General features: G+C 49.3%; 6 protein-coding genes across 13 annotated transcripts in view; 1 reads left to right on the top strand and 5 right to left on the bottom strand.

Moving 5' to 3' along the window:
• The window catches only part of Slc27a5 (solute carrier family 27 member 5), an 11,044-nt gene extending 9,640 nt beyond the window's left edge, over window positions 1-1,404 (bottom strand). The window contains exon 1 of one of the 2 annotated variants that reach the window (XM_075991760.1): window positions 570-1,404. In XM_075991760.1, coding sequence (XP_075847875.1) covers window positions 570-1,257 — 688 coding nt within the window. In that variant the 5' untranslated portion in view covers window positions 1,258-1,404. The remainder of the gene's footprint in view (window positions 1-569) is intronic. The other variant, XM_075991769.1, reaches the window with a different exon arrangement.
• A 1,479-nt stretch (window positions 1,405-2,883) lies between these two features.
• On the bottom strand, window positions 2,884-8,426 carry Zbtb45 (zinc finger and BTB domain containing 45). 3 transcript variants are annotated; one of them, XM_075991850.1, is made up of 3 exons: window positions 8,012-8,426; window positions 4,834-6,145; window positions 2,884-3,914 (listed from the first exon to the last, which is right to left on the bottom strand). In XM_075991850.1, the coding sequence occupies exons 2-3, from the start codon at window positions 6,143-6,145 to the stop codon at window positions 3,658-3,660; spliced, it is 1,569 nt and encodes a 522-aa protein (XP_075847965.1). In that variant the 5' UTR covers window positions 8,012-8,426; the 3' UTR covers window positions 2,884-3,657. The 3 variants fall into 3 exon arrangements, with proteins under 3 accessions (XP_075847965.1, XP_075847974.1, XP_075847980.1); XM_075991859.1 differs by lacking the exon at window positions 8,012-8,426 and adding an exon at window positions 7,514-7,950; XM_075991865.1 differs by lacking the exon at window positions 8,012-8,426 and adding an exon at window positions 7,775-7,950.
• A 19,695-nt stretch (window positions 8,427-28,121) lies between these two features.
• Trim28 (tripartite motif containing 28) lies at window positions 28,122-35,019 on the top strand. Its single transcript, XM_075991679.1, has 17 exons — window positions 28,122-28,608; window positions 28,901-29,013; window positions 29,204-29,336; window positions 31,813-31,948; window positions 32,029-32,145; window positions 32,217-32,331; window positions 32,434-32,580; window positions 32,673-32,787; window positions 32,863-32,969; window positions 33,068-33,104; window positions 33,192-33,237; window positions 33,324-33,579; window positions 33,670-33,989; window positions 34,072-34,195; window positions 34,280-34,366; window positions 34,446-34,583; window positions 34,675-35,019. Exons 1-17 carry the CDS (start codon window positions 28,263-28,265, stop codon window positions 34,849-34,851), a joined length of 2,514 nt encoding a protein of 837 aa, XP_075847794.1. The 5' UTR covers window positions 28,122-28,262; the 3' UTR covers window positions 34,852-35,019.
• Window positions 35,020-35,720: 701 nt separating this feature from the next.
• Window positions 35,721-38,607, bottom strand: Chmp2a (charged multivesicular body protein 2A). Of its 2 annotated transcripts, none has more exons than XM_075992062.1 (6): window positions 38,449-38,607; window positions 37,630-37,843; window positions 36,339-36,518; window positions 36,138-36,268; window positions 35,994-36,055; window positions 35,721-35,923 (listed from the first exon to the last, which is right to left on the bottom strand). In XM_075992062.1, exons 2-6 carry the CDS (start codon window positions 37,795-37,797, stop codon window positions 35,796-35,798), a joined length of 669 nt encoding a protein of 222 aa, XP_075848177.1. In that variant the 5' UTR covers window positions 37,798-37,843; window positions 38,449-38,607; the 3' UTR covers window positions 35,721-35,795. The 2 variants fall into 2 exon arrangements, with proteins under 2 accessions (XP_075848177.1, XP_075848185.1); XM_075992070.1 differs by having other exon boundaries at window positions 38,315-38,461.
• A 465-nt stretch (window positions 38,608-39,072) lies between these two features.
• Window positions 39,073-46,355, bottom strand: Ube2m (ubiquitin conjugating enzyme E2 M). The gene is made up of 6 exons (XM_075992095.1): window positions 41,382-46,355; window positions 40,382-40,476; window positions 40,230-40,268; window positions 40,026-40,129; window positions 39,674-39,737; window positions 39,073-39,585 (listed from the first exon to the last, which is right to left on the bottom strand). The coding sequence occupies exons 1-6, from the start codon at window positions 41,488-41,490 to the stop codon at window positions 39,445-39,447; spliced, it is 552 nt and encodes a 183-aa protein (XP_075848210.1). The 5' UTR covers window positions 41,491-46,355; the 3' UTR covers window positions 39,073-39,444.
• Window positions 46,356-46,413: 58 nt separating this feature from the next.
• On the bottom strand, window positions 46,414-59,279 carry LOC142860448 (myeloid zinc finger 1-like). 4 transcript variants are annotated; one of them, XM_075991742.1, is made up of 6 exons: window positions 59,051-59,279; window positions 57,147-57,567; window positions 56,660-56,846; window positions 56,178-56,248; window positions 55,956-56,076; window positions 46,414-49,000 (listed from the first exon to the last, which is right to left on the bottom strand). In XM_075991742.1, exons 2-6 carry the CDS (start codon window positions 57,537-57,539, stop codon window positions 47,574-47,576), a joined length of 2,199 nt encoding a protein of 732 aa, XP_075847857.1. In that variant the 5' UTR covers window positions 57,540-57,567; window positions 59,051-59,279; the 3' UTR covers window positions 46,414-47,573. The 4 variants fall into 4 exon arrangements, with proteins under 4 accessions (XP_075847857.1, XP_075847840.1, XP_075847848.1 ...); XM_075991725.1 differs by having other exon boundaries at window positions 59,063-59,279; XM_075991733.1 differs by lacking the exon at window positions 59,051-59,279 and adding an exon at window positions 58,039-58,691.
• Between the last annotated feature and the right edge of the window lie 7,754 nt (window positions 59,280-67,033).

Below are 67,033 nucleotides of genomic sequence, written 5' to 3'. Positions count from 1 at the left end.
GAACTTTATAATGCCAGGCGGTGGTGGCACATGCCTTTAATCCCAGGACTCAGAAGACAGAGGCATGTGGATATCTTGAGTTTGAGGCCAGCCTGGTCTACGGATCGAGTTCCAGTGCAGCCAAGGCTACACAGAGAAACCCTGTCTGTCTCGAAAAACAAACGAACAAAAGAACCTCATAATTCATAGAATATAAATTTAGTCAAATAAATCTGGGCATCATGGCGCATGCCTTCAATCCCAGCACTCAGGAGGGAGAGGCAGGTGGAACTCTGTGAGTTCGAGGCCAGCCTGATATACATATGGAGTTCCAGACAGCTGGTGCTTCATATGATATCCTGTCTTAAAACAAAACAGCAGCAACAACAACAAAAAACTTCAATTAAAAAAATTAATCAAATGGACCTGAAAGATTTAGGGGAAAATATTTAAAGCGGCAACCCTAGAATTACTTCCCAGGTAAACCAACATTTTGACCCTTACGGCATGGGGCAGATACAGATACAACACAGGCTTCCTGCCCAGCTCCCAGAAACTTGTCCCCTTTTCACTGGCCCTAGGGCACTCACCTGGGTCCACAATGAGCACACTGGCCCCAGAGCTCAGCACAGAGTGCAGCAGGGGCTTCCCTCGGCCATGTGGGTTGATCCAGGCCACAGGGCAGCCCAGCTTGGCCAACCCCAGAAACACACTCAAAGCAGAAATGTTCTTGGAGGGGAGCACTAAGAGGGCCACAATCTCTCTGGCCTGCTGGCTGCTGTCTTCCTTCAGCTTTGCTTTTAGTGCCCACGCTGCCTGACAGGCCCTGGCATCCAGCTGGCTATTGGTGATTGAGTGGGCCCCAGACCCTGTACACACCAAGGCCGCCTTGTCAGGCCGTGCCTGTGCTTGCCGCTCCAAAGCATCCACAAAGGTCTCTGGAGGCTGCTTGTTAAGGAGTCGCCTAGTTTTCAGGGCATAGGTGAGGATCTTGAACATGTAGGCTACATCTTTGTGTAGCCAGCGTAGTCCCAGGGGTGGCTGTGGAGGCAACAGAGTTAATGTAACACCTGCAGCTACCAGACTCAGCCAGTGGGGCATCCAGGAGCTGATCCAGGGTTTGGCCAGCAATGCTAAGCCAAGGAGTACAAAGCATGTGGGGTCCCCCAGGAACCAGCGCAGGGCCAAGGCCACAGCTGCTGGCCATGGGGGCTGCCTCAGGCCAACCAGCAGAAGCAGCAACAGTAGCAGGAAGGTCAGTTTCTGCCAAACGCCCATGGCACTGGCTCGTTCTGAAGTCGCTGAGTGCGGTGGTAGTCTCGATTCTGTCCAGAGCTCTGAAGCCCTACCTTCCTGCCTTTAAGGGAATCTGCCTACCCCAATCTCCAGTTATGATCAGTACTATCAGCAACTGCTCTTGTCCCTTGAACTCTGTCCTTTTGCCACACAGTTCTTACTGGCTGGGAGTCCTCCTACAGTTCCAGCCCTCTGCCTGATCGCCAGGCCTGCTCCACCTCCTTTGGACACCACCAACCAGCCTCCTCTTGAAGGCTAGCATTTGTCTCCATCTCATGTCTGTTAAGGATGGGAAACTAGGGGGCTGGAGAGTTGGCTCAGCAGTTAAGAGCACTGATGGCTCTTCCAAAGGACCCAGATTCAATTCTCAGCACCCACAGGGAGGCTCACAACTGTCTGTATCACCACTTCTTGGGGATGTGACACCCTCACACAGATATACATGCAGGCAAAACACCAATGCACATTAAATAAAAATAAATAAATAAAAAGTAGGCATATGCCTTTCATCCCAGCACTCAGTAGGCAGAGGCAGGAGGATCTCTCAGTTCAAGGCCAGCCTGGTCTACAGAGTGAGTTCCATGATGGGCTCCATAGCTACTGGGAAACCCTGTCTCAGGAAAACAAAAAGGATGAGAAAGTAGGCAGGAAGGGAATAAGACCTGCCTAACTCCAGTCAATAAGATAAGAAGTCCAGCCTGTGTCTCAATTACCTACCTTGAGGTAATTTCATGAAACCCAGGTCTTGGCCTAAACTATCCAAGGGAAACCTGTTGACTGTCAGGTACAGTAGCAGCTCAGTAAGCACTCAGAACATCTTTAATCACCTGGATTTAACACACTTCTGTTCTCCACTATGAGCCTGCGGCACGGAGATTCTGCCTCACTTCTGGTGTTCTTGTGGATTGAGCCTTGGGATTCAGAAGGCTGAGCCACAGGAGAGCCCCATGGGCCCAGGACACAAGCAGGTAGGCCTTTCAAGCTACAGCTTCTCCTGCCCCAAATCCTTAGTTAGACATCAGTGTATCAGAGGTGGGAAGGGGACAGGGAGGAAGCCTTTCTGAGCTGAGAGCAGGTATCATGCTGGTTTCTTTGACACTAGGCCACCTTCTTTATTCAACAGGCAACCTGGGTTCTATGAATTCTTGCTTCCCACCCACCTGACACAGCCATCCAATTCACTCTGGGTTCTCTAGTACTGGGAGTCCAACATCCAGGGTTCAAATGTCCTCACAGCAGCCTGGCCCCCAAGAGCCCTCCTAGGCATCTCACGAGTGGGATGTCCAACATTCATGTCCATCAGGAAGGGGGAGGGAAAACCTTGAGTCTTAAAGGTTTCTGGTTGGAAGGGGGACTCAATTTCTGCAATGTGTATGTAGCCGCCAGCATTGGGACTGGGATTCCCCTCCCCACAGGGTTGAACACTTCAAGAAAACTGGATGACTGTTACATATGCAGGCCACCCACCTAAATCCCAAAATAAAAGTTCAGGCTATCAAACCAAATTGTGCCTACCTGCCCAGGAAATCTCAAGGGACTGCGAAGGCACAACCCACGAACGTGGGGACCAAGCCCCAAGCCCATAACTCAAAAAGCCTACTAGGCATGTACTGGCCCAACATCCTTTATTAGAATGGAATCCTAAAGTTCCATGGTAGGTCCATCCGAGTCTCCACAGGCGCCCAATGAGGAAAGGGAAATCCAGACTGAGGGTGAGTGTAGGGCCCATGGGTCTACCCCTGCTCCCGGGTTTCATCTTGAGGACAGTTTCTGGTCAGCCAGCTAAACGTCCTGTTTGTTCCTGTGCTCCCTCTGCCACGCCTGGTGATTAGCTTCACCTCGGGCGTGGTAATTTCCCACCTGCCTGGGGGGTATTTCATTGTGCAGCAGCTAGGTATTAAGGTTTTCCCTAAACTTGAATAAACGGCATTCGGCTGATCTTTCGAATGACCCAGGTCTCTTGTGTGTTCTTTCAATCTCCAGGCCCTTGCCCGGCTCACTTACAATGGTGAGCGAACTGTACCGAGAATAGCGCAGCAGTCGCAGGCATTACAGGTGAGGTCAGAGAATTCTAGCCCAGCACTGGGGCAGAGGATAACCCTAGACATCATATCCGGACAGGGGGTAGGGCAAAAATCCCATATCAGGTCCCAAGAGTCTGTGGACCCAGCTCAACCTGGAAATGGTCTAGATCTCTGAGGTGGTAGGGTCCCCGACCATCCTCTACCCCGCCATATCCCATCCAGAGATGCCAAGCATGTGTAGGAGGGATATAGGGTTCTGGGTCCCAAGTCCAGGGAAAACAGGTGAGAGCCTTCCGGTGGAGTGGATCTAGTCCAAGGGTCTGACTGCACCTGCGCACTGAGTACAGCTGGATCCCAATCAAGGTGCAGGGTGAGCTGCCAGGTGGCGCTCCAACAGTGCGCGGTGTGAGAAAACCTTGCCACAGGCAGGGCAGGGTGCACGCTCCGGCCGGTGTGTGCGCATGTGCACATTGAGCGAGCTCTTCTGCGTGAAGCGCTTGGCACACACAGCACACTGGAAGGCTCGCACGCCCGTGTGTGTGACCATATGCTTGAGCAGGTAGTCGCGCAGAGAGAAGGATCGCCAACACACTGCACACTGATGTGGCTTCTCCCCTGCAGACGACAAAGCAAGCCACACACACATTAGTCCATCCTGCTCTCCCTGGAGCCTGTCCTTGGTAGGGACTCCTCTATTCTCCCCTCCCGAGTCAGGTCGGAAACCCTTTGCTTGTCAAGGAAACCACTCTGGGATCCCACTCTGCCAGGAAGCCCTCTCCCAAACCCACATCTTCATTCAACTATGCCACCGTCTGCCAGGAACCCTTAAAAGGGAACTAACTCGGGCTGGAGAGATGGCTCAGTGGTTAAGAGCATTGCCTGCTCTTCCAAAGGTCCTGAGTTCAATTCCCAGCAACCACATGGTGGCTCACAACCATCTGTAATGAGGTTTGGTGCCCTCTTCTGGCCTGCAGACACACACACAGACAGAATATTGTATACATATTAAATAAATAAATAAAATGTCTTCTTTAAAAAAAAAAAAAGGGAACTAACTCTACCTGTCTGGAACAACACCCATTGCCCATTTGGGCTACACTCAGATCTCTCCTACTTCAAGGATTTTTCATCTTCAGTTCATACCTCGGCTGGCATTCGCAGACCCTTCTCTACTCAGACCCATATTATGAGCCACTTTTATAGGAAATAAACCCACGTTCCTTCACTATAACTCCCTTCCTACTTCCTGCAGCTCCCACCCCCGAAGCTGGTCAGTTCCCCACCAACACTTCCTTTAACCTGACCAGCCCAGGCTGAAGCTAGCTTTCTAAGGCCTTAGTAGGTCTGCTTTGGAAGGGCAGGCTCCCACTTCCCAATCAACCGCTTTCACGGGGGAACTAAGTTAGACTTCTAAGACTAACACAAAACAAAGCACCTCAAGTGCCTGATCCCACCCAGGAACCAAATGTCTAACGATTAAGGGGTTCTGAAATCTGTGTGAGTAGAGAACGATTTCCTTTCCTCTCGCACTCACCAGAGTGGATGAACATGTGTTTGGTGTAGTTTTTCCGAGAACTGAAAGTCTTGCGGCAGTGACTACACTCATAGGCGGGCTGCTCAGCACCCGAGGCACCGGGGACGCGCACAGGAGGGCCTGAGATGGCTGTTGCAGGAGCAGCAGGGGCAGCAGGTACAGCCGGGGTTTCTCCTAGCTGAGCACTGGGGGCTGCATCTGGCTGGAGCGTGGGGTAGAAAGCGGGAGGGGGGGCAGGGGCTGGCCCTGATGGAGCCGGAGGTGTTGGTGCTGGCGGCCCTGGGGCACCCAAATGAAAGGGGAAGAGAGCCACGGGGGGTCCAGGGGTCTTCATGCCAGTGGGGCGAGGGCCAGCCAGGGCACAGTCAGGTGGGGCAGAGGTTTCCACCGGACAATTTTCTGGACCCCCGTTGCCTTCCGCTTCATGCCAGGCGGACACGTAACTATCTGGGAACACATCCTCGGTCACCGTAGTCCCCCGAAGGAAATCTCTCCCGGTACCACCATAATCAGTGATGCCAGTGGATGCAGGCGGGTCCTCACGTGCGCTGTCAGCTGCGGTGGCGGTAAGGAAGCCCCCTGAGCAGTCGGGGAAAGCAAGGGGCGCCTGGCTCTCACCCGGGCCTACGCCGCCGCCTTCACCTTCTTCAGCATCGGTCTCTTCATCGGTCTCTTCGTCGTCATCCTCTTCACCTCTATCTTCAGGGGCGGCAGTCAGCACCGGCTCGGTATCCGGCCCCTCAGCCTTAATAGGTGCTGGGGGTGCAGGCAGCTGCAGACGTGCAGGCTGGCGCTGTTTGCGGCTGTGCGCTGCGCTGGGGTGACCCGGGGGGCGGGCCGCCAGCAAGTGGCGCAGACGGTGGCGCAGTTGCGCGGGAGCGAGTGGAGGGGGCACGGGTGGTGGCAGAGGTGCAGGTGCCGGGGTGCTGGGGACACGGGCACGCGCAATGATTTGCGTGCACTCATCAATGACGGTTTGGATGCGAAGCACCGACGCTGCTGTGAGCACCTGTAGCGCTTCACCCTGAGCCACCACCAGGGAGCCACTGTACAGGAACTCGACCAGCTGGCGCACCGTCTGCGCAGGCACCACTGGTGGCACACGAATCTCTGAATGGCCAAGCAGCAGCTTATCCTGGAAGAAGGGCGAGCCCGCGGCCAGCACGCAGCGGTGCGCACGCAGGGAAGCTTCACGGATGCGCACAGTCACATCGCAGAAGTGACCGCCTAGTCTCTGCCCATTGAGGGTCTCCAGAAGTGAGCGCGAAAAATTCTGTAAGTGGATGTGGTGCACAGCCTCGGTCGCTGCCATCTGCGGGATGAGGAGACAATGGGGGTTGGGCTATCAGCTAAGGACTCTGTCATCCTATGTCCTGGTCCCTTTAATCCTTATTACAGAACCCAACGATGCACCACATCCCCAGGCTGGGCCGACCTCATACATCCCTCCTCACAGTCCCTGAACCAACACATAAAACACGTCAGCACTCCTGGCCTAGTTACTCTTCAGTGCCCTCCATCCCTGCAACACCAGCATATATATCCCGTTTTCTGCCCCAAAGAGGATCTAGGTTTAGCCTCCTTCTGGGAACTTATCTATCCCCAACTTTAATATCTTTAAATCACAGGATTGTCCTCCTTCCAAGGGGGCGGTCTTGTTTAAAACAAATGCCAGTAACTCCCATTCAAAACTGGCTACCCTGTCTCATTGAGAACGACCTCCCAAGGAAACAATACGCTACTATCTCATCTCCAAGCTACTCATGACCCTTTCCTCTATGGTTGTTTTCTTTCTTTTCTATTCTCCCCTAGCCAGATTTCCTTATCCTAGCACCACTAAGGCCCATGACTACTACCTCAGAAGCAGGTGCCACTAACTGCTGTGTGGGGGTGGATGCACCTGCCTCCTGACAAATACGGGAGCAGTTCTTCAGGCTGGGCATCAGTGTCCCCTCATACCCAAGGAAAGCAAATAAATACTACTTATAACAAAGCACTGCGGCCCTGTCTCTTTTTTACATCAGCTGAGCCCTGAGGTGCTAAGAAACCACACACAAGGGATGTGAAAGACCAGCAAGCTGAAAACCATCACACTGCGTTTCAATCCTCATATTTCCTGTGCATCCGAGACTATCATCCTGGCACTGACGAGACTGAGGCCCAGGAAAAGGGAACAAACTCCTCTCTCTCTCTCTCTCTCTCTCTCTCTCTCTCTCTCTCTCTCTCTCTCTCTCTCACACACACACACACACACACACACACACACACACACGAGCTAAGAAGCTGAGAAAGCCACCAAGTGGATAATTCCAGGTCTCTGGGCCTGTTTTCTAAGAATGTTACATTTGGTTCAGCCTGCATACAACTCTGCTCCAAGGGAGAGAATCAAGATACTGGATACACCCTAACACCCGTCTCTCTGGGGCCTTGGCTCCTGAGTGGGACCCCATTAAATCCTGCCCCTATACCAGGGCTGAGAACTTAGACTCAACGGTTCTATATCCTTAACACAAACACGTCCTTCCCTTTGGCCAGGCCGATTCCTCCCTTTCTCTCAAATCATCTTATACACTGTGCCAGTTACCACCAGCCTGGACTGCTGGAAGTCACCTTGTAAGTCCCTCCACACCCCAACCTCCGGACATTTCCCTCACGCGACAGCCAGAGGGAGCCTGCTAACCTAGTTTATCTGAGTCCTCTGTGACGATGAATTAATTCTTCAGACAAGGCTTTGCACCTGCCTCTGCCAGCGGCCTCCTTTTTCAACTTGTGTGCCAACCCTTAGGTCCTAAACTCCTCAAATCCACCCCCACCCCGCTTCCCGGAGGGCTCGGACTCCTCAGATGCCCCAGGACCTTCCTGGATGCTCGAGAACAAAGACACACTCTCGACCACATCTACTGCTGTATTCTCGCCGCAATGTCCTCTCCATGCCATGCACCTTGCTCCATCAACCTGTCTCTCTCCCACCCTGTGCCAGAGCTCCCTTCGGGCCCACAACGACCACACCGACTGTTTCCCGCCTCTGCAGCCTTGCCCGCGCCCTGCCCCGATCCTGCAGCGCCCTCTCGCGTTCGCCACGCGTCCACCGATCCTCACGCGGGCGTCCCTCCCCCAGCACGCCCGGGCCTTCCCTCTGACTCTGGGACGTGACCGAGGGATGCCCGCTGGACCCCACCTCCGACTCCTCGGGCACCAGGTCCTGCAGTGGCTGCCTCTTGCTTGTCAACTTGAAGGCCGCACTTCCGGACCGCGAAACGGAACCGATGGCCGCGGCGCAGGCGGAACGATAGTCGGGAACACGTTTCCGGTGTTTCTCTTAAGACTAGGCAGTCTTCCGGCTTGGTTCGCGTCAAAACCAAATCCCAGAAGCTAGGATGGCGGAGGAGCCAGGGATCAGTGGGCCTGAACACGCTTCCGTCGCCAGACTGGTGTGAGTAGCCGTCAGTCAATTCTCTGGCCACGCCCTCGGTTTTCTCAGCCGGACTGGAGAGGGCGCACGAACCCGGAGGCTGAGGGCCTGGATCTCCTTTGGTGGCTTTTCTCCTAAAGCGGAGAAAAAGGTTCTCTTGAGTCTCTCATGCCCCCAAGCCAGATGAGGACGCGTTTCAGGGCTCCCCTGTAGTCTCCCAAAGAACACAGGCCCGCCTTCCCAGGGAAACATCCTCATTTGGTGTTCCCACCTTATCCCACCCAGACCCCCAGAAATTCACTACTCTCTAAATGAATGGTTATGGAATCAATGCCGCAGCTTGGCCACAGATCAGAATAGAGGGTAGCTCATGAAATGGGGTGGAAAGTAGACAGGCACCAAACAACAGGGACCAGTTGTGTCAGAGAGGACAGCAGTCATCCAAAAAAGCACCCTTAGTGCTGCCCAATACATCCCTGAACTAAATCTATCAAGAGATAGGTTGACCTTCCTTTGCCCTCCATTCTTTTTTTTTAATATTTATTTATTTATTTATTATGTATACAGTATTCTGTCTGTGTGTATGCCTGCAGGCCAGAAGAGGGCACCAGACCTCATTACAGATAGTTGTGAGCCACCATGTGGTTGCTGGGAATTGAACTCAGGACCTTTGGAAGAGCAGGCAATGCTCTTAACCTCTGAGCCATCTCTCCAGCCCCTACCCTCCATTCTTGAGGCCAACCAGTCAGCTACCACTTAAGACCATCCAGGTACCAGTGAATAGGGCTGGAGAGATGTAGGGAGCCCTGGGTCTCCATGGACCTGGTACTGTGGAGTGTAGCAGGGCTGGTGCCTCAGGAGGACAACGTCAGGGTTTTTGTTCTCCATCCTGGACAGATGCTGGAGAGCTGTGGGTTTTGTTTTTGTTTTTCGAGACAGGGTTTCTCTGTGGCTTTGGAGCCTGTAGCTCTGTAGACCAGGCTGGTCGCGAACTCACAGAGATGCACCTGCCTCTGCCTCCCGAGTGCTGGGATTAAAGGCGTGCACCACCATCGCCCGGCCATGGAGAGCTGTGTTGTAGACGCGTGTGAAAGTCTAGTGAAGCATGTGCCAGGTAAACCTTATTAGAATCCAGACCTAGTGCTGGGGGTGCAGCTCAGTTGCTAGAGTGCTTGCCTAGCATGCAGACAGCCTAGGTCTGAGCCTCATCTCTATAGAAACTGTGTGTAGTGATTCACACCTGTAATCCAGGCACTTGGGAGGCCGAGGCAGGAGAGTCTGAAGTTCAAGATCATCTCCGGTCATCCCCATAAACCAGAGTTTGAATTCAGGGTGGCCTACACAAGATGCAGTCTAAAAAAAAAATCTTAAATTTTACCAGGCGGTAGTGGCACACACCTTTAATCCCAGCAATCCGGGAGGCAGAGACAGGCGGATCTCTGTGATTTCGAGGCCAGCCTGGTCTATAGAGCAAGTTCCAGGATAGGGTTCAAAGCTACAGAGAAACCCTGTCCATCTTGAAAAACAAAACAAATTAATTAATAATAAATAAATCAATGGATAAATAAATAAATAGTAACTTAAATTTTATTTTTTTTCTTTTTATTTTTTTTAATATTTTTATGGTTTATTTAACTTTATTTTAGGTGCTATGGTGTGAAGTGTCAGATCCCCTGGAACTGATCTTCAGACAGTTGTGAGCTGCCATGTGGGTGCTGGAAATTGAACCCGGCTCCTCTGGAAGAGCAGTCAGTGCTCTCAACCACTGAGCCATCTCTCCAGCCCCCAGTAACTTAAATTTTAATGGCCAAGAATGCCTGTAATATTATCACTTGGGTGGGGGGAAAGAAACTTGGAAATTGGTAATTGAAGGCACCCTCAGCTGTAAGAACCTGTTCATCTAAAAACAAACCCACACAGTAAAAGAGCTGGGGACATGGCTTAGCACGTACAAGACCCTGGGTTCAAACAGCAAAATAACCAAGCATAATGGTCTGGCATCTTTACCTCCTTTTCAGATTCTGAGCCCAAGAAGGAGACTTTTGGCCCAGTCTTCTCTTTGCTCATTCTTCTCCGGCTTCAGGGACCCCTCTCTGTACCCTCACCTTCTTAATTGGCTGCTATGCCACCAGAGCCTTTCCTACCTTAAGGCTGCACCATCTTCTGTCATGTGACTTGTGTACTCCATCCTGGGCTGCCATCCTGTAAGTCTATGAGGCCTCACCAAACTAATCTGGCAAGAAGGAGTCCGGATTCTAAAAACGCCTTTCTAAGACTTGGTACCCAACCTTCTGCTGTGCATCAGTAAACCCTATTAATTCTATCAAGGGGTGAAGGAAAAGTGTTTTTGAACTAAAGATTCAAAAGGCAGGAAAAGTTTATTTTAAAGATTTTTTATTTTGTTTTATTTTTCAAAATAGGGTTTTATGTGTAGCTTTGGAGCCTGTCCTGGTACTAGCTCTGTAAACCAGGCTGGCCTCGTATTCACAGAGGGCTGGGATTAAAGGCGTGCGTCACCACTGTCTGGCAAAGATTGTTATTTTTAGAGTGAAAAATAATAGTAATAAAACCAAGCAAGACAGGTGTAGCATAAATGCCTAGAGGAGGAAAACAAAGGAGAGGAAAAAACAAACCAGCCTCCTTACTATTTGAGTTACCCCAGCACGGAAGTCAGCCGTATTGTGGACAGACAGATGCGTGACAGGGACAGGAGCTTTAGAGAAAGAGAAGGAAGCCCAAAATATCAGGAAAGTGTATAGTTAGGTTCCAACCAGCACTGGAAAGAAAAAGACCAAAAAGGAACAAGGTGGGCAGACCCCATGGAAAGGATGGAGGCTTATGGGGACTTTGGAGAAGAAGAGTGCAGCAGGTCATTAAAGATGTAGTTATTCCACCTTCCTAGGTGTGGTCCCACCTTTCTGAGGGGTTGTCTCTTAGCCTGGTGATCAACCAGCCCAACTGGACTAACTCTATGTTTTGCTTTGAGTAGCTTGCAGTATTAGGTCTCTACTGTTAGCTTTCCAATAAGGGGCATTTAATGGACTGATGTGACAGTCACCATCACTCGGGGAGGCTGAAGCAGGAGCATTACTGTGGGCTGAAGAGTAAGGGCCGCTTCAGGCAGAGCTGCATAGTAAATATAATGATTAAAAAAAAAAAGAAAGAAAAGCGAAGTGGGTCTTTTCAGCTGGTCCTGCCAAAGTATATCACAGCATTCGTGCAAGAAGTTTATTGGGGGAGTGGGGAGCGAAAGAGTAAAAGGTCATGTTAGGGTGGGGATGAGAGAGGCAGGCAGACAGACAAAGGGAAAGGGAAGAGACTAGAGGAAGGGGAGAGGAGCAAGAGGCAAGAGAGGAAGCTGTGCCTGGCGGGCACTTTTAAGGGGTGCACATGTCTCATTGCTGACAGTGGAGTGGCACCTGGTGACAAATGATGACATAACTTTGCTTTGGCAGCATCAGGAAACTACTAGTAAGGACCCTTGACTTAAAGCACACACACACTCAGAGAGAGAGAGAGAGAGAGAGAGATTTGAAAGAGTTGGTGCTTAAATCCCCCCAAACCTGTAATCATGTTAAGTGATTGAAGTTGTTCATCAAATACTCTTTTTTGTTTTGTTTTGTTTCTTTCTTTTTTTGGTTTTTCGAGACAGGGTTTCTCTGTGGCTTGGAGCCTGTCCTGGAACTAGCTCTGTAGACCAGGCTGGTCTCAAACTCACAGAGATCCGCCTGCCTCTGCCTCCCAAGTGCTGGGATTAAAGGCCTGCGCCGCCATCGCCCAGCTTGTTTTATTTTTCGAGACAGGGTTTCTCTGTAGCTTTGGAGCCTGTCCTGCAGCTAGTTCTTGTAGACCAGGCTAGCCTTGAGCTCACAGAGATCCACTTGCCTCTGCCTCCTGACTACTGGGATGAAGGGCCTGCACCACCACCACGGGCTCATCAAATACTCTTAAAATGGGAGATCATTGCATCTGGAGAATGAGTCAGTGGTTAAGAGCACTTGCTGCTCTTCCAGAGTGAAAAACATATGAAAAAGAAAGGACATGATTGCTCCTAGGTATGGTGGAGGAGACAATTTATTGTAGATAAAAGTGAGAACATAGAGACAGACACACCTGGGAGAGTCCAGAGCCATTCCCCTGGACCTTAGGGGGCGTGGGATAGGGGAAAGAGAGAAAAACCAGGTGCATCAGCCAAGAGGCCCCAAAAAAGAGACTATATGAAAAAGACCAGGTGCTAGGCGGTGCTAGCACACATCTTTAATTCTAGCACTGGGGAGGCAGAGGTAGAGGCAGGCAGAGCTCTGTGAGTTGGAGGCCAGCCTGGTCTACACAACAAGTTCCAAGAGAGCCAGGACTATTTAACAGAAAAACCCTGTCTTGAAAAAACATTAAAAAGGAAAGAGAGAGAGAGAGAGAGAGAGAGAGAGAGAGAAGGAGGAGGAGGAGGAGGAGGAGGAGGAGGAGGAGGAGGAGGAGGAGGAGGAGAAGAAGAAGAAGAAGAAGAAGAAGAAGAAGAAGAAGAAGAAGAAGAAGAAGAAGAAGAAGAAGAAGAAGAAAGGGGAGGAAGAGGAGAGAGGTGGGCTAGTGGTGGCGCATAACTTTAATCCCAGCACTTGGAGGCAGATGCATCTCTGTGAGTTGGAGGCCAGCCTGGTCTAAGAAGCAAGTTCCAGAACTGTCAGAGCTGTTGCCCAGAAAGATCCTGTATGGGGGGGAGACCTTTTTTTGTGTTTTTTTTTTTTTTTTTTTTGATTTTTCGAGACAGGATTTCTCCGTAGTTTTTGGTTCCTGTCCTGGAACTAGCTCTTGTAGACCAGGCTGGCCTCCAACTCACAGAGATCCACCTGCCTCTGCTTCCTGAGTGCTGGGATTAAAGGTGTGTGCCACCACAGCCCAGCTGAGACTTTTCTTTGGAGCCTTTACAAAAGACCCCACCTGCTGCTGGGGGTGGAGAGGTGTGTGGCAGAGGTAGGCAGATCTCTGTGAGTTGGAGGCCAGCCTGAGAGAGTTCCAGAACAGCTAAGACTGTTACATAGACAAACCTTGTATCAGAAGACCGGAAAAAAAAAAAAGCTTCCATCTGACTAGCACCTCAAGTTGAGGCTTGTGGGCACAGCCCCTGCCTGCCTGCAGTGTGAGCTGCAAGAATGTTACTTTTAGTTACGGTTACTCAGTTTCTGGTCACTTGTACAGCAGCCATAAAAAACAGAATCATCTGAAGGCTGGAGATGAGGCTAAATTGGGCTCTCCAGCCCAGCGAGAAACCAGGAGAGGCACCAGATCACTGATCACTGTGAATTGGAGTTGATACCTGCTCTACACAGCAAGTTCCAAGCCAGCAATGACTAAGTAGTGAGACTCCGCCTCAAAAATAAAAAATTTAAAAAACAATGGTGAAACTTCAAAACAAATAAAAACAACCCAGCCACAGATTCCTTTAATTCCAGTACTTAGGGAGGGAGGGAGGGAGGGAGAGAGAGAGGCGATCTCTGTGAGTTTGAGGCCAGCCTGGTCTACAAGAGCTAGTTCCAGGACAGGCTCCAAAGCTACAGAGAAACCCTGTCTCAAAAACCAAAAATCATCATCATCATTATCATCATCATCCCAGCATTTAAGGAGGCAGGGGCAGATGGATCTCTATGAGTTTGAGGCCAGCATGATATACAAGAGCTAGTTCCAAAAAATAAAAGAAAAAAAAAGCACACACCTTTAATCCCAGCACTTGGGAGGCAGGCAGATCTCTGTGAGTTCGAGACCAGCCTGGTCTACAAGAGCTAGTTCCAGGAGAGGCTCCAAAACCACAGAGAAATCCTGGGGGGGGGGGGGGAGCTAGTTCCAGAATAGGCTCCAAAACTACAGAGAAACCTGGTCTCAGAAAACAAAACAAGAACAACCTACAGCACAAAGGTTTCAGCCCTGAGGGAAGAGACCTGAATACCAGACAGACAGGGTTGAGACTGGAAATGTAGGGTGGGTTAAAAAGGCAGACCTAGCTATAAATAGCCTCAAGAAAACTTTTGTGGAGTTTCTTTCAAGACCTTATCACAGTTGTGAAGGCATTTTTGAAAAAAAAAAAAAGTATTGGGCAGCGGTGGTGCTCACCTTTAGTTCCAGCAACCAGAAGGCCCACACCTTTAATCCCAGCACTCTGGAGGCAGAGGCAGGCGATCTCTGTGAGTTCGAGGCCAGCCTGGTCTACTGAGCGGATCCTATCTCACAAAACAACGACAAAAGATTAGATGCATATATTTGAAGACAGTTTCTTAAATTACTTTTATATTCTGTGTATACATGCGTGTGTGTGTATATGTCCAGGTCTGCAGGACAGCTTACTAGGGATAGTTCTCTCTCTTCACCATGTCACCAAACCAAGTGAGAGGAGTTTAGGCCTGGCAGCTAGTGAGTGCCTTTATTTGTTGTTTTTTTTTTTTTGGTTTTTTTTTTTTTTTTTGGTTTTTCGAGACAGGGTTTCTCTGTGGCTTTGGAGCCTGTCCTGAAACTAGCTCTATAGACCAGGCTGGTCTTGAACTGACAGAGATCCGCCTGCCTCTGCCTCCAGAGTGCTGGGATTAAAGGTGTGTGCCACCATCGCCCGGCTAGTGAGTGCCTTTACAGGCTGAGCCAGCTCTCTGGCCCTGAACACAGCTTTATCAGACTACATGGCCTGCAAATATTTTTAAAATTCTAGGCCCTGGAAGAGAGGGAAGAAGCAGACAGCATGGGTCGTCAGACACTTAAGGGAAGAAACTTCGAGGTTACAGAGACCAGATCTTCAAAAATATTAATAAGAAATAAAAGGGGGGGCTGGAGAGATGGCTCAGAGGTTGGGAGCATTGCCTGCTCTTCCAAAGGTCCTGAGTTCAGTTTCCAGCAGCCACATGGTGGCCCACAGCCATCTGTGATGAGGTCTGGTGCCATCTTCTGGCCTTCAGGCACAACGCAGAGAGAATATTGTATGCATAATAAATAAATAAATATTTAAAAAAAAAAGAAATAAAAGGGATGGAGGCGTACAGATCCTTTGGGCCCTGCTAGTTAGGGGTGTTGCTTATGGGCTACTGCTAATTAACATCTTTTGTTTTGCTTTGCTTTGTTTTTCTTTGGTTTTTTATTTTTATTTTTGGGGCCTGTTCTGGAACTAGCTCTTGTAGACCAGGCTGGTCTGGAACTCACAAAGATCCGCCTGCCTCTGCCTCCTGAGTGCTGGAATTAAAGGCGTGCACCACCACCGCCCAGCTTTGTTTTGTTTTTCCGTCTTGAAAAAGGGTTTCTCTGTAGCTTTGGAGCTTGCCCTGGAACTCACTAGTAGACCTGCTAGATAGAATCTTAACCTCCTCTTTTCCATCAAGTCAGGTCCTCATTTAGTGTCTCTCACTGTGATAGCAACTATTCAGGAGCAAAATCCAAAACTCAGGTGCTACTTCCACAAATAAAACCCCACCCTAAGGGGCCTAGACCATTCCCCAAGATCCAGACACCTACGTTGTTCTTTTTGTTTCCATTCCACCCAGGTACAGACACTAAACCTTACCCCCCATGGAATTTGTTTCCTGGTACAAGACAGGATGGAGGCAGGGGAAACCCAAGCAAGATAAGGAAGTACAAACAAGCAAGGGCAATTTAGAACGGAGAGGAAATGGGTGCTCCTGAGTTGAGGAAGGACAGTTTGCACCCCCCCCCCCCCCCAAGAGCCTCTAGGACTGCAGTTTAAGGTGTGGAGACCACAGGAGACCCAAACATGGCTTCAGAAGTCGTAGAAGCTGGAAATAGGTCGTGGCCCTTGCCTCCAAGGTTTACCAGAAAAATAATAGCGCCTAGACCAAGATTAAAGACCAACAAAGGGGGGTGGAGATGAGGAATGTGTGCTGGTCTGCTGGTCAGGGAAAAGGTTTACAGGAGGAGCTTTTATATGTAAAAACATTCCTGTAGCCTTGGGTAAGGGCCATAATTTAAGGAAGGGCCCTTCCTTAATTGTCTCTCAAGGCTTCCATTTCACAGCTGGATCTGGGGATAGGATGGAGGTAAGATATTTTCACACACAGTAGATACTGGTCAAGCCTTTGCACCATGCATCCAAAGGTTGACTTTTCCCCTTGCAAGCCTTGCAAGTCCCCCACCCCACCGCTTACTTGCTCAGTTCAAGTTATCCTTAAGTTTAACAAGGAAAGTGACCTTACCCCCTGCTGTTTTGTCTTTCCGGTATCCCCCTGAGCCCCAGTCTCAGCACTGTTTTTCTTTTCTTTTCCTTTTTTTCTTTTTCTTTTTTTTAAAAAAATATTTATAGCTGGGCAGTGGTGGCGCACGCCTTTAATCCCAGCACTTGGGAGGCAGAGGCAGGAGGATCTCTGTGAGTTCAAAACCAGCCTGGTCTACAGAGCTAGTTCCAGGACAGGCTCCAAAGCCACAGAGAAACCCTGTCTCGAAAAAAAAAAAAACAAACAAACAAAAAAAAGAAACCCTGTCTTGAAAAAAAAAAAAAATATATATATATATATAATATTCTGTCTGTGTGTATGACTGCAAGCCAGAAGAGGGCACTAGACCTCAGTACAGATGGTTTTGAGCCACCATGTGGTTGCTGGAAATTGAACTCAGGACCTTTGGAAGAGCAGGCAATGCTCTTAACCTCTGAGCCATCTCTCCAGCCCCCTTTCTTTTTCTTTTTTTTGGGGGGGATGGGGGGTTCTGAACAGGGTTTCTCTGTGTAGCCTGGCTATCCTGGAACTCACCCTAAAGACCAGGTTGTCCTCAAGCTCCCACCCAAATGATGGGATTAAAGTCGTGCACTTCCATAAACCGCCCAGCTCTACTCTGATTTTTCACTAATCTAAAATCACTTTGGACTGGTAATTTTGGGCATTAGTCACACAATATAAAGTCTTGGTAACTACCCTTGAAGTACCTGTCACCTTCCCTTGTGCTCCTCAAATCCCCAAACTTGAAATTTTTTCTTAAAGTTTTCAAGACAGGGTTTCTATGTGTAGCTCTAACTGGCCTGAAACTCACTTTGTAGACCAGGCTGACCTCAAACTCACAGAGATCCTTCTGCCTTTGCCTCTGCCTCCCAAGTGCTGGGCCACGTACCCGTCAAGAATTTCTTTTTAATTAAAATTTTTTCATATCTATGAGTGTTTGCCTGCGTGTATAGCTGTGCACCACAAGCATGCTTGGTGGCCTCTGGAGGCCAGAAAAGAGTTTGGGGTCCTCTGGAACTGGAGTTACAGATCTAGCAAGCTACCATGTGGGTGCTGGGAAAGAACGCTGGTCCTCTGGAAGAATAGCCAGTATTCTTACCCACTGAGCCATCTCTCCAGAAACTAAGGAACTTAGTTTATGTGGTGCTAGGTGTTAAATCCAAGGCCTCATACGTGGTAGACAATTATTCATTCTCTTACTGAGCCATATCCCCAGTCATGAATCTTTATTTGTTTATATATTTAATGTTTTTCAAGACAGAATTTTTTTGAGTAACCCTGGTTGTCCAGGAACTTTTTCTGTAGACTATGGTTGGCTTCAGACTCAGAAATCCTGCTGCCTCTGCATCCCAAGAGAAAGGATTAAAGGTGAGCACCACCCCTGCCTGACCTAATCATGAATATTTTTTATGATTATTTTTTGCATGCTTTGGTATAAAGATGTCAGATCTCCTGGAACTGAAGTTACAGACAGGTAGGAGCTGCCATGTGGTTGCTGGAAATTGAACCTGGGTCCTCTAGAAGAGCAGACAGTGCTCTTAACAGATGAGCCTGTCTTGAAAAACCAAAAAATAAAATAATAAATAAATAAATAAAATACTTTTCACCAGGGTTGGAGAAATGGCTTCTTCTGGTGCCCTTGGATATTTAACATGCAAGTGGTGCACAGAAATACATGTGGCAAAAACTAACATACAAAATAAACATTTGTATATATACATAGATGTTTGCACGCACGTGCACACACTCACATATACTTTTAAGCACATTTATTTGCTTGTGTGTGATGCACCACACACGCAGCTAAGCACCTGTGAAGGTCAGAGGACATTTTTAAGGAGTTGGTTCTTTATCTACTATGTGGGATTCTGGGACTCAATTCAGTTCATGAAATTCAGCAACAGGGTGTCTTTAATCACTTAGATGACTGTCTTTTTTTTTTTTTAAGACAAGTAAAACGTTTCTGCACCCTGATAAGCTTCTCCGCCGTCACAGCAATACAAATTAGACTAAATCAAACCTCATTAGAAAAAGCCCTGGTTTAATGGATAGAACACTCCCAGATGACTTTCCAGTCTCCTTGAGAGGAAACAGGAAAGAAAGACTGGAAAACCACATGTCTGTTTTCTAGGGGACAGTTTAAGTACCCCGTGGGAGTGGTCTTGAGCATCTTTGGGGGAGGAGTCATCATTTGGCGGGCTTTCTGAGATGCAGCAGGGTTTAGGGAGAAAGATGGGGTGGGGAGGGACTGGGATGGCGTTTCCACCAGAACAAGGACTCAGGTACACAGGCTGGCCTCAAACTTGCAGAGATCTGACTGCCTCTGCCTTCCCGGTGTTAGGATTAAAGATGTGCATCACCACATCAAGTTTGCTCTGTTTCTGGTTTTGTTTTTTTTATTTTCTAAGACAGGGTTACTCTGTGTTCCAGTTCCAGTTCAGGCTGTCCTCTCTCCTAGAACTCACGTTGTAGACCAGGCTGGCCTCAAACTCACAGGGATCCACCAGCTGATGCCTCCAGAGTGCTGGGATTAAAGGCATGCGCCATCACAGCCTGGTTTTGTCCAGCTTTTTGAAACCGGATTTAATGTATCCCAGGCTGGTCTGCAGCTGGCTATGTTAGGGAGGCTAGCCTTGAACTCCTGATCCTCTTTCCTCCTGCTCCCGAATGTTGAGATTACAGATGCATGGCACTGTGCCTGCCTGCATTGTCTTGTTCTTTGTTTGCTTTAGATTGGGTCTCTCTGTGTAGTTTTGTCTGTCCAGTAACTTGCTATTTAGACCAAGATGGTCTTGAATTCACAGAGATCTGCCTCTGGGATTCAAGGTGTATAAACTTGCAATGTTTTTAGTGAATTCATAGTCACCTTAGTCCAGCTTTGGAGCTGTTCCTTCCAACTGGAAACCTCCTTGGTGTCTTCTGTATCCATTTCAGTCTGACTGAAGCCCCAAAGCCACTGATCTGACATCAGGCTACAAAGATTTACGGCCTCCTCTGTGAGGACTGATGGAGGACATGCACCCTTTGGTAGGTGTACTGACTGCCCATGGCGCTTCTCTGCCTCTCTCTTTGCCTGCCTGCCCCCTCTCTCTCAACAGGGTTTCTTTGTGTAACAGCCCTAACTGTCCTGAAAGTTAGGTCGCTCTGTAAACCAGGCTGGCCTTGAACTCACAGAGATCATCTGCCTGCCTCTGCCTCCGGAGTTCTGGGATTAAAGGCGTGCGCCACCACTGTCTTTAAGTCCCTTGCGTCCAGTGTGTGCCCTAGTGTAGGCAGTTGCCAGCTTGACTGTCCTCTACACACTGACACATTACATACCCCTGGGCATCTCCTTGAGTAAACAGAAACAGATAATCCTGTTGCTCAGGGATTTCATTGCAAGTTAAAAGATGCTGTTTTTCACATTCTAACATCTAATGGTCAGGCAGTGTTCTGTGCACAAGCTGTAGTGCCATGTGTCTCTGAGATTCTGTTCCCTCAGGGAAGGCAAGATTGGTGCCAAATTCTCTGAGTGCATTTGACTTCAATTTAGCAAGTACCTTGTGGTGACAAAAGGAGTAATTTTTTTCTGGTTCACTTCTTTTTATCATTTATTTTTAAGTTTTAGTTCTAGGAACCCAACTCCACCACACCACCCCTCCCCCACTTCCCAAGGTCTCACTTTAACCCAGGCTAAGGTACCTACTGCTTACAAACTCCTTAGCTCAAGCTGACTTGAACTTGGGAGTGATCCTCCTACCTCTGTCCCCACTGCCCCAAGGGCTAAAGACTGCTCCTCTGTTTTTTTTTTTTTGTTTGTTTTTAGATAGAGCCCAGGTTGGCCTCCAGTTGAGGATCCTCCTGCCTCAACCTCCTAAATTTCTTCTTTGGAGCTCATACCTCACTATGTAGCTGAGAATTGTCTGGAATTTAATGTGTAGCACACATTAACCTCAAACTCAAGGTTTGTGAGTGCTGGCATCACAAGTGTGTGTCCCGTACCCGGTTCCTCCAACACTGGACACAGAACCCTGGGTTTCCTCGCGCTACCCAGGCACTCTAATTTAGCCTTCTCTCGTTCCCTTATTTAGAGTTGGATAGGGAACCATGGCTTCATTGCGCCAACTGGTGAATTGAGTGGTTGTGCTGCCTAGTTTTCATGCCAATTTTACAGAGGCTGAGGTCATTTGGGAAGAGGAAACCTCAATTGAGAAACTGTCCCCACCAGACTGGCTTGTAGGAAAACCTTGTTTTGTTTTTGAAACAGACAGGTCTTTCTATAATGTAGTTCTGGTTGTCCTGGAACTCACTTTGTAGACCAGGCTGGCCTCGAACTCACAGAAATCTTGCCTGCCTCTGCTTGGGAAGTGTTGGGATTAAAGGTGTGGACCCCCACACCCAGCCCATGGGGCATTTGTAACCTTAGTGAATGAGAGAAAGAGCTCAGGTGGGTGGTTCTGTTCCTAGGTTGGTAGGTGGTCCTGACGTGTATAAAAAAAACCTGCAGGCCTTTTATCCCAGCACTCAGGAGGCAGGCAGATCTCTGAGTCGGAAGCCAGCCTGGTCTACCGAGAGAGTTCCAAGGATAGGGAGAGCCAAGGCTGCACAGGGAAACCCTGTCTTGAAAAACAAAACAAACAAGCAAAGTAAATAAGCAAAGAAGAGAAAGAAAGCTGAGCAAGCCATGGGGATACAGAACAGCAGTCTTCCGTGGCCATCTTTAATCTTTAAATGGACTGGGACTAAAAAAAAGACCATTTGCATTATGTGTCTCTAGAGAACAGGAGAAACAAACATTGGGAACATTTATGAAATTTTATCCTGTTGGAAATGACTTACCAATAGGTCAATTTGCTCTTTTCCTTGGGACATTTTTTCTGGATAGTTTGTGCCTTTTTTTTTTTTTTGGTTTTTCGAGACAGGGTTTCTCTGTGGCTTTGGAGCCTGTCCCGTACCTAGCTCTTGTAGACCAGGCTGGCCTCGAACTCACAGAGATCCGCCTCCCGAGTGCTGGGATTAAAGGCGTGCGCCACCACCACCCGGCTGTGCCTTTTCTTCAGAAGTCTCATTTGTCAGTGGTCTTCAGATCCCTTAGCTGGATACCTTTATTCTCCTGAAAAGACAGAAACAAAACCTTTCCCCAACCCTAATTTTTGGGAGATTCTCTTTGGACAAGTTATATCTAATCAAATGAAAAGCAGTTCTTAGTTTTATAGCTTAGTTTAGATTAAAAGGACATGCTGTTTGGTGAACTATTATCTCTTCTAAATAAGAGGTGTCTCTTGTTCAAATCGAATCTTTATCGGTTTTGATGGTATCCATAGCTTTTTTTCTCCCATGGAAACAAAAGCAAAACCCCTTCCCCAGTGTAACATATGTCCCGGTTTCTTTTTTTTTTAATATTTATTTATTTATTATGTATCCATTCTGTGTATGTCTGCAGGCCAGAAGAGGGCACCAGACCTTATTACAGATGGTTGTGAGCCACCATGTGGTTGCTGGGAATTGAACTCAGGACCTTTGGAAGAGCAGGCAATGCTCTTAACCACTGTGCCATCTCTCCAACCCTATGCCCCGGTTTCCATTCTGAGCTCAGTACATTTTTAAGAATATTGGCTGATCTCATTCCATAGTTTTTTCTACTATCCAATGTCTCTCTACAGCTGTTGTTTCTCTCACTAGTATTTTAAAAAAACTCAAAGAGCTGGGCGGTGGTGGCCTTTAATCCCAGCACTCGGGAAGCAGAGGCAGGCGGATCTCTGTGAGTTCGAGACCAGCCTGGTCTACAAGAGCTAGTTCCAGGACAGGCTCCAAAACCACGGAGAAACCCTGTCTCGAAAAACCAAAAAAAAAAAAACACTCGGGAGGCAGAGGCAGGCGGATCTCTGTGAGTTCGAGACTAGCCTGGTCTACAGAGCTAGTTCCAGGACAGGCTCCAAAGCCACAGAGAAAACTGTCTCAAAAAAAAAAAACACTCACAGATAATAAAGCACTATGCAATCTATTTCTGGGAGTATTTATCATTCCTTTCTGCTTATTTAACATATCCTTTATAGTTTGATTTTATCTTTCTATAACTGTCTGCCATGCAAGATTGTGTGGAATACCTGTGATATGCTTTATATTATAGAAAGCAAAAAACTGTTTCATTTTCTTAGAGACATGTGCTGGAGCATTGTTTGTCTTTATTTGTACAGGTATACCCATGACGGCAATAACTTGTAATAAATGTGTGATTATCAAATCAGCCTTTTGCAAACTCAAAACAGTTGCCCATTGAAAACTTTAATAGGTATCAGTAGTATTATATTTTAATTTTCTAAATTCTACAAAATGGAACACATCCATCTGCCAGATTCCATTCCTTTGAGTAACCTTTGGGTTACTTTCTGCAGGTAGTGATGTTTGGTTGTATAAAGAAAAAGTAGGGCATTTCCCTATAATTTCCTTGGCTTGTTGCCATGTGGTGAAAATGTCTTTTTTTAAAACCTTGATGACATGATGTTTTTTATGAAATTCTGAGGCCTCTGCATTCATACCTGGCTTGATTTCCTGGCACGATTTCTTTGGTTGATGGACTACAAGCTGTAAAATGAAATAAACACTTTCCTCTTTAAGTTAATTTTGATCATGGTGTTTTGTCACAGCAATAGAAACCTTAAATAAGATAGTGATCAAACTTCTTTCTGCAGATTTTTTTTTTTTACTTCTTTCTTTTGGTTTTTTGAGATAGGGTTTCCGTGTGTAACAGTCCTAGCTGTCACGGAACTAGCTCTTGTAAACCAGACGGGCCTCGACCTCACAGAAAACCGCCTGCCTCTGCCTCCTGAGTGCTGGGATTAAAGGCCACCACCTGGCTTAGTTTTGTTTTTTGCTAGCTCTTGTTTTTTGTTTTTTCAAGATAGGGTTTCTCTGTGGCTTTGGAGCCTGTCCTGGAACTAGCTCTGTAGACCAGGCTGGTCTCGAACTCACAGAGATCTGCCTACCTCTGCCTCCAGAGTGCTGGGATTAAAGGCGTGCGCCACCATCGCCCGGCTTGGAGCTAGCTCTTGTAAACCAGGTTGGCCTTGAACTCACAGAGATCTACCTGCTTCTGCTTCCAAGTGTTGGGATTAAAGATGTATGTATGTACATGTCTATATATACGTATATGTATAACACGGATGTTGTATGTGTGTATGTACCACAATGTTCACACAGAAGTCAGAGAACAACCTTATGAAACCATTTTCCTCCTTTTGCTTTTTTTTGGTTTTTCGAGACAGGGTTTCTCTGTGGCGTTGGAAACTGTCCTGGAACTAGCTCTGTAGACCAGGCTGGTCTCGAACTCACAGAGATCCGCCTGCCTCTGCCTCCCAAGTGCTGGGATTAAAGGCGTGCGCCACCATCGCCCGGCCCTCCTTTTGCTTTTTGAGTGGGTTCCAATAATTGTTGTTATGTTTGCTGACCTGAGGCTTTTACCCTCTCAGCTTCTGTGAATTCTTTTGCTTGCTTTCTTTCTCTTTGGTTTTTTTTTTTTTTTTATGAGACAGGGTTTTTCTGTAGCCCTGGTTATCCTGGAACTTACTCTGTAGACCAGAGTGACCTCAAACTCACAGAGAGATCTGCCAGCCACTGCCTCCCGAGTGCTGGAATTAAAGGCATGTGCTACCACGCCTGGCCACCTTGTACCTTTTTGTTTCCTTTTGCTTTGTCTTGAGACAGAACCTCTGTTTTGTAGCTCTGACTGTTTTTGAATTTGCTTTGTCCAGCAGGTTGGCCTTGAATTTACAGAGAGTTACCTGCCTCTGCCTCCCTAGTGCTGGGAATCTGCCAACACACCTGGCTGCTTTGATTTTATTTATTCATTTATATTTATATGCGTATTTATAATTTATAATATACAGTCTGGACTATTTCACACTCAAAGAGATCTGCCTTCCTCTTCTTCCCAAGTGCTGGCATTAAAGATTTTGTTTTTCTTCAAGACAGAATTTCTTTGTAGCTTTGGAGCCTGTCCTGGAACTAGCCTTGTAGACTAGACTGGCCTTGAACTCACAGAGATCTGCCTGCCTCTGCCTCCTGAGGGCTGGGACTAAAGGTGTGTGCTACCACCACCACCACTTGGCTACTATTTTTTTATAATTTATATAAGTAATTTATTTCATTTAGCAACCTAGGAAGCATTTGGCCATGGCCTTTTGCAGTCAGTGTCGCTGGGACGTGAGTGGTGTGACTGGTCCTGTAGTTGAAGTGCTTGCTTGCCTTTGCTAGGCATTGCTCTCTGACATCATTGGTTTCCTTCCCAGCAAACTGGCCTGGTGTGTGAGCATGGCTTCTTTTTAAAAAATATTTATTTATGGATATGAGTGTTCTATTTACATGTATGCTAGCATGACAGAGGAGGGCATCAGATAGAAGAGGGCATCAGATCCCATTATAGATGGTTGTGAGCCACCATGTGGTTGCTGGGAATTTAACTCAGGACCTCCAAAGGAGTAGGCAGTGTTCTTAACCACTGAGCCATTTCTCTAGTCCGAGCATGGTTTTTGATATACCTGATTTAATGTGTATTCTCCTCATAGTACAGTCAAGACTATCAAATGCTGATTTGATTTATATGGCGTTGACGTTCACAGCCACCATAGATTGTCTCCTTTCCATCCATCATGTTTGAATTTTGAGGTGGGTTTGTTAGCTACTTCTGTCCAAATGAATGCATAAGATTCCTCATCCTATGCCCCTTAAAAAATATTTAAACAAGGTTCCACTGTGGGACGGAAAGGCAACATGGTACAATCAATGCTGCTGTTCACATGTCCTAAGCCTGGGAATCTGATGAGCAGTTGCTGGCATAAGTAATCCTGAAGGCTTTGGTGTCCTTCTTTCTGTCTAGGTGTCTGTCTGATTTCAGTATTCTTTTTTTTTTTTTGGTTTTTCCATACAGGGTTTCTCTGTGTATCCCTGGCTGTCCTGAAACTCACTCTGTAAACCAGGCTGACCTCGAACTCACAGAGATCTGCCTGCCTCTGTCTCCTGAGTGCTGGTATTAAAGGCGTGTGCCACCACCGCCCAGTTATCCGAGTTTATCTGATGATGGGTCCTATATACATACATTGACTTTCTTTGTATTTATTACTTTTTGTTTTATTTATGTATTTTGATTTTTTTTCTTTTTTAAAAATAATTTTATGTGTAGAAGAGTTTTGTCTTCATGTATGTATTTGTACCACATTTGTGCTTGGTGCTAGAGGGAAGTGAGAAGAGGGCATTAGATCCTGTGGAACTGGAGTTACAGATGGTTGTGAGCCTCCATGTGGGTACTGGGACCTCTGGGTCTCGGCAAGAGTTGCAAGAGCTCTTAATCCTTTTGTTTTGAGGCAGAGCCTCATTCTGTAGAAGAGGCTGAGCGGAACTCACTATGTAACCCACACTGACTTCAGATTTACTGTATAAACCTGCCTCAATTAACTGTGTGTAACTTTTACTTTTTTGGTTGTTGTGGCAGAGTAGTATGTATCCCAACTTGACTTTACTGCATAGCACAGGCTGTCCTTGAACTCCTCCAGTTCTGTCTGCTTCTCCAGTGCTGGGAGCACTGGTACCTACCAATGCACTGGGCTCCCACCTGTGTCCGTCCTCCTTGTGGGCTTTAGCACCTATTTCTAGTTACAGGGTTCTTCACTGTTTGTGGACAGTGTCTAATAGTTACTTCTATGCTTTCTACCAATTAACTCTTTAAAATATTTAGATTGCCGCGGGTGTGGTCGAGCAGGCCTTTAATGCCAGCACTCGGGAGGCGGGAGAATCTCTGTGTATTCAAGGCCAGCCTGGGCTACAGAGCGAATTTCAGGACACTCAGGACTGTTACACTGAGAAACCCTGTCTTTGAAAAAGAAATGAAAAAAGTAATTCCAGCCAGGCAGTGGTGGCGCACTCCTTTAATCCCAGCACTCGGGAAGCAGAGGCATGTGGGCACTCCTTTAATCCCAGCACTCGGGAAGCAGAGGCATGTGGGCACTCCTTTAATCCCAGCACTCGGGAAGCAGAGGCATGTGGATCTCTGTGAGTTCGAGGCCTGCCTTGTCTACAAGAGCTAGTTCCAGAACAGGCTCCAAAGTTACAGAGAAACCCTGTCTCGAAAAACCAAGAAAGAAAGAAAAGAAACACAAACAAACAAACAAACAAACACCAAAACCAGTTTTGAACTTGTGTCTGGTACCCTAATGTCTGCTCCAGTGGTCTAGTTAGACTTGGTTCACAGGCTCCCTATCTTGGTCATTCTGGAGAACAGCTATGGGTGGAGCTGTGAAATACTCCGCAAATAGTTCTACACTTGCTGCTTGCTTCTCCATCTTCCAGATAATGCCCTTATTTTCAGAGGTAGGAAGTGAGAGTCCAGCGGCTGGGTCTGGTGGGGGCGTGGCCCGCCGACTGGTGAACGCTGAACTGCGGAGGAACAAAGGCTGGGGCGGGGACAAAGCCCTGGGCCCCCAGCCCGATTGGGAACAAAGGCCACCCGGGACAATGGCGGGACACTCCTCGCCTCTTCGTTTCCACGTGGGCAACACCTGGTCCCGCGCGAAGATGCGGCCTCCAGCTGTTGCGAACCCTGGAGCTACTAGAGTGGTAGTCCACCCCAGACTAGAGCCCGAGGGTCCTCATGGCACTGCCAGGCAGCAGAGGCATTCACCCTCAGCAGGGAGTGGAATAGGAAGGGGGACAGATTGCCCTTTTCATGCTAATCCTGTTTCTGAAATTCTAGCCACGTGATCTTGCTAGCCTCTTCCTCAGAATAGATTCTTTATCGTAGATCCCGCTCCTCTCCTCAGGCAGGTCCTGATTCCAGGTCCTGTTCTTCCCCTCAGATAAGATTCACCAATCTGATTCAGCTTTTATTCCTCTACATTAAACGTTCAGTTCGCCCACCTCCAAAAAAACGCCATCAAAATCAGGCTAGCAGATGGCTAATACAAGAAGGGGCTATCGAGGGACAGGGCAGAGTTTTACAGAGTGGCTTCTCAATAGCTCTCTGTGATCTACGGTTTGAAACCTTGGGCAACTTTCTGCTTCCCGAGTTTAACAATAAAAAAGTTTGGGTTAAGACCGCCTCCGCGTTCCGGCGGGAACTTCCTTCCTGCTAAAGACCCCGCGCCCCCTCCACCTGGGCTCAGTCTCTTTGCTCCGCCGTAGCCCCGCCCCCTCCCTATTGTCCCGCCTCTCTTCCCCGACTATAGGACAGGTTGAGGCTGCAGACGTCGCCACGCCTGCTGAGGAGGCGGGCCTACGGTGCAGCTTTGCACGACTCGCACGCTGGAACACACTGGGGTCAGCCTTGGTGCACCGTGCCTGGTCCCGGGAGGCGTCGCGCATGCACTCTGCTGGTGAATCCCGCACCCGCGGACTCGCTAAATAGGCCCTGGAAGGCCGGCCGCGAGTAGAAGGGAGGGCACTGGCGCGTGCGTAATCTGCCTGCGCCCCGCCCCCGGGCTGCGGTGCTCTACGCGCGTGCGCGGCGTCGTCGGCGCCAGATATTTCTGTCCCGCCTCCAGGCCGCGTCTCTTTCTGCGAGCGGCGCGCGTTCGGGCGGTTGTTAGCAAGTCTTGCGGCGCGCGTCTCAGCAGCAAAGGAGGAGGCGGCGCGGGTGGCGCCGTCGTCTGCAGAGAGGCCAGTAGCCAGCGGCTCGGCCGCATCGCGGCTGCGCCCGGGGCGCGGCGGGCGTCGGCCCAGGAGACGCGTGGCGGCGCTCGGCCTCGCGGCAGCAGCGACTGCCTAACCGTTGGCGGCGAGCGCTCTTGCGCCTGCGCAGCGGGCTCCGCGCCCCTCCTCCCCTGGGCGGCCCCCCACCCCCCGGCGGCGTGTGAATGGCGGCCTCGGCTGCGGCTGCGGCTGCGGCGGCCTCGGCCGCCGCGACGGCCTCGGCGGCCTCTGGCAGCCCCGGCTCAAGCGAGGGCCCGGCGGGCGGTGAGAAGCGCCCTGCCGCCTCTTCAGCCGCCGCGGCCTCTGCATCCGCGTCGTCGCCCGCGGGGGGCGGTGGCGAGGCGCAGGAGCTTCTGGAGCATTGCGGCGTGTGTCGGGAACGTCTGCGGCCTGAGCGGGAGCCTCGACTGCTGCCCTGCCTGCATTCGGCCTGTAGTGCATGCTTGGGTCCCTCCGCACCAGCCGCAGCGAATAATTCGGGGGATGGCGGCGCAGCGGGCGACGGCGCTAGTGAGTGCTGGGTGGCCAGGTGCCCCTCCCCCTCCTCGCAGCCTGTGCTTGGGTCTGCGCCTGTGCGAGAGTTTGGGGGGCCCGGGTAGGGTCAGGCTTGGTGATTTACTGGGGAACGGACTCTTGGCCTCTGTGCGTTGCGTGTAGCTTGGTCTGGACCTGAGATAGATACAGAGTGTGATAGGAGATGGGGAAATAACGTCAAGGAAGGAGAATGTTTGTGGTTTAGCCTTTGAGTGGGAGGCATAGCTTAGGTGAGAGTCCAGTATTTCACACATTTTTGTCTCAGCAGTGGTGGATTGTCCAGTGTGCAAGCAGCAGTGCTACTCCAAAGACATCGTGGAGAATTATTTTATGCGTGATAGTGGCAGCAAGGCTTCTTCTGATTCACAGGATGCTAACCAGGTGTGTTCTGGGGGAGAGAAGGGGGTCATGTTCTTTTCCGGAGCCTTATCACTAGCTTCCTTCGCTGGTTCAGGATGCAGTCTCAGTTTATGGGAGGGCAATGAATTTTGAATTTTAGGGTGCATTTTCTGGATGTAAATGTGGGTCTGCTGGGTGGTTCTGCCTGTTGTAACCCTCTGTTCTTTTATAGTGCTGCACTAGCTGTGAAGATAATGCCCCAGCCACTAGCTATTGTGTGGAGTGCTCTGAGCCACTGTGTGAGACCTGTGTGGAAGCCCACCAGCGGGTGAAGTACACTAAGGACCACACTGTGCGCTCCACAGGTATGTGAAAATTTGGAGGCTGTTGGAGCTGCCCCCTTACGTCTTTTATTTGCCTAAAATTCCTGCTCACTGGATAACTGGGTTTCCAAGGACTTGACAGGGAACTCAAAAAGTTACTGGTTTCAGGAGTGCATGCTCTAGGGGAATGTGTGTAGCCCCCTCCCCCTTTGGATTTTTCAAGATTGTTCTCTGTGTCCTTGGCTGGCCTGGAACTCTCTGTACACCAGGCTGGCCTTGAACTTCTTGAGATAGCCTGCTCTCTGCCTTCAGAGTCCTGGGATTAAAGGCGAGCACCACATGTGTAGGAGTTGCAGTCAATACAAAGAATTGGATTGAGCCAAGATTGTCTCGGAAGACTTGGGAGAGAGCAAGTGGTTTCTGGTAGATAGCATAAGTACCTAGTGAAATCAAAATGGAAGTGACTCTGGATTTGGATGGCACTTGACTTTAGACTGCTTGGAAAGTAAGGGCTCTGTAAGGGTTTCTTGACAGGTTGGTAAGGCTTTTTTGGGCCATCAGTTGAGGGTGTCTTGGCATGATTTAGCAGTGAGCCTTAAGCATCTTCCCTTAAGGCTAATGTTCAGACATCTAGGATTTTATGGTGTATGGTGACTTGGGTATGGAATAGATCTTGTTTTATGGGCTTGGTCTAGATTCCTTAGGAGAAGCTTTTTGGTGTGGTAGTTCCTCTCACCCCAGAGGGCATTGTGATGGTGGTAGTGGAAGTTAGTGGACATGAGAAGCCAGAGGGATAGATAGGGATCTGCAGGTTCTACTTAATAACCCTTACAGGACAGATCAGGGCTACTGCAGTGGGTAGTGACATTAAGAAAGCCAAGGCCTGACTGGCTTGTGTTCTACTAGTACGTAGTTTGGACTTGGTTAGTACAGCCTGAATTGGAGTAAAGGGACTAATAATATAGGTCTGTTACTTTCTGTTTTTGTGAGACATTCTTATTTTAGCTGAGGCTGACCTGAGACTCTTGATGTTCCTTCCATATCTCCAAAGTGCTTGATTAAAATAGGCTCTTGCCAGTATGCTTAATCTCCCCACCCTTTATGATTTTTTTTGAGATGGTTTTTCTTTTAACAGCCCTATCTGCCCTGGAACTTGGTAGAACTGACTGGCCTCAACTCAGATGCCTTTATCTCCCAGGTGCTAGAATTAACGGAGTGTGTTGCTACGCCTAGCTTTAACTCACCCTGTAGACCAGGCCTTCATTCTGCTTCCTCAGTGCAAGGATTAAAGTGTGTTGCCACACCCAGCTCTTTGTATTTTGAGATAAGGTTTCAGTACAGCTCTTCCTATCTTTTAAATCACTACCTAGACCAGACTGACCTTCACATTTACAGATATCTTTTTTTTAATTTTTTTTACTTATTTATTATGTATACAATATTCTGTCTGTGTGTATGTCTGCAGGCCAGAAGAGGGCACCAGACCTCATTACAGATGGTTGTGAGCCACCATGTGGTTGCTGGGAATTGAACTCAGGGCCTTTGAAAGGGCAGGCAATGCTCTTAACCACTGAGCCATCTCTCCAGCCCCCACATTTACAGATACTTGCTTAACAATGCCTCCCAAATGTGGGATTAAAGACCTTTTTTTTTTTTTGAATTTTTGAGGCAAGGTTTCTTCATTTCTCAGTAGCTTTTTGGTTCCTGTCCTGGAACTAGCTCTTGTAGACCAGGCTGGCCTCCAACTCACAGACCCGCCTGTCTCTGCCTCCCGAGTGCTGGGAGATTAAAGACCTCTTTGAGGAGAGATAGCTCAGTATGTAGTTCTGGCTGACCAGTTAATTAAATTGGTGTCAAAAATCAGATCTGTCGCCGGGCGGTGGTGGCGCACGCCTTTAATCCCAGCACTCGGGAGGCAGAGGCAGGCTGGTCTCTGTGAGTTCGAGACCAGCCTGGTCTACAAGAGCTAGTTCCAAGACAGGCTCCAAAACCACAGAGAAACCCTGTCTCGAAAAACCAAAAAAAAAAAAAAATATCAGATCTGTCTGCCTTTGTTTGCTTCCTGGGTTATGTCTAGCCTCTTTTCAAGATAAGTCTCACATAAAGACAAGTCTGGCTTTGAATTCAATTTATGTAGCTCAAGTTGCCTTTGAATTTGTGGTCATCTTTCCTGGGTGCAGATAATGTAATTAGATTTTTAACAATGAGGAGTTACTATACTAGTGTTTTGGTGTCTAGGCATCATTAACCCAAGCCCTCAGCACCATATAGGGTTAGGGTTAGGCATGATTTGTTGGCAGGCAGAAAGATAAGCAGGAAATAGAAGTTTCTTCACAAGCTTGTAATCCATTATGATGGATAGTGTGATCATCTGGGAGCAAAATGTTCTGTTGTTGATCTAGGTTTAATAGGCAGCCTAGGTTATAGCATGAACTAGAACTAAATGGTCACAACGCTTTTGTCTGCTGCTGCTTAAGTTTTAGATGGCTAAGGGCATGATTTTCTTCCTATTTTCCAGGGCCTGCTAAGACTCGAGATGGTGAACGCACAGTCTATTGTAGTGTGCACAAGCATGAACCCCTTGTGCTGTTTTGTGAGAGCTGTGACACTCTGACCTGCCGGGACTGCCAGCTCAATGCTCACAAGGACCATCAGTGAGTTTCAAGTCATACTGTGTAGGTGGATGCCATCATTTCCAAGTTGAGCATGCAGGCTCACTTTTTTGTGGTTTCAGGTACCAGTTTTTGGAAGATGCAGTGAGGAACCAGCGTAAACTGTTGGCTTCTCTGGTGAAACGGCTTGGGGACAAGCATGCCACACTGCAGAAAAACACCAAGGAGGTTCGCAGCTCGTAAGTGTGGGTGCCAAGGCTATTGGGTTCCCAGGGCAAGGTTTCCTGGCTTAACTTGTCTTGTCTATTAGGATCCGCCAGGTATCTGATGTGCAGAAGCGTGTCCAGGTTGATGTCAAGATGGCCATTCTGCAGATCATGAAGGAGCTGAATAAGCGGGGCCGAGTACTGGTTAATGATGCCCAGGTAAGCCTTATCCTGCTGACATGACACCATCCAGGGTGTAGAGAATGAGCCTAGTACTCATTGTTTTGCGTTTTAGCTGACACTGTTCTTTTGGACTTGCAGAAAGTGACAGAGGGGCAACAGGAGCGTCTGGAGCGCCAGCACTGGACCATGACCAAAATCCAGAAGCATCAGGAACACATTTTGCGATTTGCCTCTTGGGCTTTGGAAAGTGATAACAATACAGCCCTCTTGCTTTCTAAGAAGCTGGTGTGTAGTGGTGGGCTTTAGGTGGCCCCTTCAGTACCTTTGGGACCCTGTAAATTGCAAGTGGGCTCATGTGCTACCTTTTGCCCCATTAGATCTATTTTCAACTGCATCGTGCTCTCAAAATGATTGTGGATCCTGTGGAGCCTCATGGTGAAATGAAGTTTCAGTGGGATCTCAATGCTTGGACCAAGAGTGCCGAGGCTTTTGGTACGTTGTTTGTCTTGCTTGACCTGGGAGCATCCTAGGCAGTACTGCACCTACTGAGGATTCTTTCTCTTTCAGGCAAGATTGTGGCTGAGCGTCCTGGTACAAACTCCACAGGTCCTGGACCTATGGCTCCTCCAAGAGCTCCAGGGCCCCTAAGCAAGCAAGGCTCTGGCAGCAACCAGGTAAGCTGGGGAGAGGAGCCAGGAAAGGGGTGAGGGCCATAGGGTGCCATGGCATACATACTTAACTACTGATCACACATTCATTGTTCTGTCTCTAGCCCATGGAGGTACAGGAGGGCTATGGCTTTGGGTCAGGTAAGTAGTTTTGCCTGGGGAGTTAGTTGGAAGGGCTTGGGGAGTACCCTGTTTGTCTATTCTGCCACCTCTTTATCTTCTGAGCAGATGATCCATACTCAAGTGCAGAGCCACATGTGTCAGGCATGAAGCGGTAAATATGGCAACCCATTGGAGTAGGTGGGTATAGTACTGGTGTGGTAGGGATGCATAGGATCTCATGACAATGTGTTCTTACAGGTCCCGCTCTGGTGAGGGAGGAGAGGTAAGTGGCCTCATGCGGAAGGTGCCACGTGTGAGCCTTGAACGCCTGGATCTGGATCTCACTGCTGATAGCCAGCCACCAGTCTTCAAGGTCTTTCCTGGAAACACCACTGAGGATTACAATCTGATTGTTATTGAGCGGGGTGCTGCAGCAGCAGCAGCTGGTCAGGCTGGGACTGTTCCCCCAGGAGCTCCTGGTGCCCTACCCCTGCCTGGCATGGCCATTGTCAAGGTGAGCCTGTCTTCCATCACAGGACGGTGACACCTCTTAGCTGACACCTCTTAGCGCAGATTTGGTAACAGCACTTCAACTGTCTTACAGGAAGAAGAGACAGAAGCTGCTATTGGAGCCCCACCTATTGCCACTGAGGGTCCTGAGACCAAGCCTGTGTTGATGACTCTGGCTGAAGGCCCTGGGACTGAGGGACCACGCCTGGCTTCACCTAGTGGCAGTACTAGCTCAGGCCTGGAAGTGGTGGCTCCTGAGGGTACCTCAGTCCCAGTAGGGGGACCAGGTATCCTGGATGACAGTGCCACTATCTGCCGCGTCTGCCAGAAGCCAGGTGACCTGGTCATGTGCAACCAGTGCGAGTTTTGCTTCCACCTGGATTGCCACCTCCCTGCCCTGCAGGATGTTCCAGGGTATGTGTGAGGCTGGGCTGGATCAAGATAGATCATGGAGAGCTGAATGTTTGTCATCATTTACATCTACTCTTCTCCCTAGGGAAGAGTGGAGTTGCTCACTCTGCCACGTGATCCCTGACCTAAAGGAGGAAGATGGAAGCCTTAGCCTGGATGGATCAGATAACACTGGTGTGGTTGCTAAGCTCTCACCAGTCAACCAGCGGGTAAGGGCTGAATGCTTAGATGTTGGGTGGCCCAGTGGCTGAAGCCCCCTCCATCCTTTAACTGCCATCTCTTGTGCCGTCTAGAAATGTGAGCGCGTCCTTCTGGCCCTGTTCTGCCATGAACCCTGCCGCCCCTTGCACCAGCTGGCTACTGATTCTACATTCTCCATGGTGAGTTCCAGAACGCAGGAGAGGTTGGGATGTCAAGAAGTGGTGTATCCCCTCATGCCAATGTTGTGTCTCCCTGTAGGAGCAGCCTGGTGGTACCCTAGACCTGACCCTGATACGTGCTCGCCTTCAAGAGAAGCTGTCACCCCCTTATAGTTCTCCCCAGGAGTTTGCCCAAGATGTGGGCCGCATGTTCAAGCAGTTCAACAAGCTGACTGAGGTGAGCCTGCAGAATGAACGCGGGAGGGTGGGGATGGGGGAGGAAGGAGAAAGCCAGGACCTACTCACTGTTGTCCTCTTAAATCGTCCAGGACAAGGCGGATGTGCAGTCCATCATCGGCCTGCAGCGCTTCTTTGAGACGCGCATGAATGATGCCTTCGGTGACACCAAGTTTTCTGCTGTGCTGGTAGAACCACCACCGCTGAACCTTCCCAGTGCTAGCCTAAGTTCTCAGGAGCTGTCCGGTGGCCCTGGGGATGGTCCCTGAAGCTGGAGCTCTTATGGTCAGCCCGGTCAAGCTCTGGTCTCTGTCCTTTTACCCCATACCCTCTCCTCCTTTGGTGGCCTGACTCCTGTTCTTGGTGGCCCTGTCCTCCAGTCCCTCTTCACAAAATGGTTTTTACTTCTGTGGATTTAATAAAAACTTCACCGAGTCGCTTATGCCTCAAGTTGTTTTGGGGACTCTCCTGCCTGCATTCCACCATACCAAACTTCCCCAGGGGACCTTCTCTGACGGAATGAAGTACTGGTACACTATCTCTGATGAGTCTTGGGTTGAGGTCTCAGGCTACCATGTGCCTCCCAGTGACCAGATAGGAAATCTGGACCTGAAGCTACTCAGCTACCAGTTTGTACTATAAGTGGGTTGTTTACTTTTTGCCCCCTACCCACAGGGTTTGGCTTTCCTGGAACTCTAAAGCCAGGCTGGCCTTTAACCCAAGACCTGCCTGCCTCTTGAGTGTTTGCATTATTCACACCCGGCAGGAATTTGTTGCTTCTTGCTTAGGATCCTGACACAAGTTTGTCATTGACCCCTGGTTTGACAATTGCCAGTTGAGCCCCATTCTGACCCCAATTTGGCTGACAGTCACTATATCTATTGGCATGTTATAATTTAGTATTAGGCTATGGGTCAAACCTTGTTGGGTCGGTAGATGGAGGTTCGCATTACCAGGATGCTACCCACCCACTTATGGTTGGGCTTTGTAGTCTGTACTACAACTCAGTAGACCAGGCTGGTCTTGAACTTGGAGATCTGCCTGCCTCTGCCTCCTGAGTGCTGGGATTAAAGGCGTGAGCTGCCACTGCCATCTCTTATTTGTTTTATTATATGGGGAAACTCACAGCCTTGGGAAATTATGTCCAAATTTCTTTTATTTCAGAGGGGCACAGGGTAAAGACCCTGAGCGTACAGTCCATTTGGAGAATTGTTCAGTCCCTGCGAAGGTTCTTGAGCCTCTCTTCCAGGTCTGCATCAGCATCAGCCAGGGCTGAGGCTGTGGCCTCTGCTTTCTTCCCACCAGCAGCCACACTGAGTGAGCCACCAGTGGAGGGGAGGTCTGCAGAGAGAATTGAGGGTCAAGGGCTGTGGCTGAGCTTTGGGTGGGGAAAAGGGTTTGGAACACTCACTTGATAGCTCATCTGTGAGGCTCAGTCCTAGCTCATCCAGGACCTGGGACACAACAGCATCACTAGGAAAGAAGGATAACTCATGAGGGCTATGAATGGTAAGAGACCTGGAAAACATCCCTGCCTTCCTGTTACTTTCCATACCTCTCCTCTTCATCTTCCTCATCACCCATGGCGTCATCGATGGCATCATTCATCATCTCTTCCTTCATGTCCATGATCTCTGCCTGCCGTTCAAACTCCATCATGATCTTCTGAATCTGGGGTAATTTCAGCTGGAAGAATGGGGAGGGTAAGCTGCCTGCAGGTCAATGGGGATGAGAAAGTAGATTGAGAGGGACAAACCTGTCTGTTCATGGTGCCCATGGCCTTAGTAACACCCTTCATGGCTTGTGCCATTGAGTTGTTGGATTTTAGAGTCTGTATCTTGAGGGACACAGCCTGGATGTTGGCCCGCATCAACACAAACTTGCGTACATATCGCCGGGTTCGCACTAGGTCTTTTGCCATGATTCGAACAGCATCCTTCAGAGTGGATAAGAGAAAAAATTATGAAGCTGTGAGGTTACGCTTTAAGAAGACTAATGGAAATTAACCTGAGTGATCACTTCTTCAAAAATCTCACCTTCCTCTCAGGGATATCACTCCAGCCACGTATATAGTAGCTCAGAGTAGCCTACTGGCAGTTCTGTCTCTGCTTCCCTAATGCTGGGACATGGGCCACTACATCCACTTATTCAGGCATCTCTGTAATCTGGTCCTTAAGTGCAGGAAGACAGCAGGTCTAGGCTCAGTCCTTATCCCTGTTCCCTTCTATGCTCAGAGTCACTTCTTAGACTTACATAACTCTTCTCAGTTTTGACTCCTAGACTAGACCAAAATCTGCCCTGGGCAAGGGACTCTGGTAGAGAGCCTTGCCTGACATGCACAATATTCTGGAGTCTAAGCCCTGGCACTGAAGAAAACAAAATACTTAACTCTTCTGTGTCACAGAGCCTATGTATGCCTCAGACTGTTTCTAGAACCACATGCAAACCTATCCAAGGTCCAGCTTTCATTCCTTACTTAAATGTTAATGTTGCTGGAACACGCAAGGAAATGGTACCTCTAACTAACTGTTTATACCAGCCTACCTCCCATCCTCACTGGTCATTTGTTTTGAAATTTTTTTTTTGCGTCAGGGTTTCTCTGTGTAAATTCTAGCTGTCCAGGAACTCACTTTGTAGACTAGGGTGCCCTTGAACTCAGATCTCAGCTTCTGTCTCCCAAACGCTGGGATTAAAGGTGTGTGCCACACTACCTGGCTCTCACTGGCCTTTTTGATAAGGCACATTAACTCAATCCTTCATCCTGGCTCACACTACAGCCTCCTATTCTGTTTGGCTCACAACCACTCAGGTATTGTGCTCTCCCAGTTTGCTATGGCTACCATTTGTTGTCTGCTTGATGCATGCACTTCTTAAGCTAGCTTCTCTGCAGGCTCACTCATTGCACTTCTATTAAGAAGTCTTCCCAGACAGCCCAAAGTAGGGAACTCCTGTTCTACCCTTCACTCAACTTCTTCCACTGTCGTACTTACAATAGTGGCTGAGATGGCATCTTGCCTTGTCGCAGCCCTTGACCACTTGGCACTTACCATCTGGCCTTGCTTTGCCATCTTTTTGATATCCGCAATGATTTTCTTTTCCTGGGTTTCTAGCTTCTGCCGCTCCCTGTCCAGCTCCCTCATGGCTCGGTTCAGGGCCCTCTGGTTTTGACGAAGGAGTTCCTCTGGCGTCTTCCGGCGCCCAAACAACAGGTCCATAGTGGTAGGACTCCACCAGTATGACTGGGTCAGACTTCAGACCTAGCTGTAGGATGCGGGGCCCAGGCAAAAGGCAGAAGTAGGGTCCTGTAAGTGGTTAGGACCTGGGAACTGGGGGTATATATGAGTAGTCAAAAAGAATTTGGACTAGAAGTGAGAACGGCCAGAACTAAAGTTATCCACTTCTTTGGCTCAGGCGCACCCCCTCCGCCCGCCCTGCTTTTAGACAGTAGGGCAGAATTAAGGGTGTGGTTCAGGAGTATTCCAGGGACCCAGACGTGAGTGACGCTGAGGTGTTTAAGTTCAGTCAGGAGAGGATGGTTGTGGGGGCCCCTCAACAAGGGAGAACAGGATGGGGTAGGTTCTGAAACATAAGGTGGAAGTTGGGCCCTAAGGTGGGGCAATGAATTTGAATGATGAGGGATCCTGCCTCCCCGGGGTAGAAGTGGCATTCTACACCCAGGACGTGACAGAGACACGGAGGGCAGGTCTTGGGGATGTAGAGGAGCCTGCATACCGAGGGCAGGCAGAGGTGGGGACCTCGTTGACGAGGGCAGGGTCGGGCAGACTGCGCGACATCCGATACCCCAGCCGAGAAGTCCTCCTACGCTGCCGCCCAACCGGGACTGCGGCCCAGCAGGGGCCACTCACCGGAGCCGAGAGCGCGATGGGCTTCCGCTTCCGGGTCACGCCCCTTACTCTGCAAAGCCTTGTGTCCCCACCAACGACAGCCCCTCGGTTCGGTAGCTTCTGCCGTCGCCGCCGTTTCCGGATTAAACGGCCTGACGTCACAGGTCCCACCCTCTCCCGGAATGCTGGGAAGTGGCAGCACGCACGCGCACAACCAGAAAACGGGCGCATGCGCAAAATGACCCACACCTCTGCGGAACTCACAAGTCCCACCCTAATAACCCTTGCAGGCCCCGAGCAGGAATGCAGCACGAAGGCACCTTTGGCCTATTCATTCTGGAAGAGCCACACTCCACCCTTCTTTGGGCGGTTCATTCAGGGAATCTTAGCAAGTGCGAAAACTGGCAGGAGCCAAATCGGCGGGCCCTCACATGGCATAAAGGGGCAAGCCTGGAGATGATTTGTAGCTTCTTTATGTTGGTGTAAATGCCAGGAACCGAAATTAGCCGATTCTTCCATTGCTTGCTCCTCATCCCAGTGAGTGGTCCCACTCAACCCAAGGACACAGTTGCCACACACTTCATCACAGACGTCGGAGGACCTCACTTGTCCCTCCCAACCCACAGAAGGAAGAGGCAGAGGCCATGCAGTAACATTCCCCTTTAATAGCCTGGTGGGACCTCCAGTGGTGGTGGGGTGGGTTGCTTGGGCCCAGCGACCCAGGCCCATTGCCCACTTACCCCACAGTCAAGAGTGGGGTGTTGGACAGCACCCAGCGGGAGGGGGGGCGCTAAACAAGCCAATTCATTTCCCATCGCTGAGCAGGTCGGGAGGAGGTAGCGCCGACCATAATCACGTGGTGGTTAAAAAAAAATAACTAGGGGCAGGTGACAGGAAGGAGAGGCAAGGCCAAGGCAGGAGCCAAGGCTACCCCACACACCCTACCCGGGCCCCCAATAAATATTTGCAGGGGATGCCTGGGCTGGTAACCCTGGCAGGGATGGGTATTTGCTAACCCTATTTCAGGCAGCGCTCGAAGTAGGTGGACCCGATGTAACCACCTCTCATGGAGCGCTGCACGTTTTGTTCAAACAGCCGCCGGTTGTTCTGCAGGACCTCGGCAGCCTCCTTGTTCAGTGGGTCCTCGGGGTTGGGCTCCTGTGGCCAGCACAAGCGGAAGTTAACAGGCAAGAGAGGTACGTAGATGGCCAACAAACCCTCAGCCTCAAATGCCTCTCTTACTCACCAAGAAGAGATACTGCAGGCCATAAATTATGGAGTTTATCGTAAGGACTGGCTTCCAGTCCTCTCTGTGGGCAGAGAGCATCAAGGTTATCACGGGTTGGTGAGTGGGAGGCTGCCACAGGCCCTGCTAGTACCAAACAGGTCAGGCCCACAGGAGGCTCCTAACACTGAAGAGGTGAGAAAGGGGTAGGGTATGGAACAGGGCAGGCCATGGAGAAAGCCCAGGTCGGGCTGTTAGGAAGGCAACTTGGAAATGAAAAGACAGAGAAACACAGACCATAAAGGAGACAAAAGGCTGAGAGGATGCAAGGAAGGCAGGCCTGGGGAGGGAGAGGCAAGGCAGTGCCCATCACCTGAGGATGTTGAGGCAGACGTTGCCCTCGAGGTCAATGTTGGGATGATAAACCATTGTCTCACACTTCACCTTGGGGGGATCATGAGGATAACCTTGTCCCACCTGGCCCCAGAGAAAGAGAAAGGAGACGGGTGTGTGTTTTGACTATGCCTCAGCTGCTGCTGCTTCTCCACAGAGTCCCCTCTGTCCACTTGGGACTCACCTTAAAACTGAACACAAACTTCCCACTCTTGTAGAAGCCCTGGGAGAGGAAGGGGAGAATGAATTAAGACCCTACTCTTAGGGTTCCCTATTCTCTATGGGGCTACCCCTGGTCTGTTCTTGGGAACCCTGCCATGCTTATTTTACTCTTACCTCATCAGGACAGATAACCAGCTTGAAGTTGAGGAGGTCGTCTGGGTCTGAGAAGCTGATGTCACAAGTCTTAGGCAGGTTCAGCTCGTTAATGTCTGGGTTTGGGCAGCAGAGAGAGGGAGAGGAAACAGGTGAAAGAAAGGCGGTAGGTCTGGGCAGGTGTCAGAACTCCCAAGTCCTCCTGGATCTGTGTGGTGTGCTTTATTTACATCTCAGTCTGTACTATACACTCTCCCCACTTTTCAGTCTCTACATAGTACCCCACATACAAACATCTTCAGTTGTAACTGGGACAGGGAAAACCCTTATTACCCTCCTAAATCCCCCACCACAAGTTCACATAACACAGTCCCCAAGAACCTCTATTCCTACAACCCTGGTTTCCAAGAAGCCCTGAGCATCTAAACCCGAGGCTCTCGAATCATGCTCTCCACTCACTACTGTGTACCTGTGCATCCTAACTCAAGGACCACTGACCCTTCCGACACTACATCATCTCTTCTCATCAACCATCCAACCTCCACTGTCCTTCCTCTTCTCCGGGTTATTCCATTTGACTCCCGAGACTTCCAGCATGGTAGCTTAAATTGACCCTCACTCCCATTTTTTAGTCACCTTTCCTCCCTCCCCTTCACCTCCAACTCAAAACTGCTCTGCCCGACCCCTGAGTCCTGGGCTACAAGTCCTCAATATAATATATTAAACCGTTTCCTAATTATCTCCAGTTCACAACCTTCACCTTATCTTCATAGCCCGTGAAGCAAAGTTTCCGTCTGACTCCCAAACTATCCCCTTCCCCTAACAGATTCCGGGCACCTAACACTCCAGGCCTTAGTATTCCAACGCCCCAAACCCGGCCCCAATCGCTGACCCTCCCTAGTGACCGCACCCCCGTTCCGCACCTCAACCCTCGAACCCTGACTTCCGATACTCCCACCTCAGAGGCTGCATTTTCACACCCTGGTCCCTGACTTCAAACGCGGGGTCCCGACCCCCCTACCCTTTTGGATCCGGAGCTGCGCCGCCGACGCCTTCTTGCTGCTGCCCTTGGTGCCGCCGGCCGACTCCTCCTCCTTCTTCTGCTGCTTCAGCGAGAACAGCTTGATCATCCTGCCGCCGCCGCCGCCGCAGCCGCCGCGGGGCCCGGGACCCCGGCCACCCGGCCCCCCGGCCGCCTCCTGCGCCTCTTCCGCTTCTCGGACCCGCTGCCGCGGCCTCCTCCGCTGCCGCCGCCCGGCCTGCCGCTCTGCTCCGCGCCCACCACACGGCCCGCCTCGGCTTCCGTAGTCCGGCTCCTGGCCTGGCTTAGCGCCTCGGGTGAGTTCGGAGGCGCTCGGGAGGACTCGGCGATCCTCGGCCCCGCCCCTGCTTCGGCCCCCGCGCCCTTCTTCCCGCCCCCCCTTCCGCTCAGGTCTTGCGAGGCCCCGCTGTGGCTGAGGACGCCGGCCTTCCCGGGTCCGCCGCTCTCCCGCCTACTTGTTCCCTTTGCGAGGAGGCTGTGGTGAGGTGGAAGGAGGAGGTGACAGCCGCGCTGACGGTGGCAGGGTACCGGTGGAGGCTTAGCTTCCGCGGCAGGCGCGGCTGCTATGCGGAGGTCGGCAACGGCCTCGGGCGCCCCGCCGCTTCGGCACTTTCCGCCGCGTGCCTGCTTCGGTTCTTCCTGTCCCGGTTGCGTTCTGCGCCTGCGCAACCCTTGCAGCCCCCAGGTTGCTCCTCGTCGGAGTTTGGGGATCGGTCTTCTTCGGTTAAGCTCGGGTATTTCCGTTTGCGGAGGTGACTATTCGGCGGTCCAGCGGGTACTTCCTGGGATGCACAGCAGAGTAGGAAGCGGTGCTTGCAACCATTTTTTGAGCGAGGCGGGTAGTGGCCGTTTGGTTTTTGGTGGTTCCATCCAATCTTGCGCTTAGGCGGAACGCAGCGGGAACGGGCTAAAATGGATCTTGCTCTATGTGGACTCAGCAAAGGCAGAGCCTGGGCATTATAAGGGACGTTGTCTGAGCCCCTTAATCCCTTCGCAAACTCAGATTCCGATTGATGTAGATTAGCTTAAAACTCTTTATTTTTCTGGAGGTCGAGGCATCAGGTTCGATTGAGCTCAGGCGTTCAAGGACATACTAGGCAACAAACACATCGAGGCCCTTGTTCCTTAAAATAGATTTCTAGTGTGCAACAGGGAGTGAGCGCCGTGTAGTTTTACGATCCAAGGTGGACGTGGGTACAGTGTCTATAGCTGCGGTCTAGAGACCAGCAGAAGTGGCCTTGTGCCTCTGGCAGATCTAGCTTGAGTCAGCTCGCATCCAGTCACAATTTAGGATATTTGGGAGGCAGAAGGAAATAGCTTAGGATGAGCCAGTGTCTTTCGACTGTCATCTAGGAAACCAGCAAGCAGCCACGGTGGATGTTAGGCTTTTCTGCGCTGTTCTGGTCACCGCTTGAAAAACATACCTAGAACAGGTTGGGACTACGTCTTTATAAAGCAAAGGCCCTTCTTTGCCATCTGGCATATCATTCATACCACCAAGCATGAACCACGATTCTACGTTTGGGTCTTTGTACACCCTTGCTGGCAGCGCCCTAATCTTCCTGACCTATTTTTGTTTGTTTTGTTTTTCAAGATGGTTTCTCTGTGTAGCCCTGGCTGTCCTGGAACTCACAGAGATCTGCCTGCCTCTACCTCCCGAGTGCTGTGATTAAAGGCCACCACCACCACCCTCTCCTCCTGACCTTTTAAGTCTAGTCCCCGTTCAGCCCTGTCATCTCAGTGGCCCACCCCCAGCAGCCTTTTTTGACTTTATCATTAAAAGCTGAGAGAAGTTGGGGCCAAGGATGGGGACTCAGCTTGGGTTTGATGCCAACCTGGCCTACACCATCTGCCCTGACCTCAAGCCCACACTGAGACCCAGAGAAAAACAATCACTCCAGAACTACTCTTTACCGTTCCTCAGGTGCACAGCTTTATGCTGATTATTGTACAGCTGCTGCTTTTGTGGCTTTACCTTTCTTCTTCCACCCAATACCCAACCCTCGCCCAAACTCAGCAGGTAGTCCAAGCTGACCTTGAACTCACATTCTCTGCTGCAGTTTTCGGTGTGCTGTGCTCATAGGTGCTCACAGGTACGTCCCTCCTGGCCCTCCCAGGGTCTCAGGACTAAATGGGCTTGGGCTATTTGTAGTCCTGCAGTTCTACAGTGTTGTAGTACTTCCCTGCCTGTGTCCTTTCCCCACTGCTCAGATTCTAAAGTCTGCTTATCTTGGTTCAGGATCTTCCTTGGTTTTTGTTTTGTTTTGTTTTTTGAGACAGGGTTTCTCTTTGTATCTTTGGAACTTGTCCTGGCACTCACCCTGTGAACCAGGCTGGCCTTGGGAACTCATAGAGATCTGCCTGCCTCTGTCTCCTGAGTGCTGGATTTAAAGGCGTTTGGTTCAGGATCTTTGCTGGTCTGTGAGGTAGAAGAGAACACTGAAAATTACGGGGACCCAAGAAAGGGATAGAACTTCTGACCCTGGAGCCTGGTTGAACCCTCTTTTCATGCATAAGCAAGAATGCCAGTACAAACCAGGTGCTGGTGGCACACGTCTTTAATCGCAAGCACTCGGGATTGTAATTCCTACAATGTTTTTAGGAATCTCACCAGAAACTCCATTTACAGGGCAAGGACGTGTACTGAACCTGTACACTTTAGTAGCTTTTGTTTTACCTTATGAGATGATAATTCCATCCAAGGCTTGTCTGGAGCTGGTAGGAAAAGGTTTCTTAGGTTTCTTAGCAACCCTTTGAAATGTAATTTGAGAGCCACCCAAAAAGGTATTTTATGTAGCTAATGCTAAGACAGTTGAGACTCTTCCTTGAAGATCCCACATCCATTATTCCCCCCACCCCCATTCTTCCATGGAAAACACATCCACACTTGGTTAAGTCATTTTGAGCACTTCTCTCATGCTTAAAGCTTATTTACAATAGTTTAATAAAATCTCCAACTTTGCATCATACTGGCTAGGGCTGAAATTCTTTTCTGCATTGGAACCATGAATCTCAGTTTGGTCTGAGTCCATATCTCCATAAGATGAAGGGTGTTCCATGGGCCGCTAAGTGGCCTCATGGAGCTGTGTCTTTGTCCCATCACAACTGACAGTTGGAGGGAACAAGGGAGTGTCACAGGGACCAGGGATTCCCCCTGCCCTCACTCTGTCGCACAGGATCAGCCTCTGACTTGGTTTGGCTTGTTTATTTTCCTTGAGGCCAGATCCCGGTTTTGGGTGTCATGAAGTGGCAGGAACAAGTGAAGCAGCTTGGACATGCAGACCTTAAAATGGTGTTCCTGGGACCTCCCAGAACCGGTCTGACAACTACCCAGAGAAAGACCTCAACCTGGGTTTAGGGCTCAAGCTGAATGAATTGTGGTAAATGGGTCTTCTTTGACTACTTGCACCCCAGTAATCCATGGGAGGGGGCAGCTGTGTCAAAGTCATAGATGGAAGGGAAGGTGGCTATTGAAAGGAGGAAATGGCATGGGACACCAGGCCTGAAGTGTCCAGGGTCATGCAAACTGTTATCAGCTGTATATCCTGTCACTTCTTGCAGAATGCACTCCTGAAGAATCCCCAGTGTGAAGGAGACCCCTGTAGAGCTATGAACAGAGCCATGGTGGAAGGGCCTGTGGTTGGAGTGAGGGGAACAGAATCCAGAGGATCGAGCAACTGGTCCTGAAGTCTGTGCTCCACAATTCGGGGTCTCACTCATTCCTTCTTAGTACCTGTTAGTTGCAAACCCAATGAGGACAAGAAAATACTGAAATGTTTGAGTTTCCAGGTTAAACCTCCCAATCTGGTGTTTATCTTATGGCACCTCCCATGTTCACTCGGTGCCCATCCTGCTGGTGGGAAGAAAGCTTTGCCTTTCTGCTTATGACTGTTTCAGGGGTTCAGGGTGGGGTGCTGTTAGGAGGAAAGTGAATGGACAGTGGGTTTGGGCACAGGGAAACAATGTCATGGGAGTTGCTGGTATTGACTTAGCAAGATGGAGGGCACAAGAGGTGGGCAATCCCTTTGGAGGCTCTGGAATGTGGTGAGAGTATCAAGGCACCACGAGATCCTGCCTCTGGGCATCGCTGCAGGGTGGGGACTCCACAGAGGCCTTTCAACCTGCTGCTCTGAGAAACAGGGTGCCACAGGGGCTGAGCAGAGTGGCCTTGTGGCCCTTCACCAGCCAGACTCTTCACCTGGCAGCCAAGGCCCTTGTGGTAATAGTGTACACACTACCTAGAGTCAGGCCTTCTAGCTCTCTGGAGAGAAGGGCCCTGAAGGTCCTTAGGATTCTCAATCACCGTGGCCCAGGATGAGCAATGAGTGGCTCCTCCCCCCAAAGCTTTACCTCCTTGACAGTTCATTACTTTAAAAATGTAAAGCACTAGGAAGCTGCCAGAGATCTTCACTGCTAAGCCTGCCCACTTTTCTGAGTTCTAGCTCAAAAAGCATAACTTTTCTTATCCCCCTCTCTTTGAATACTCGCTAAAGTCCTAAGTGTGCTTATCTTCTTACTCTGGACGTTCTCACCTTCTCCGATAACTCCAGCCCTGCTGCTCCCATCCAGCTGATTGCTGACAACCACAGCTGAACCTTCCTGCTTCCTGGGACCCTGACTCCAATGGCATGCTTCTGTCTTCCTCTTTCCCTCTCTTTCCTGTCCATTTCTCTCTTCTCAGCTGCAACCAAGATTTGTTTTTCTCTCCAACTCATAAAATGGTCTTTAAAGCAGAAGGCATTGATCCCAGGGCCTGGTGAATGTTAGACAAACAACCCATCCATAAACTACATTCCTAGCCCTCTTTTAAAGGCTCTCCCCCGCCGGGCGATGGTGGCGCACACCTTTAATCCCAGCACTCGGGAGGCAGAGGCAGGCGGATCTCTGTGAGTTCGAGACCAGCCTGGTCTACAGAGCTAGTTCCAGGACAGGCTCCAAAGCCACAGAGAAACCTTGTCTCGAAAAACCAAAAAAAAAACAAAAAACAAAAAAAAAACCAAAACAAAAAATAAAGGCTCTCCCCCATTTATTTCTTTACCCATGTGTGTACATGTGCACACATAACAGAAAAACACATACACACAGCTTGTGCAGGTCAGAGGACAACTTTCAGGAGTTGGTTGTCACTTTCCAACATGTGGTTTTAGGGATCAAACTCAGGTCATCAGGCTTGATGACAAGTGGCTTTACCACTGAGCAACCCCACCCAATCCCATAAGCCCTGGGTTTTTGTTTTGAGATAGGTCTGTATGCTAAGCAGGCCTTGAACTAGCTAGCAGTCCACCTGCCTCAGCCTCCTGCAATAGCTGGAATGATTACAAGCCGGTTACCATTACACCACCACATTTGTATAGTTGTATTTGGGCTTCTTTTTTTCAGGACATGTTCTCACCTACCTGTTGAACTTATGGTAGTGCTTTTGCCTCTGCCCTCTATCTGCTGGGGTATGGGCGTGTGCCACCACACTCAGTGTGTGCCTTTGAGATAGCAGCTTATGGTGTAGCCCAGACTAGCCTAAAACTCTGTAGTCCTTTCTCATCCTCTGAAGTGCTAGGGTGCCACCACATCCAGCTGCACTACCCTTTGTCCCTTTGTCGTCACCCAGCAGTCATGGTGGCCCTCCCCAGCCGCCCCCTCCCCGTTTTTTTCCCCCTTTTTTTCTTTCCTTTTTGTTTTTTGTTGTTTCTGTTTTTCGAGACAAGGTTTCTGTGGGTAACAGCTCTAGCTGTGGCTGTCCTGGAACTCACTTTGTAAACCAGACTGTCCTCGAACTCACAGATATCCAACTGCTTTTGCCTCCAGACTGCTGGGATTAAAGGCATGGGCCACCACCGTCCAGGTAGCTCTCTCGACTAGACCCTGGTTAATTTTTTTGTGTGAGTGTGGCTACTTTTCACCATCTGAGGCCGGGTATACCTATTGTAAAAGCCAGAGGTATAGTACAGAGTATATCCCACAAGAGAGCAGGTGTGGTAGGTACGGTTACTTGGGAAGTATACGGAAGGCCAAGGCTCAGAGGATATGCCCAAGCTGAAACAGCCATAAGGTGGGCAGAAGAACCGTGCAGGTGGGGAAGCATCATCTATTTATTGAGTACCTACTGAATATCTGGCCCTCAGCGGGCCTGTTGACGATGCCAGCCTCACAACAACAGTGTGAGGTGTTTTTGACCTACTCAGTGCTGTGCACACGCTGGTGCTGAATGAGCTTGGTGCTCTGGTGGAAGCGGCGGCCACAGTCCTGGCAGGCGAAGAGCTTTTCGTGCCGGTGGGTCCGCAGGTGCTGCGTGAGCGTGGGCCGCTGGCGGAAGGTTTTGCCACACTCGGGGCACGAGTAGGGCCGCTCGCCCGTGTGGATGCGCCGGTGCTGGGTGAGGTTGGCATGCTGCCTGAAGCTCTGGCCGCACTCGGGGCAAGCGAAAGGACGCTCACCTGTGTGGATGCGCTGGTGCTCAGTGAGCCGGGACACCTGCGTGAAGCCGAGGCCGCACTCACCGCAGTGGTAGGGCTTCTCGCCCGTGTGGGTCCTCTGGTGGCGCGTGAGCTTGAGTCGCTGGCTGAAGCGCTGGCCACATTCGGGGCAGGCGAAGGGCTTCTCGCCTGTGTGCACACGCAGGTGCTGCGTGAGTGTGGGCCGTTGGCGGAAGGCTTTGCCACACTCGGCACAGGCGAAGGGCCGCTCGCCGGTATGGATACGCCGGTGCTGGGTGAGGTTGGAGCGCTGCCGGAAGCTCTGGCCGCACTCGGCACAGGCGAAGGGCCGTTCGCCGCTGTGCACGCGCCGGTGCTGCAGCAGCACCGAGCGGCGGCCAAAGCGCTCGCCGCACTCCACGCATCCAAAGGACTTGTCCCCAGTGTGCACCGCCTGGTGCTCTAGCAGCACTGCACGGCGTGGGAAGCTCTCACAGCACTCGCTGCACGGGAAGGGGCCCGGGGGCTCGGGAACTCCCGGGAGGGACAGGGTGAGTGGCGCTGGGCCGGGCGGGTCACCGTGGATGCGCTGGTGCTGTAGTAGGTTGGAGCGCTGCCGAAAGCTCTGGCCGCACTCTGCGCAGCGGAACGGCTGCTCACCAGTGTGCACTCGCCGGTGCTCTTCCAGGCGCGCGCTGTGCACGAAGCCCTGGCCACAGTCACGGCACACGAAAGGCCGTTCCTCGGTATGCGTGAGCTGGTGGCGCAGCAGGTGAGAGCTGCGACTGAAGCTGCGGCCGCACTCGCCACACACGAACGGTCGCTCGCCCGTGTGGATCTTCTGGTGCCGCAGCAGATTGCTTCGCTGACTGAAAACCTTGCCACACACGTCACAGCGGCCGCCTCGCACCGCTCCAGTCTCGGTACTAGGGCGGCCCCGGCCCCGGCTCTTTGGGGCATGCCTGCGAGTCGCCACCAGTGCTGGGCCCACACCGGGGCAGGGATTCTCGCAGGCAGGGTCCTGTTCACCTCCCGGGTTGCTGGGAAGCACGAGGGCATGGGCGGAGCCACCTTCTCGGGAGGGGGACTGCATCTGTCCAGAGAGGCTAGCCATGTCGAGATCCCAGGGAACATGGAGGTGGGGGCTCACCGTTTCTGGCTCTGCCGTGTCCATCTGAAGCGCAAACCCTGCACAAGGGGACCCATTGCTTCATGAGACTCTGGCTTTCTGCCCTAACCCACCGAATTCTGGGAGACTGAACTATAGGCCTGGAACTGGCAGGTAATGCAGACAGGAGATGAGAGTGGCAGTTGTATCTGGACAGATTTCCCTGAGGTATGTGTGAAGGCTTTCCTGATTTGACTTAAGTCGCTGGGAGAAAACTAACACCTCTTTGTGGAAGTGGGTGATAGTGGGGCCCAGTTTAGGTGAGGAGTGAGGGTCTGGGAAGATGCAAAGAATGTAGATTCAATAAAGACCAGAAGAACATCAACAGGAAGCAGTAAGGGTGGGAATACAGTTTTTTAGTTTTGGATTTGGACTTGCCACACTTGAGATGGCCCAAACATACTAGAGTAAGAGGACCGCATGTAGGGTTGGGGGGTGGGGATGAGATGAACACAAGCCTACATGTGATCAACATGAGAGCTGTTTGTAGAAGCATGTTCCTGCTACAGAATGAGCCGTCCCAGGTGCAAGCCTGAGGCACAGTGGACTACAGAGTGAGCTTCCAAGATATGAGGCTAATCGAGGGATGAGGTGTCCACCAGGCAACTGAGGCTGGAGACAAAATGAATGACAGAAAATCCATGAGGCACCAAAGGGAATTAAGAGAAATTAGAATGCACAAAAGGAAACCAGAATCAAAAGCCACGCTAACAACTCTCTAGAGACTAAGGGATAATTAAATCACTACAGAAGCTTCAGTCAATTCATAGCGTGCTGACAGCCACACTGTGGAAGTGTGTGAACAAGAAATAATGTAACTAATTGTTTAAGCTCTACTCAACATGCTAGTCCCTGCTTAGGAGAATTCACAGTAGGGCTGCATTGACACATTGTTTCCCAGTCGCAGCATTTGTTTTTCCAGTGATGGGACTTGAACCCAGGAAGTCTCGTGCTAGGCCAATGTTCTATCATTGAGCTACATCTCCTAACCTGTTACCATAATCTTTTCCTTTTTTATGATTGTGTGTATGTGTGTGTGTGTGTGTGTGTGTGTGTGTGTTTTGGCTGTGTGTATACCATGTGAGACCATGTGGCTACAGTTCCTGTGGAGGCCAAAGTCGGGGGTTGGATTTCCTGAGACCAGAGTTAGATAATTGTAAGCTGACATGTGGGTGCTGGGAACTGCAAGAGAAGTCAGTATGCTCTTAACCGCTGAGCCATGTCTCTAGCCTTGCTTCCATATTAAGTGTTTGTATGCATTGCTGGTACAACACAGGCTGGGTTGGAAATTTTTATCAAATTGTGTGTGGAGGTGAGTACTTCCATTCACAGAATTTGGGGGATGGAGGTAGGAGTTCAAGGTTGTCATCTACTGCAATCAAGTTCAAGGCCAGCTGGGTTACATGAGATACTTTCTTGAAAACACAAATCAAAACAGCGGTGTTTCACACCATCCCAGGAATTATACTTCTAGGTATTCCTGTTTAGTAGCTGTATTTCTCCTGGTGTCAATGACCTATGCACAGGGTTTTCTAGTATTTAATGAGAATCAATCCAAAGAACTGTGGACAAGGGAGTGAGTGTGGACCACAGTGAGTCTTCATAGCTGTGTGAAGACCCGTGACCACCCCTGCTGTTTGCCAAGCACATGGCATGAGGGGAATGAGGTCATTTGGGAATCCATGAATATTTTCTTTCTTCTTTTTTTCTTTTTGTTTTGTTTTTCAAGACAGGGTTTCTCTGTGTAGCCCTGGCCATCCTGGAACTCACTCTAGACCAGGCTGGCCTTAAACTCACAGAGACCCACCTGCCTCTGCCTCCCGAATGCTGGGATTAAGAGTGTGTGCCACCACCGCCTGGCCCATAAAGAGTCTTTGTAAATATGTGCATGTATACATGACTGCATAGTTTAATTGTACCATGTGTATGCAGGGCCCTAGGAGGTCAGAGGGTATCAGATCCCCTGGCACTGGAGTTCCAGGACATTGTGAACATCCTGAGATGTGTTTGAAAAGCCATAAACACTCTTAACCACTGAGCTCACTCTCTAGCCTCAAGGTTTTTTTAAAAAAAGATTTATTTCTTTATTTATTATGTAGTCTGTTGTCTGCATGTACATTTGCAGGCCAGAAGAGGGCACCAGATCTCATTACAGATGGTTGTGAGGCACCATGTGGTTGCTGGGAATTGAACTCAGGACCTCTGGAAGAACAGCCAGTGCTTTTAACCTCTGAGCCATCTCTCCAACCCAAGCCTTAAGTTTTTCAAAATATATTTTTAGCCTACATATTGGTGTGTGCGTGTACTTATACTGGAGTGCACATGTGGAGGTCAGGGGGAAACCTGCAGTATTTGGTCTTTTCCTTTCACCATGGGGGTCCTGGTGAACCAAGCAAGGTTGGTTCATTTTCTATTTATTTGTTTAGCCTTTTGAGATAGAGTCTCACTTATATATATCCCTGGCTGTCACTCTGCAGACCAGGCTGGTCCTAAACTCACAGAGATCTACCTGCCTCTGTTTCCTGAGTGCTGGGATTAAAGGTATGCCTTGCTTTACCTGGTTTGTTCATTAAAATTTTTTAACCTATTTTATGTGTATGAGTGTTTTGTCTGCTTATATGTATGTCTGTGCACCATGTGTGTGCCTGGGGCCAGAGGAGGCCAGAGAGGGTGTCAGATTCCCTAGAGTTACAGATGGTTGTGAGGCACCTATTCTTTCCAGCCCCAGGGTTGTTCATTTGAAAATACTATTTTTATTTGAGACAGAGTCTGTATGGCCCTAGCTGCCCTGGAACTCACTTTGTAGACCAGGTTAGCCTTCAACTGACAGAGTTCTACCTGCTTCTGCCTCTGCCTCCTGAGTGCTGGGATTAAAGGTATGTGCCACCAATTGGCCGGCTATGTCCCAGTATTTTTATTTTAAATTGTGTATATATGTGTATGTGTAATGTGCATGTGAGTGCTGTGACCTCCAAGGTTACTGGAGCTGGAGTTATAGGAGGTTGTCAGTTTGCTTGACCTGAATGCTAGGAGCCCAACCTGGTCCTCTTATCTGTTTATCTTTAGTCCCTTAAACATTTTCTTCTTTTTGAACTTTTCTTGCAGTGCATGGTAGTGCATGCCTATAATTCCAGCACTTTTGGTGGCAAGAAGGCTGACATATGTTTGAAACCAGCTTTTGATACATAGTGTGGTCAAGACTCCCTGGTTACACAGAAAAAAACCAACCAAAAACAAGGAACAAAAGCAAACAAACCACCACCACCAACAAGAAAAAAAGCCACAAACACAAAAATCCAAACTACCATCACCACAGCAAAAGACCCTTTTGTCTTTAAATTTTTTATTTTAGATGTATATGGGTGTTTTGCCTGTATGTATGTCTGTGTACCACGTGTATGCAGTTCCTACAATAGCCAGCCTTATCCTCTGGGACAATTTCAAGTTACCATGCGGGTGCTGGGACTCAAACCCAGGTCCTCTCGAAGAGCAACCTGTCTTTTTAAGCCATCTTTCCAGCCCCATAAAAAAAGCCTTTTCTTTTTTCTGCTTTTTTGTTTTGTTTTTGGTTTAAAACAAAACAAAATGGGTCTCACTATGTAGCTCTGGCAATCTTGAACTTGCTATGTAGTCTACATTGGCTTTAAATTCACAGAAATCTGTCTGCCTTTGCCTCTTTTAGGTGCCGGGATTAAGGGTGGATGCTATCATTCCTGGTTTGCTTTGTGCTTTTGAAACAATGTTTCGCTACATATCTAGACTGGCTCTAGGTGTGTTTATATAAGGCTACAGTGCACCTGGCTGCACAGGAATAGGTTGTTTAACCAAAGGGAAAACTCTTGAGAACGGTGTTGTCAAATGGTTTTTGATTTTTACATTAAGAAATTATTTTTGGGGGGCTGGAGAGATGGCTCAGTGGTTAAGAGCATTGCCTGCTCTTCCAAAGGTCCTGAGTTCAATTCCCAGCAAGCACATGGTGGCTCACAACCATCTGTAAAGAGGTCTGGCGCCCTCTTTTGGCCTTCAGGCATACAGACAGAATATTGTATACATAATAAAGAAATAAAGAAATTATTTTTGGTGTGTGTGTCTCTATGGCCATGGGCATGCTATGATGCATATGTGGAGGTCAGAAGACAACCCGTGGGAAAGACTCTCTCCTTCCACCACGTGGGTCATAGAGATTGAATTCTCGCTGCCAGGCTTAGCAAGTACTCTTTCTGCTTGAGTCATCTTATCAGCCACAACTTTTTGAGACAAGATGTCACACTGTAGTCCAAACTGACCCTGAAGACATGGCAATCCTCCAGTTTCTGCCTGCCTCCTGCCTCCACCTCCCAAGTGCTAGGTGTGTAAAGCCATATCCAGCTTTGGCAATATTGTAAGGTAATTGTTATTTGTGATCTGGGTTGACCAGCACACTGTTAATGCAGTGCATGATTAGATTGTGTCTGCTTTGCATACAGATTCTTTCCGGAAGGCACTGAGAACTTGTGTTGACTGCTGGGCACAGATGGGGCACTCTACTGTGTGCTCTTTGTACACCTTTTGGAGTTTTCACCATGTGAATGTATTAACTGTGGATGCTGTGCTGAGCTGGTCTAACCTTGGGAAACAAGCTTGCTTTTGCTTCATGGTAGGGCGGGTTCAGGGCAAGGAAGCTGCCACATCTGAGCAGGACTATTAACTGCCCTGGCTGCAAAATGTAGATGCCTGTTTAGAATGGGTAGTCCCATTGAGCCATTTCTGACTCGGGATAAGACAAACCATTATTGTCTCAAGGCTATGTATGCAGCTGCTAACCAGGATACACCCCAAATGCAGATATCTCAGGGCTCCAGGACACGGAGATGCTGCTTCACTGTACACATGGCGACTCACTGCTACCCAAAGCAGCCTCATGGAATGGCTCTGTGGAGACAGGCTCTGTTTACAGTCTTGTCTTCTGAGGTTCCACCATGTATTAAACTACTTCTGCCTTGTGTCTTTTTTTTTAAGATTTATTTATTTATTTATTATGTATACAGTGTTCTGCCTGCATGTATCCCTGCAGGCCAGAAAAGGGCACCAAATCTCACTATAGATGGTTGTGAGCCACCACATGGTTGCTGGGAATTGAACTCAGGACTGCTGGAAAAGCGGCCAGTGCTCTCAACCTCTGAGCCATCTCTCCAGCCCCTTGCCTTGTGTCTTTAGTGAGTTCATTTGTATCTGCATGTTACCAGCCTGTTAATGCTGTCTCTGGCATGGTGTTAACATTTAAAATGGTGTTATAATGAAGCACTAGAAAGATCTCTGGGAGTATAGCTCTCATAGTAGACTGCATGTTTAGTGTGTGTAAAAGTGTACAAGTGTGTGCACAAACACAAACATGCACGCCTTTGTATGCACACACCCATGTGCGTGCGCCACCACCAAATCACCAACAGGGCTGTGACTTGTCTCAGCTGGTAGACTTCTTGTAGCATGCATGAAACCCTTGGTTTTGGCCACAACACTGCCTAAACCAGGAGAGGTATCCTGCACCTATAACTCCAACACTTGGGAAGTAGAGGCAGGAGGATCAGTAGTTCATGATCCATCTCAGTTACATATTGATGTCCAGGCCCGCCTGGGATATAGCAGACCCTGTCTCAAAACAAAGCAGGACCCTCTCCCAATAACCAAAACTCTGGCCTCCACAAAAGTCACAGCTGGAGGATGAGTCAAGCAGCCAAGGGGCATGACAGGCGTCATGGAGGTGAAGATGAATTGATGTTTGAAAGCAAGAAGTGTGGTTATCTACAGCAAGAGTGGCCCAAGGAGGAAGCAACTAAGGGGCTGGAAGCAATGGTGCCAATGTGCCTGCAGGAGAGCTAAGAGACTGGAACTGTGGGTGAAGAGAGGAGCAGGTCCAAGCAAGACAAAGTGGTCTCTAGGCAACACAAGCAGGGCTGGTCAGGCCCGGTGACTGCTGGGTGTTCTCTTCTGCCTCGTGTGCTGCCAAGCTTGATGACCTGAATTTGAGTCCCAGGATCCTCATGACAGGGAGAGAAAACTGACTCCTGCAAGTTGTTGTCTGAACTCTATCTCCATGTGTGGGAAGCTGAAGTGGTAACAATGAAGGACCACCCCAGAGGCCAAGAGCCTCGGTGACACCATCACATCATGCTCCAAAGAAACATCTCATGGCAGTTCCCTACTAGGAGATATGTGAATTTCAAATAGAGAGGACTTGTCAACAGCAGAAATTAAACAAAAGAGGCCCGAGACTGAGTCTAACAGGACAGTTCTGGGACTGCGGGTACAGCACAGTGGTAAAACTCCTACCTAGGCCAGGCTAAAGCATGGCTCAGTGGTGGGACAAATACCTGGCTCCACCAGAGAGGTTAAAGTAGGGCTCAGTAGTAGAGTTCTTGTCCATACCCAGCAGTGGGAAGCTGGGAGTGTAGCTCTGTGACAGTGTGTGTGCCTAGCATGCCCAATCTCTGAGCTCCCTACCCAGTGTGGAAAAATAAACTACCTAACATGGTCTAGACAACTGGATTTCAGATCTGTAACCTCTCGAGAATTTACCTCCTGCACCAGAATTCAGAGGATGATGCCCTGACTCAGGGAAGTCAATCAAGAAAGAGGAGGCGGGGTCCTGGTCCCTTCTCAGCAGTTCTCAGAACTACTTTTGCCTTATCTACTAATAATAGGCTTTCCTCACCAGGTCCCAAACTTCCCTGCTCTGGTATCCAACCTTCAAGATGCAGACCAGAGTCTGGAGGCCATGCAGAATTCGACGACTGGACACAGGATGTGGTTATGGGGGAAGACAAGGTCTGTTTCCAGGAAGGTATTATGATGCAGGGCAGAGTCAGGAGGAGCCAAGGGCAGAGAATGCTAAAGGAGCTACTGCAGAGATGAGGCTGTCTTGTATAGGGACACAAGGACTTGTGGGTGTAGGGGATCATGAGGAGGATTCAGTCCCACTGTGTCTGTCTCACTAACCTGGTGAGAAGATGCCCCCTACTTCCTCTTGCCACAGGGCTACAGGGTCCTCACTCCATGGGGCCACATCAGGCTCAGTGTCGCTGTGAGGAGAGGTCTGGTCCAGTGCTGTCCCATGGCCCTGCAACCACAGTGGTCACTGTTGGACTGTGCCTGGCTGGGCCACCCTCCCATTAGAGGCTCTTAGGGCAAGGGGTGGCTCACATTCTGTGTAGGGCTCACCTGGGCCTCCTTAGGTAGGAGGGCAGCTGTAGCCTCTTGGGCAGCAGGAAGAGGCCCAGAATCCAGGAGTTCTGGGGAGAAAGAGTGGGGTCAGGCAGCTCAAGAAAGTTCTTACCCTCCCTAGCAGTGCTAAGTGCTGGGTTCCAGACACAAAGGCGATAGGGCATGAACTCAAGGCTGGGAAGGACAAGGCAGGGTAGCTGATGACCCAGTTGGGAATGGGGTCAAGTAGGGCTTTCTAGAAGGGAAACAGTTGAGACAAGCGCTGGTTTGTGCCTCTGCATCTCTGTGGGTCCCGGGGCGGCGTGTCCCATGATGCTTGGGGAAAACTGTGGAAATGGGGCTGTGGCGGCTAGACTGGAGGGTAGACGAAGGCCAGGGGCAACACTAGAACTATTTCATCTAGCAGAGCCTGGCTTAGTGGAGTGTAGGCAGCTTGGCCCAGGCAAGCTTGAAGCCCCACCCACTTTGTCTACTCTCACCTGGATTCTCCATCACCTCTGTCTCCTCCTCTTTCATTTGAAGGTTCACTGGCAATTCCTGCATGGCCTTAGGGGGAGTTTCAGCCCCAGGCTCTGGAGTCTGGAGCTTGATGTGAGGTATAGGCTGGAAGCTGGAGGGTTCCATCTTTTCTGATAGGACCTCCTTTCCCTGTACCTGGACTGTGACCTAGAGAGATGCATCGAAGAAGGACAGAGTGGAGCTGGGTACAACCCATGGTCCATGGGCACCCACTCTACTGCAGGACTTCCTGGTCAATACATAATGGGTAGGTCTTCCAAAGTCCTCCCCCTTCCCTTCCCTGTCCCCAAGCAGAAAGCAAAAGGGCTCTCTGCTGGCACAGGGCTGCCCGGTACCCTTTATGTCTCATCTAGCTTGGGGGATGGCAGGTAATAGAGGTATGGGCTTCTGTCCTGAGCAACCACACGAAGGATCCAGCCCTGACCTTCCACTCAGCTATTGACTCACCCATTTCCGAGGTCCATCCAGCTCCCATCGAAGTCCGTCAACCAAGGCAGCAGCCTCTTCAGGGCTGCCTGGCCACTGCCCTTGCACATGGGCCTGTATCTCAGGAGGCAGTGCACCTAGAAACTGTTCCAACACCAAGAGTTCCAGCATCTGTTCCTTGGAGTGTACCTCTGGGCGGAGCCACTGGCGACACAACTCTCGGAGCTGGGCCAGGGCTTCCCTAGGGCCAATTGCCTCCTCATAACGGAAGCACCGGAAGCGTAGACGTGCAGCCTCAGGGCCCGGGTCCCACAGACTGCCTTCTTCCTCCTCCTCAGTGTCCTCCAGCTTCACCACAACAGGCTCATTTTCTGGGGGTGCACGGCCTGGGGAACCCAGCACAGTGGGTCTCATCAGGAGTACCAGATCAGGGCTCAGGTCCCTAGGGAAGGAACAGTGTGAGGCATCTGGAGTAAGGACAGTGGCAGCGAATGCTTACTGAGTGCCTACTGTATGCTGTGTTGTTTACCCCTGAGACCTTCTCCACAGAGTACCCGTGAGGGAACAGGCACTGACAGGCCAGCCACACCCCAGAGAGCCGTGGGAACTCAGCAGAGCCACTTGCTTTGCTGATCTTTCCAGCTGGGCCTATGCAATGTCTGGTAGCTTCTCCTGTTCTAAGTACAGGCTGCTGCTTAGGTTCTTCCCTAAATCCTGTTCTTTTCATTTCTCTTCCCTGAATCCTATCCTTTTCTATACCAGCAGCCTCATCCCAGAAATCACCTCTTTATTTACATTCGGGCATCAGTACCACTGCTGCCACCTCCCCGACTCCCACTATCAGCCTATTAATGTTTTCTCTCCAATCTCAGACATGCATCCCCTCCCAGTGTGGTCTCAAAGAGATAGCCACCTTATCCCGCATCCCAACTTCTCTCAGGCAACGCCTTTCCACTGCTCCTCTCCAACACCTGAAGCTATAACATCACATTTAGCAACCATCCATTTCTTCAGCTCTAATTTAGTTGGCTTTCGGAGGTAACGGGGGGGGGGGGACTTCTGAGGACCCTCAAAGGCCCCCCAAATCACTGGAGCAACAGTCTGCAAGGAAGGTCCGAGATGCTGATTCTGCTGTGCCTATGTGAACTCTGCAGGCTGCAGTTTCCTCACCTGCAAATAGGGCTGACTTCCCTTCCCTCCATACTTTCTGCAACTGGGACTTTGTGAAAATCTGAATTTATTATTGGGGTGGCGTCAACTTAGAGGCAGTTAGATTTCTGTGGGTCACACCTCTGCCGCCTCAGGGTGCCAAGTCAACTCGAAACCCTAGGAGAAACTTGGAACAGCCACTAAACAAGTAGAGGAGGGTCCGGAAATACATTTCCCAGAAGTCTACCACACTTTTTTTTTTTTTTTTTTGATTTTTCGAGACAGGGTTTCTCTGTAGCTTTTGGTTCCTGTCCTGGAACTAGCTCTTGTAGACCAGGCTGGCCTCGAACTCACAGAGATCCGCCTGCCTCTGCCTCCCGAGTGCTGGGATTAAAGGCGTGCGCCACCACCGCCCGGCAAGTCTACCACACTTTAAGCGCCACTACTTTAGGGTGCTTAAGAGATCTGTCGCCGTGGCAATGGTGGCGATTGGAAAGCTCGCGTGACAGCACAGGGGGTTCTCAGACCTCTGCTGAGGCTCAAGGTCTAGCTGGGCAGCCGGAACCCCAGAATCCACTCCCCTTTGTAGTCCCCACTCCATCTCAGTCCCCTCCTGAAGTTTCGCGGTGCAGGGACTCCCAGCATTCCTTCAGTGTTCCGAGGGCGGCTGAGCGCTCCTCAACATGCGCACTCTCGTTCGCTTCCTCCAGGTCAGACTACATTTCCCAGACTACTCCGCGCGCAGCTCCAGCCCTTCTGCCCTTCCCCCACCCCACCTCCGTTTCTACCCTTCTTCCTGTCCCCAGGGGATTGCGCTGGTAACGATCAGGTCGCTCTCCTGGCCTTCTCTTCCCACACTCCCCGTCTCAAATCCAGGCGTTTGGGCCCCGTCGACGTGCGCAATCCTCTCTGGGAGCAACGGATGGTTGCACCGCCTTCCAGACGGCGCATGCCCCCCACCACATTTTTGTCAATTCTCTGCGGGCCTTCCCAGGATTTGCAGGTTTCTGCACCAATCACCGTTCTCACTAGGAAGCCGTCAGCCTCCTCATCTCCATGGCAACCCTGGTTCAGGAGGGGCGCCCCCTCGGCTACCTCTTGAGCTGCTGAGAAAAACGTTCAGCTAGAGGCTTTCTGGGAGTCGTAGTTGGCAGGGTACTCCGTGTGTGCAAGCACAACATCACCGGACCTGGGTGGGACTGAGCGGAGCTCCATGGTAACCGGGGGACCAAATCTGGTGGTTTCCCGGGTAACGCCCCGACTACCTGGTTTGGGAAAGGCTGTCCGGTTCTGTGGTGAGGGAATGGGAAGGGGACAAGGGACACCAAATACCCAACGAGATAGTTATGAAGGTAGGAATTAATTAGGGTGGCAGATATACCCGCACACAGAGTCGGGAGCAAGAGCGGCGAAAGGGCCCGAAGATTGTGAGGGCGGAGACTGAATGCGAGGAAGGAGTAACAGTGAATATAAGTGAACACACACAGGGATACAGGTCTGAATGAAAGGAAGAGTTTCATTCATTAGAGTCAGAGCATTTGGACCTGAAGCATGTCAGAAAATTAAGTGAGAGGAAGAGAGAAACAGAAAGGGATTGGGATTAGGAAGGTGAGACATCGAGATTCTAGAGACCGACACGAATAGAAAGGTAAGCAGGGAGAAAAGACGGAGAGTAGAGATACAGTAACACGGACTGATAGGTTTCAAAGACGGAAAGAAAGACAGCAACAAGAGGAGACAGAGAGTTGGGTGTGTGCGTGAGGGAGAGGCATTTTAAGAAAAAATTCATAGAAAAATTGACGATACTCCAGAAAGATGACTAAGAGCTGTCCAGTTTCCTCACATCATTTACCAAATTCATTTTGGGACATCTGACGATTTAAATGTAGTAGATTATTATTATTATTACTATTATTTTATCTTATGTGCATGAGTGTCAGGTCCCCTGGAATCGGAGTCACAGACAACTGTGAGCTACCATGTGGGTGCTGGGAACTGAACCCAGTTCTCAACCTCTGAGCCATCTCTCCAGCCTTAACCCCCTTTTCTTTCTTTCTTTCTTTCTTTCTTTCTTTCTTTCTTTCTTTCTTTCTTTCTTTCTTTCTTTCTTTCTTTACTTTTCTGTGATTGAAGTCCACACACTCACTATTCTAGTAGAGACTGACTTGCAAGAAGCTGATGGGTTGCAAATGCGTTCTGCCAATGCATGCCCTAGAGGGTAGCTAAATAGCTCTGTATGCTTACATCCAGCCTTTTGTTTTATTTCAGATTCATTGTTTCATCTTCCTGGAACCACCCTTGCTACCTTTCTGGTTTCCTGGAGGTACATAAATTTGACATATATCCTTGAGACTTGTGGTTTTAATTTATATGTATTTATTTTAGACAGGGGGTCTCACTGTGCTGTCCTGGAACTCCCTATATAAACAGAGTGGCCTCACACTTAAAAAATCCCTTGTCCTCGCGAGGGATGGGATTAAAGGCTTGTGCCATGGCCACTGTGCCCAGTCTTTTGGTTTTGGTAGTGTCTCCAGTAATCCAGGTAGGCCTCCAGAGCTTGGTATAGCTAATGACCTTGAACACTGGATCCTTTTGCTTTCACCTCTGTGTTGTTGGGTAATGAATATTAACACCACTCCAGACAGGACTGAAGCAGTGGAACAGAATGAGGTTAGAACCTGACAAGAAAAACAAGTCTTGTAGCATCATGTCCAGTGCCTTGCATTGGTTTGATCTGAGCTCCAGTAGTCCTGGGCAGCCCCTACCCAGAGGGTCTTTCTGTTTGCAGCCCAGGTAGCCTGTATCTTTTCTCAGCAGTCATGCCTTGTGCTGTGGTCTTGCCATCACCAACATCTTGGGGTCTTTACCCTTAGGGCATCACACATTGCTCTCGTGTGGTAGGGGGAATAGGAGTTTCTAAGATGAAGAAGATACAATACAGCACAGTTTCCTGATTCATGTATGTGCATGTGGGTTGCTCAGTGCCCTCCTGTGGCCAAGCAAACTGATCACATCTCTCCGGTAGCCCCTCTCTTTGCCCTCTTTTCTCATTCCAGCCATTACTGCCTAGTAATTTAAAGCGTCCAATCAAAATGCATATAGGCGACAAAAATGTATAAAACCTCAACCCTAGGGGGCTGGAGAGATGGCTCAGTGGTTAAGAGCATTGCCTGCTCTTCCAAAGGTCCTGAGTTCAATTCCCAGCAACCACATGGTGGCTCACAGCCATCTGTAAAGAGGTCTGGTGCCCTCTTCCGGCCTGCAGACATGCACACAGACAGAATATTGTATACATAATAAATAAATAAATATTTAAAAAAAAAAAAAAAACCTCAACCCTATAGCACTTGAGTCTCTAGCCTTTGGATACAAAGGCTGAGGACCAATATAGCAAACTACTTCTTGAGTTCTGGCTTCTTTCTTTTTAACAGTACTTACAGCCTCAATTGTTTTTGATTGTTTTAGACACATTTATTTAATGTGTATGCGAGCTTATGTGTAACCTTGAGAGCCTGGTGCCTTAGGGGGTCAAGAGGCCCTCAGAGGTGAGAGGATCCCCTGGCACTTGAGCTATGGATACTTGTGAACCAACATGTGAGTGCTAGGAACTAAACCCGGGTTCTTTACAAGAGGAAGTACTTAAAAAAAAAGATTTATTTATTTATTTGTTTGTTTGTTTATTTATTTATTTATTATGTATATTGTCGTTTTGCCTACGTGTATGTCTGAGGATGACCGATCCCCTGGAATTGGAGTTATAGACAGTTATGAGCTACCATGTGGGTGCTGAGAATTGAACCTGGTTCCTTTAAAAGAACAGTCAGTGCTCTTAACCACTGAATCATTTTTTCAGCCTTGTACTTTTTTTTTCTTAGTTGGGTGGTGATAGCATACGCCTTTAATCCCAGCACTCAGGAGGTAGAGGTGAAGGCGTAAGTCACAAACAACGCCACACCAGTTTGGAATTATGATTAATAGGGTGGTATTTATTTAAAGGGGAAAAAAACTTACAGATCACCGTCCCAGCCCTCTGCGCAACCAGGAAGGGAGTCTAGTTGCCTGCGGAGCAGGAAGTGAAGAGAGAGAGGAGAGGGAAGTGGCCCCTTTTTTAAAGGGAGAGAGACCATGCCCCAATGGGCTGGTATCTCAGCAGCTATAGGTTGGAGAAGCGGGAGGACCTCCTGCAACAGTAGAGGTAAACCAGGCTGGCCTCAAACTCACAGAGATCCACCTATCTCTCCCTCTTGAGTGCTGAGATTAAAAGTGTGTGCCACCACTGCCTAAGAGTTATTTTTACTCTTTTATGTGATTGAGTGTTTCAAGTGCATGCACATTTGTGCACCACATGCGTACTTGGTACCTGAGGAGGTGGTGTGCCTCCACGTGGGTGCTGGGAATTGAGCCCAGGTTCTTCACAACAAGTGCTTTTAACCACTGAGTCAACTCTCCAGCTCCTCTACCCCCAACAAGTACTCTTTTTTTTTTTTTTTTGTTTTTCAAGACAGGGTTTCTCTGTGGTTTTGGAGCCTGTCCTGGAACTAGCTCTTGTAGACCAGGCTGGTCTCGAACTCACAGAGATCCGCCTGCCTCTGCCTCCCAAGTGCTGGGATTAAAGACGTGCGCCACCACCGCCCAGCCCCAACAAGTACTCTTAACCCCTGAGCCATCTCTTCAGCCCCAGGGTCTTGCCTTTGAAAGCCTGCAAATCTCTCTAGAGATGCACGTAGGGATTGCCTGGACTCCCAAGCTATCACCCTTTGAAATCTGGTTGTGAGTCTTCATGACTTGCATTCTGCATGTTTGCAATACCAATATTATGTGTCTAGTACCTTCTGGAGCAATGCCATGATCTTCTTGAACTGTGGTTGTAGCTGCCTTTGAGCACTGGAGGAGCTGAATATCCTGAACTGAATCCTGGGTAAACATTTTCCTAGGTGGTGGCTCTGTTCAACTAGGGAGTTCCTTCCCAAAGGAAAGGGTCAGCCTTTCATACTTTTGAGCCAGTGATGGGTGGTGTCTGGCCATTTTCTGAGATACTCTCAAGACATAATTCATATTGTTCTAGTGAAACACTTGTCGTCCACCCCCCACCTCATCCCCCACCCCATACACCTACTTAGACTGTATCTCACTATGTAGCTTTGGCTGTCGTGGAACTCACTTTGTAGAGCAGACTGGCTTCAAATTCACATAACTCTGCTTGCCTCTGCTTCCCAAATGCTGGGATAGTCATGCACTACCACCGCCTGGATTACTTGACCTCTCTTTAACAGAGTAAACATAGAGTAAATGTGTTTTACAACCACTGATTTATCCACAATTTTCAATTCACCCCTTTTCTGGTAAGACTTCTCCCCCCTCCCCCCACTTTGAGACAGAGTCTCCATATGTAACTCTGCCTAGACCTGGCCTGGAACTTTCTGTGTGGATTGGCCTAGTCTGGAACTCACAGAGATTCACCTGCCTCTGCCTTCCTAGTGCTCAGATTAAAGTCATTTGCTACCATCCTGGTCAAGACTGTGTTTAAAAATATAAGATTTGTGATTGATGTGTGTGTTCCTGTTATGTTTGTAAGCACCACATATGTGTAGTTTTCCACACAAATCAGAAGAAGGAGTGGAATCTCTTGGAACTGAAGTTACAGGTGGCTGTGAGCAGCCCAATATGGGTGCTGGAAACTATCCAGACTCTCTGGAAGAGCAGCAAGTCCTCTTTAACTACTAAGCTGTATCTTTTTTTTCATAAATTTATTTATTTATTATGTATACAATATTCTGTCTGCTGTATGTATGCCTGCAGGTCAGAAGAGGGCACCGGACCTCATTACAGATGGTTGTGAGCCACCATGTGGTTGCTGGGAATTGAACTCAGGACCTTTGGAAGAGCAGGCGATGATCTTAACCACTGAGCCATTTCTCCAGCCCACTAAGCCGTATCCTCAGCCCCAAGACTATATATAGGTTTTAACAATATTTCTGCTCTGCTTTTTGTGTTTCGAGTTCTTGGCTAGCTAAAAGGAGCCAGTAATAAACATAAAACCAGTATGCTGTAGTCTTAGTTAGCATGATTATTACTATGATGAAACACCATGATTAAAAGCAAGCTGGGAAGCTGGGCGGTGGTGGCGCACACCTTTAATCCCAGCACTTGGGAGGCAGATGCAGGCAGATCTCAGGCTGGCCTGGGTTTGAGGCCAGCCTGGTCTACAAGTGCTAGTTCCAGAACAGGCTCTAAAACTACAGTGAAACCCTGACTCGCAAAACAAAAACATAAGCAAAAACAAACATGCAAACAAAGAAAAGAAAACTCCTAGGTAAACTGAGCTTCAAAGACTGAGACAAGACCACCTGCCTTTAAGAGGTTTAGAGCAACTGAGGCACTTGGAACGGACACTCCAACCTGTTGAATTATTTGCAGGCTGTGTGTATGTGTGGTTATTTGCAGGTTCCTGGCTTTGTGAACTGTCACACATGCTGGGATGGGCTTTGGTGATACAGCTGTCTTTGAGTAATTTCTGCTCCTGTGAGTAACTCCAATAAAATTCACGGTTCACTAAGTTGGACTTCATTCTTTGATCTGTAGTGGGCTTACCTATCTGTGTATGTTGTGTATGTGTACGCACAAGCAAATGAGAAAACTCTCCAGGAGTCCTATACAACACCTGATGTTATATGCAGGAGCTGATACAGAGGCTGGCTCTACATGGCTTGCTCAGCCTGATTTCTTATAGAACCCAGGACAGAAAGTCCATGAGTAGCACCACCCACAATGGGCTCCTCCATCAATCACTAAGAAAAACGCCCTACCGCCCAGTCTTGCAGAGGCATTTTCTCTTTGGAGGTTTTCTCTTTTCAGATGACTATTTTATGCTAACAGAAAACTAGCTAGCACAGATGGTTTGACATTTCCACTACCAGGTAAGTTAGTTCACGACCTTTGAACTCATCCTCAGATTCCATGTGCATTCTATGGCGTGTTATGTGACATTATTCCTAGGAAAACATGGAAAAAATATTACTCACCTCAGATAGGGCCACAGGTCTACCTCTCCTCCTGGGGCTCATATTGAGGATAGCTTGCATTTTCTGCCAAACATCCTGTTTGTTCCTGAGCTCTCTCTGGCCCCCCTCCCTTAATCACCATCAGCTGCTACTGAATCCTTGCACCGGCCCCTGAGTGCTTCTCTTCTGGAAACACCCCAGACTCTCCTTACAGATAATGTCACTGTGTCTGCAGGTGACATAGTGACAGCCACCTGGGAGCTTTACTCTGGAGTTCCGGTCCCATCATCACTGGCCACAGACAGCTGCTGTGCACTTCATATCTGACTCCCGTGCTTGTTGATTACTGAGGTTCAAGTCCATAGGCAAGGGTGCAGTTGAAGATTTATAAGCCTGAGCAGACGTACTACCCAGAGCCAGGCTTTGTCCCTTTAGCCTTATACTGTAGCCAGCCAGCTCTGCCTGGGGCTGGCACCAAGAGGCTGCTGAGAGGGATTAGGCCAAAGGAGCATGTCTTGAGAAGCTGTGAGGATGGGAAGGGAGAGGGTGGTGGGGTTGCAGCTTGAGGAATCCCCATGTCTCTGTCTGATCCTGACGGGATGCATGTATGTGAAGGGCTGCCGTTCTGAATGCAAACTCTTCCCCGAGTCTCAGGATCTGTCATCGTAGTGACGAAAGGGCAGCCTCCTGCCCCAGCTTGGTCTCAACAGGAATGTTCTGTTTTCCAGTGTTCAGGATACTTAATGTAGCTCCTAACTTATAATAGGTTCTCTCGTTTTCTCTTTCTTTCTGTCTTTCCCCCTTCCTTTCTCTCTTTCTATCACCTTCCCTGTTTTCTCAATATCATCTTTTTTTTTCTTTCTCCGGAGACAGGGTTTCTCTATGTAGCCCTAGCTGTCCTGGAACTATCTCTGTAGACCAGGCTGGCCTCAAACTCACAAAGATCCACCTGCCTCTGCCTCCTGAGTACTGGTATTAAAGGTGTGTGCCACCATCTCCCAACTTCAATATCATGAATTCATCTTCTCTTCCCAAGTGTTCTGTTCTATGTTTTTCCTTTGATCCTTTAGGTTTTAAATTTTATTTTTTTAAAAAATAACAAAATTGCCAGGCAGTGGTGGCCACGCCTTTAGTTTCAGCACATGGGAGGTAGAGGCAGTAGATATTTGTGAGATCAAAAGATCGAGGCCGGCCTGGTCTGCAAAGCTGTTGGGGGCTATGGACCCAGACCCTGAATTTCCTGTAAACAACCTGCTCTGCTTGTAGCTGCTCTGAGCAAAACAACTTGTTTTCCTGTGTTTGTAGCTACTCTGAGCACGAGACCCTCAGGAGTTCCTGATGGCAGGGGAGTAGTTTCTGGTGGGTTTGGCTGGCGAGTGGCTATCAGTTAAGGATCCCTATATAAGTGGCTCTGGTACATTCTTGTTTCAAGGATGACCCGTGTCTCTATCTGTGTGTCTTTGTGTCTTTAAATCTCCAGGCCCTTGCCCGGCTCACGAATGGTCCTGTAGTGCATGCTCCACAATACAGGCATAGTACCATAGTACACGTAGTAGTATGCACGGTACACAAAGTGAGTTCCAGGACAGTCAGAGCTACACGCAGTGAAACCCTGTCTCAAAAAACAAAACAAAAAACAAACAAAAAATCAAATGTATACTTAGACAATAAATGTATGGTTCTATGTCTTTGTTTTGAGACAGAATTTCACTATGTAGCCCTGACTGGCTTGGAACTCACTATGTAGTCCAGGCTGGA

This window comes from Microtus pennsylvanicus, chromosome 1 (assembly GCF_037038515.1).
Source record: "Microtus pennsylvanicus isolate mMicPen1 chromosome 1, mMicPen1.hap1, whole genome shotgun sequence".
Classification (NCBI taxonomy): Eukaryota; Metazoa; Chordata; class Mammalia; order Rodentia; family Cricetidae; genus Microtus; species Microtus pennsylvanicus.
This window is presented reverse-complemented; position numbering and strand designations above follow the sequence as displayed.

What these genes read in the sequence shown, in the direction of transcription:
- Zbtb45 (XM_075991850.1), bottom strand. Translation starts at nt 6,145, where the DNA reads ATGGCAGCGACCGAGGCTGTGCACCACATCCACTTACAGAATTTTTCG. An exon ending in ACACATGTTCATCCACTCTG is followed by an intron (nt 3,915 to 4,833) that starts GTGAGTGCGAGA and finishes TGTCGTCTGCAG; the next exon opens with GGGAGAAGCCACATCAGTGT.
- Trim28 (XM_075991679.1), top strand. Translation starts at nt 28,263, where the DNA reads ATGGCGGCCTCGGCTGCGGCTGCGGCTGCGGCGGCCTCGGCCGCCGCG. An exon ending in CGCAGCGGGCGACGGCGCTA is followed by an intron (nt 28,609 to 28,900) that starts GTGAGTGCTGGG and finishes TTGTCTCAGCAG; the next exon opens with TGGTGGATTGTCCAGTGTGC. An exon ending in GGGCTATGGCTTTGGGTCAG is followed by an intron (nt 33,105 to 33,191) that starts GTAAGTAGTTTT and finishes TCTTCTGAGCAG; the next exon opens with ATGATCCATACTCAAGTGCA.
- Chmp2a (XM_075992062.1), bottom strand. Translation starts at nt 37,797, where the DNA reads ATGGACCTGTTGTTTGGGCGCCGGAAGACGCCAGAGGAACTCCTTCGT. An exon ending in TGGGCACCATGAACAGACAG is followed by an intron (nt 36,269 to 36,338) that starts GTTTGTCCCTCT and finishes CCATTCTTCCAG; the next exon opens with CTGAAATTACCCCAGATTCA. An exon ending in GAGGAAGATGAAGAGGAGAG is followed by an intron (nt 36,056 to 36,137) that starts GTATGGAAAGTA and finishes CTTCTTTCCTAG; the next exon opens with TGATGCTGTTGTGTCCCAGG.
- Ube2m (XM_075992095.1), bottom strand. Translation starts at nt 41,490, where the DNA reads ATGATCAAGCTGTTCTCGCTGAAGCAGCAGAAGAAGGAGGAGGAGTCG. An exon ending in TGGTTATCTGTCCTGATGAG is followed by an intron (nt 40,269 to 40,381) that starts GTAAGAGTAAAA and finishes TTCCTCTCCCAG; the next exon opens with GGCTTCTACAAGAGTGGGAA. An exon ending in AGTTTGTGTTCAGTTTTAAG is followed by an intron (nt 40,130 to 40,229) that starts GTGAGTCCCAAG and finishes CTCTGGGGCCAG; the next exon opens with GTGGGACAAGGTTATCCTCA.
- LOC142860448 (XM_075991742.1), bottom strand. Translation starts at nt 57,539, where the DNA reads ATGAGACCCACTGTGCTGGGTTCCCCAGGCCGTGCACCCCCAGAAAAT. An exon ending in TCCTACCTAAGGAGGCCCAG is followed by an intron (nt 56,077 to 56,177) that starts GTGAGCCCTACA and finishes CTGTGGTTGCAG; the next exon opens with GGCCATGGGACAGCACTGGA. An exon ending in AGGGGGCATCTTCTCACCAG is followed by an intron (nt 49,001 to 55,955) that starts GTTAGTGAGACA and finishes CCCCTTGTGCAG; the next exon opens with GGTTTGCGCTTCAGATGGAC.